At 41.0% G+C, this 65,890-nt stretch overlaps 2 protein-coding genes across 5 annotated transcripts; one reads left to right on the top strand and one right to left on the bottom strand.

Moving 5' to 3' along the window:
- Window positions 1–2,961: 2,961 nt before the first annotated feature.
- On the bottom strand, window positions 2,962–38,546 carry LIN54 (lin-54 DREAM MuvB core complex component). Of its 2 annotated transcripts, none has more exons than XM_081332298.1 (15): window positions 38,351–38,546; window positions 25,610–25,677; window positions 23,886–24,604; window positions 21,468–21,588; window positions 19,201–19,346; window positions 18,106–18,264; window positions 17,476–17,692; window positions 15,703–15,779; window positions 15,351–15,548; window positions 13,498–13,589; window positions 11,436–11,507; window positions 9,967–10,069; window positions 9,586–9,723; window positions 7,740–7,942; window positions 2,962–6,541 (listed from the first exon to the last, which is right to left on the bottom strand). In XM_081332298.1, exons 3-15 carry the CDS (start codon window positions 24,567–24,569, stop codon window positions 6,340–6,342), a joined length of 2,412 nt encoding a protein of 803 aa, XP_081188424.1. In that variant the 5' UTR covers window positions 24,570–24,604; window positions 25,610–25,677; window positions 38,351–38,546; the 3' UTR covers window positions 2,962–6,339. The 2 variants fall into 2 exon arrangements, with proteins under 2 accessions (XP_081188424.1, XP_081188423.1); XM_081332297.1 differs by lacking the exon at window positions 38,351–38,546 and adding an exon at window positions 34,915–35,176.
- A 248-nt stretch (window positions 38,547–38,794) lies between these two features.
- On the top strand, window positions 38,795–58,220 carry COPS4 (COP9 signalosome subunit 4). 3 transcript variants are annotated; one of them, XM_081332262.1, is made up of 11 exons: window positions 38,795–38,980; window positions 44,658–44,737; window positions 45,923–46,074; window positions 47,799–47,902; window positions 49,651–49,804; window positions 50,418–50,568; window positions 52,731–52,901; window positions 54,736–54,851; window positions 55,395–55,442; window positions 55,666–55,750; window positions 57,985–58,220. In XM_081332262.1, the coding sequence occupies exons 1-11, from the start codon at window positions 38,907–38,909 to the stop codon at window positions 58,116–58,118; spliced, it is 1,269 nt and encodes a 422-aa protein (XP_081188388.1). In that variant the 5' UTR covers window positions 38,795–38,906; the 3' UTR covers window positions 58,119–58,220. The 3 variants fall into 3 exon arrangements, with proteins under 3 accessions (XP_081188388.1, XP_081188389.1, XP_081188390.1); XM_081332264.1 differs by lacking the exon at window positions 38,795–38,980 and adding an exon at window positions 39,111–39,210; XM_081332263.1 differs by lacking the exon at window positions 55,395–55,442.
- Window positions 58,221–65,890: the final 7,670 nt, after the last annotated feature.

Consider the following 65,890-nt stretch of genomic DNA (forward strand, 5'->3'; position numbering starts at 1 on the left):
CCAAAAAAGGCCAACAATTACTGTATCCTCTTTCCAAAAATAAAAAATTGCAAGCTGAAACTGCAAGAGTGGGCATCAAATTTCACATCCACCCCCCTTCCTCAGACCAGAATTCTAAGCAGAGGGAAAAAAGTTAAAATGACCAGTCCCCACCCCTCTTCTCTCTCTCTCACTCATAAAGTAACAGGGGGGGGGGGCAGAAAGAGACAGGAGAAAAAAAGTAAAAGAAATCTCACCACAAAAAAATGTTTGCTCATTTACATGCATTTTCCATAAATTCTCTCACACATCCTCCATGAAACTCTTCTCATGCAAACACTTACTATTGCTTTTCCATTTACTTTTTACAACAATAAAATCCGCAATTTACTGTTCCTTTCACAGCCTGGGACGGGGTGGGGGTGTGTGGGGTTTGAGGGCTAACACACAGACACTTACATATAAGCAAATTAACTCATTCACTTCCATTATAACTGCTTGCATAAACAATTTCACATACAAAAATTTCATTTCATACTTTCTCCAGGCAAACCATACATTTTTAAATAAGGCCTTTTTGTTTGGTGTTATCAGAGAGGATTTTGACCCTCTTCCAAGTCTTACACAGAACAACACAGACATATATACACAGATACTATTAAAACAACATTTATTTAGACATATGGCTTGTCCTGCAAGAAGCGAGAAAAATCATGAGGTGATTCCAACCAAACATGGTTTCTCTAGGGCCCTTTAACCATCTCCTATTTTTCTCACCATCCTAAGTCCAAGCGCGCTCCCCCCCCCCTCTCTCTCTCTCTCTCTCTCTCTCTCTCTCTCTCTCTCTCTCTCTATATATATATATATATATATATATATATATATATATATATATATATATATATATATATATATATATATATATATATATATATATATATATAGGCCTCCCCTTTTAATTAAAAGGGGGGGACATTTATGGTTACTTCCGATTTATCCCACCAACTTCAAAAGACAGTGGGGAAAGACTAAAAGGAATATTGAACCTGGGGTCTTTTGCAGGTGTAAAGGGGGAGGGGAAAAGTAGCAGCCTCCTCTCCTCACCTCTGACAAAGGGAACTGAATAGTCCAAAGAGCCAGATTAAAAGAAGAAAAACTTGCTTTCAGTTCTTTGAATTCTCTTTTCTTTAGGTTTACAACAACTACAACAATTGCCCATCTTCTTTGAGAGTTTCCCTGATTATGGTTCCCGGAGGTTCTTGTTTTAACGGCCACTCAAAATTCCCAACACCAGTTCGTTTCCCTTCAGGCTGGCCTTCCCTCTCACAGGAGTTAAGGAAATGCAACCTTTCAGATCTGCACTCACCCTGGACTCACCAGTGTTCCCAGAACACAGTCCAACACACATACAGCCATTATCACAGAAGCCTCCCACAATCACTCTCCTGACCAGCCAGGTACAATTGCGTGTTTCCCTCCTTCAGGGAAAAAGTTTCTTACCTGGGCCAGTGCACTGGGTTACCTGGTCCTAGGCCTCAGTTGTTGACTCTCTTCCTTTTTCCTATTCTTTGATTTTGTAAACCAGAATTGTTAATTTAGTTTGGCTTGGAGCCTGCAATGGGAAGCTGGATCTCAGATAACTCCAGGCAGTTGAAATCAACAGGCGCACCGCCCCTGGACTTTACTGAGAACAGCTCCTTCTAGAGGCGCTCGAGCCCCACGTTGGGCGCCAAGATTGTGAGATTTAAAAACCCAAAATTTGATACTCATAACTCAAAGACAAGTCTGGTTAACAAAAACAAAGATTTACTGAAAAGAAAATTGAAAATAAAAAAAGAAAAGCGTTTGCAAACGTGGCCTCTTAGACCCTTCCCAAATTGGATAGGGTTCAAAGAGCGCCCTGAGCAAGTTTCAAACCAGGCATTTTATACTCTTTCACAATACAGGCCGCTACCCCGAAGAAGCTTAAGTTATTCTTTGAAGTTGTTTCACATACCTAGATCTTTACTTGTAATTTTCACCTTTTGTGAGTCACTTTGCCTGGGCAGGAAACAGATAACCTCACACATTGGTCTTACAATTCATTGGTGTTACATTTTATACAATTTATAAAAGAATAACCTTTATCCTTCAATTCCACAGCCCTTGTGATAAACAGGTGATCTGGTTAGGCTGTACCGTTTCATTCCTTATAAGCAGGATTTGGGGCTGAATATTTATAGACATGAACTACAGGCTTTTAAAAATGTCTTGACTTGTAATATAATAATCTAGACTTTTATAATTAAGTGTGCTTTTACTAACCAGCACTAACCTGCTGAGGTTTTGTTAAGTATCCAACAATTATGGAAAAGGACAGCCAGTAAATGCCTTACTTTCGCAACATTTTAGAGGAGAAGCAATGTTTTAACAGAGGAAACTTAAGAGGACAAAAAAGAGAGAAAGCAAAGTCTACATGTCAACATCAGCATCAATAATGCCATAACAAATTATATAAGGAAACTTTAAAGCAAAAATAAGAAGTTTTAATTTTGAAAAAAGTTTCAGATGACACATTTTAAAAATTAGTGACAAGCGAACTGTCAGGTTTTGGTGGTTACACTAATGAAATCTAGTACAGTGGTACCTTGGTACTTGACTGCTTCAAAACTCGTTGTATTTGGTACTTGACACATTTTGAAGTGAAATTGTCCCGGTACTCGTCTTTGTTTGGTACTCGACACACTGCAAAAGGAATTGGGGGACAGTCGCAGAGGGTGGACAGGAAGTCAGCCATGCTGGGAAGGTCGCTGACATAGGAAAAGGGACAGATTGGAAGTCCTTCCCATAAAACAAAGGGTCACGTAGTAAGTTACAGTTTGTTTGCTACTCATCCTTTTTAGTACTCGCCGTGCTTCCCAGAACAAAGTAAATACAAGTACCAAGGTACCACTTTAATTTCTTCATATTACTGACTTTAGCAAAGAAAAACACCTTTGTCAATTTGTACATAATAGTATAAACATTTTATTTTTTTTCTTTATCTGACATTTTGTTTTTACAATATAGAAAAGTGTATTCTTTTAATAGGTCTAGTAATATAAATTTTATCTATTTTTGGATGTAAACCATAACTAGAAAATTTTCCCAAATACCCTCCCCCATCTCAAAATCTGCTAATAAGGGGATGCAATATAAAAGCATTCTGGCTAAGCAGCTCCTAATTATTATTACAGGGGCTTTGAAAGAAACACTGCAGAATCTCAGCTGACAGAGAGGATCACAATGCAGGCATAATTTGATAAGCTGCTGTCAAGATCTTGATATATTTTACTAACCTGTGAGCACTTTCATGCAAACAACCAAGAAAAACTCAAAGGGGAGAAGATCCAAGCTATGTAGAAGAGACAGCTTGTTTTATGAAACAAAAAACTAGCTTTCTTTGATTGCACCTTCTTCAAATCTTTTACACACAATTCCATTATACATAATCTACAACCAGAATCCAAACTTCACAGGTTTTCTGCACTTATAAATACACATCACAAAAAAGGTGCAAGTTAAAATAAGACACAGAATATGTACAACATAAAACAAATGTAATTCTAGACAAAACAATGCATGTTTGAAAAATAACTTGATCAATTTTTACTTTACCCACTTACACTAGTTTACATTTATACAAATCTTGTTGTATGGACATTTATGAAAGTAGTAAAAAGGCAAGTCTTCATCTACTCAGAAAATTAACAAACTCTCGCTCACCCAAAAATAATTCTATATGTAAAAGAATTATATTGAAATAAAGAGCTTCCCTTTCAGGGTTGTATGTAATTTAAGTAAGTCTGCTATGTACATACATATTGTAATACAATAGAACATGTGTTTGCGTGTGTACATATATCTATACACACCCACAATTCTATGGAGATAACATCCATTTTGAGGAAAAAAAATTGCAGCACTATAATTACAGAGCAGGCTACATTATCTAGCAGGTGCTTGCTAATTCAAACATGGAACTTAGACATTCATAAACTCATTTAACGATTTCTTCACTACAAAACCATGCAGTTGTGTTTTGCATTTTAATAAGTTTTTATTACAAAGGTTCTCTCTCCTAAGCAGTTCCATCCAAATCATGATATTCCACTCTTCTCTCTTTCCCAAGGAAATCTCTTACGTTTTTTGTCCTAAGACTATGCTTCAAAAATACACTTTTAAAATATAAACTAAGCCAATTCAATAACAAAAAGAACGCGCACAGCTTGAAATTGGTTTGAACACTGCTAAAAGAACATCTCGGCTGAATACTTACTGGGACTAATGCTTGTTTATGGCTGAAGAAAAAAAAGATTCACCACCTCACTAATACTTTCTTCTCCTTCTCCAATCGAAATATTTTCATGTACTGCACAAGAAGATATAGCTCTACAAGTTTCCACTGTCTTATCCACTTCAGCCATAGCCCAACAGACTGAAGACACGTGAAAGGTCATGGTGGACATAAGTGAGTACAAAGTTTATCGTTATTGCAGAGTGGCCACTGTTCCTCCTACTGAAGCCTGTAAGTGACAATCACACAGCTGTTGTATTTTTTAAAAAAGACACCTCAGCCTTTAAAAGATGCACTCTCCACACTGCGCCATGCACACTTTAAAACAAAACTCACACAGTAAGTTATGAAGGCAGTAAATGAGCAACGTCTAAGTAATTCGCTGACAATGGATGAAAACTATATTAGGAAACTGTACTGACTTCTTCCCTTTCCATTTAAAAATCTCTTTTCAAAAACAATTTCACCATGTATAATCTGGAATGGAGGCAAAAAGATTTGAGAAACATTAAGAGGCCCAAAAGAATGGCGAAAGTTTGCTTCTACTGGAATCTCACAGAGTATAGTAAGAACATCCACCATTTTACACAACTGAAGATTGCCTCTCATTCTAGCATCTCCAGGTACAATGGGTTTTTGGAATCTTCAGGGATGTGGAATTTTGTGAATTGAATGCCAGATTTTGGGAAGAAACAAATATAGGGAAGGCTAAACTAAGGATCATCTTGTCATCCTTTTAGCATTAAAGAGGAAATATTACCAAGTGTTCCTTAGTTTACAAATATCCCCAGTATTGCTTCTACTAACAAATATGGGTATGATCGTCAATTTACTTCCACATATTCCTGCCATGGGAGTAAAGCTTACACACTACAAATATAAATTAAGGTTAAATTAATTTAAGATTTTTTTTTATTTGTCTACTGAAGTATTTGGAGGAGAAATTGGGAAACTCAACAGTTGACTGGATAACAATAGTTATATTCTAAACAAACAAGAGACAGATTTGTCCTCATTTTGTCGTAGGGCATTTAGCAGAAATGTTAAAAATCTAATTACACTGACGTTTTTCAAATAAAATATCAATCCCCCTGAAAGCTAGACATTAAAATGTCTAATTATTAAAATTTGGAATATATATTTTACAGTGATGTATTTTTAAAAATATACCAAAATAATTAAGATATCAATTAGGACCTTGATTTTTTTTAAATCAATGCTATATATATTTGTAGCTACCACTGCTATGGTGTCAATAGTTTAAGATCAACAGACAAGGCACTGTCACTGAGTTAGATTGTGGTCAACAAGTCAACTTCTAAATTTGCATTTTTTTAGCTGTTTTCCAGCAAATATTTATTTTTAATAATTTCCAGTCAGCATTATCTCATCCACAGGTGTACCACTGCCTTTTTTTTGTAAATATAATCTGTGCTATGATGCTGAATGAATGGGCTGGAAAAATCTATCCAGTGTACCGATATTGTTCTTATAAGAATATCCAGGCGTTTCAATTAGTTTTGCACAAACGTTGCTCCTGATAGACTGACTAGTTCCTTTCTTCTTCTCCTAAATACAAAAGTCAACTGTATCAATTGCAAATAATAATTTAAGGCAGGGGTCTTCAAACTTGGCCACTTTTAAGACTTGTGAACTTCAACTCCCAGAATTCCACATCCAGCCAGCCCTCAAGGGCTGGCTGAGGAATTCTGGGAGTTGAAGTCCACAAGTCTTAAAGTGGCCAAGTTTGAAGACCCCTGACTGAAAGAATTGCTTCTAGAGTACCCTTTTGAGAACAAAGGGAAGGAAACCAACTGTCCCAGGTTGTTTAGAGGTTGGGAATAAAATGCATCTTGTATCTGTGAAGTAAAAGAAAAGTTAAGCTAAAAAAAGGTAAGCGTCATTACAAAGTTCCTACGTTAACACACACACCAATGGAAACGTCACAGCACCAGTTAACAAACGAAGAAGGCTGCTTTGAACCAGAGAAAGTGTCTGTGTGCCTTTTTAGTGTCCCAGTTTCGAGCAAAGCCCATTTTCAAGAATCAGCAGTTCATGGCACAAGGATCACTTTTGGATTTTCCTGCCGAGTTAATGATTCTCATTAGACAACGTCCAAACTCCTCTAGGATCATCCGTTCTGCTACAGCTTTTGATTTTCCTGATTTCTCGGTCTGTTCGGCCTGTGCAAGTAAACAGTCACATGTCGCATCAGCAACCTCCTTCGTTACAAACGTAAAGGGCAACCTGGAAAGAGGGGATGGGGGGGGGGGAGAGAAAAAAGCATGAGCTGTTTCCATGCAATGCACTTGGAACAACCACACTTTTGAGTTCAACTGCTATTCCGAGCTATTCGCAAGCAACAAGAGGAAGGTTTAGGTTCTTAGCAGTGCTAATATATTTGAACTGTATTTCGCTTCCTTTCCTCTTAAGACTTACACATTCAGCCTTCTATAGATTTTAATTAATTAGTCTGACAGCTCTGTCTTTGGGTTTAAAGGTGCTGGACCTTCACACCTACAACAGGGAAAAATCATAAATCAGCACCCATTCATCTATGCCAGGGGTCTTCCAACTTGGCCCTTTTATGACTTGTGGACTTCAACTCCCAGAATTCCTCAGCCAAGCATGCTAGCTGAGGAATTCTGGGAGTTGAAGTCCACAAGTCATAAAAGGGCCACGTTGGAAGAGCCCTGATTTACCACCACAATTGAGCCCAAAAAATACAACGAAAGTATTTGGTGTATCCTGAGGCAATTTGTTTTTGAAGCTAGAAGCTAGTTAGTCAGACTGTGGATCTATTAAACCAGGGGTCTTCCAACTTGGCCCTTTTATGGCTTGTGGACCTCAACTCCCAGAATTCCTCAGCCAGGCACGCTGGCCATCCAGTAATTTGGGCGAATTATGCTTCCGTTGGGGCCATTGAAAATTATTACATTCAATATTACATTCACACTTCGCTGGAGACTCAAGACGACAAAACGTCTAATGCTCTTTGAGTATTACTACTACGTTATTCCCTCCTGTAGTTGTTATAACTGACACTCTTCAGGGAAGCCTACTTCTATCTTCAGATTAATTCTTGATACGGTGTCATTAGTAGAACCACAGTCATGTAGCTAGTTGACATGGCATCTCCAAAGTGGTCTTGTCATCTTACAGAAAGAAGTCTCTACACCAAGGGTCTGGCTGAGGAATGCTGGGAGTTGAAGTCCACAAGTCATAGAAGGGCCAAGTGGGAAGACCCCTGATCTATGCAATGTACCCCACTCTCACCATCAGTCTCAGAAGCAGAAGCAACGAGGGAAAATAAAAGAGCGTAGCAGCTAGCCAAGGGAAGAGAGGAAGAAAGCCTTTAGGAGATGTGGAAGGGCAGCCCTCCTCTCAAAAATCTAATTTGCAGGCGAGAAATGGTGCAAAGCTGACAAACCAGAAATGAACACACCTTCCCCCTCCACTTGTCAGCACTGGAGCCGGCCTGGTTAAAAGATCTGAAATCTGCGAAGACAACTTTGTCTTCGCAGCTGTTTGCTGCTGGACTCGCACTTCAGCGGCATCTGCTAAGTGCATCAGCGTTTTCCGTTCTGGGCTTTCTTCAAAATTCTTGCAGCCAATACATTTGCAAATTGAAGAGCACATGATCTTTGCCTGCAACAGGGAGAAATCAAAAGTCAACCGGATGCACTTTCATGGCGGCTTAGAGAACTGCATGGAATGTACAGAAGAAAAGTGCTGCTAGGTACAAAGTCGGTTACATTCGGAGCCTCCCCTTTCAGTGTAACCTCCGCGAGAAAGTTACTGGCAAATCCATGATAATTCAAGGATCGCCACAATGACCTTTCTTTCATTCCAGCTCTGTACACGGAAATGTTCTCGTGCCGGGGATTGCTTATGCAAGTATAAAGTAGATTTTCTGACCATAGCTCTACATGGCATCTACATCACGTTCTCCCTAACCGAAGACAATTTCTCCATTTAGATATTATTTTAGTCTGCTATTCCTCTTAGTTTTGATGGTTATTATAAAGGTAAAGGTCAAAGTTCCCCCGCACATGCGTGCTAGTCGTTTCCGACTCTAGGGGCCGGTGCTCATCTCCGTTTCAAAGCCGAAGAGCCAGCGTTTGTCCGAGGACGTCTCTGTGGTCATGTGGCCGGCATGACTAGACGCCAAAGGCGCACGGAACGCTGTTACCTTCCCACCGTAGTGGTCCCTATTTTTATACTTGCATTTTTTACGTGCTTTCGAACTGCTAGGTTGGCAGAAGCTGGGACGAGTAACAGGCGCTCACTCTGTTACGCGGCACTGGGGATTTGACCCGCCAAACTGCCGACCATCTGATCAACAAGCTCACCGTCCTAACCCACTGAGCCACCGCGTCCCTATGGTTATTATAAAACACCCTCACCCAAATTAAGGTGAGCGAGGCTATAAATATGCTGTAAGATAAATAATATCTGATTGCCACCTCAAAAATAATACAGATTTTCAATTTCTGTCTCATTTCTGGCAGGGAAACGCATTTACCCTTAAAGAACTTCTGAAACTGTATGATCTTGAAGTAGCAAATCCTCTCAGGATGGCTTGCTTGATTGTTCTTGAACCTTTTTTTATAATTAAAGATGTGGCTAGCATTTTTTTTAAATTTATAGCAAAAGCATTTTGACAAATAGTGTAGAAAGTTAATACTACTAGAGTAATTAAAAAACTTACTAACTTGGTATGGACAGGAGGAAGTAAAATTGAAATAAATCAATTTTATTGTTCCTGAAAAGCCTGCTACTCTGAAATATCACCCCATCCTTCTATAAAAGAATTTTCCATCTATTGCTTGACCAGAATATAGGATCATTTTTAAATGGGGGTACAGTTTTACTTCTCTCAAACAGCTACAATTATGAAGCTTCTTTTGTAGAAATGATACTCATTAAAGCAATTTCACCAAAAAGTTATCAAAATAGAAGCTGGAAAACCCTGAAAACAGTCACCATCAAATACACAGAAAGATTACTAAATAGGGAGAGAATGGTGGAAGGCCTTTATAGAAGTGAGACATTGGGATTGTCTCCATTAAGAAGATCAATCGACATTAGGAATTTTTTCAGAAGAACTGAAGATATTTTTTATTAACTAGGTTTTTGGTGACTGAACACCTACTTAACTCTGAGTATTTAAGAGGTGTAAAATATTAGTATTCCACGTAAATTTTACAACTAAATGGTTAGATTTTTAAAATATTAGATTTCATAAGAGTAAAAACAAAAAAAGCACCACCAAAAAAGCTCCTTTTTACCTCATAGCACTCGCAATAATTTTTGAGGCATCCAGACCTTTTGCAATTACAACCTTTGCTGTGTCGCCTGTCTGACTCGCCTTCCTTTCCCTTCCCTATTTTAGGTTTAAAGGCTTCAGGATTTCTGTCCAGGCAGGCCTAACAAGGTAGTTATAAAGAGAGAACGGAGAGAAGAAAGAGAGAAAACAAAATGTTAAGAGTCCTGTGCAGGAAAAACTGGCAAAAACATCCATCTAATGTAGTAAAGACAACAACTGTGGTTCCCACCCATTATTCAGGAAGGAATCCATGGGTACCATGAACTTGGGAAATGTATTTCCCCAAGATTTCCCTGCTTATGACACAAAATTGTTATATTTTTTTAAAAAAACAAACCCTTACCTTGATTGCTTTTTGCCTATCATTTTCATGGACCAGGTTGTTATAGCAATTTGTACAGTTGCAATTGTTACAGAACTCCCCGTTTGCAAAGCAATCGCAGTATCTGTTAAAAGATTAAAAAAAATCTCTAATGATGATTAACCAATTCAGTGCTGAGTTTCTGACTCCTTCCCATCCTCTTATCCTCTTCTGCATCCAACCACACAGAAGTGTGTTGGGAGAAACTTCTGGACATGGAGGGTGGCAATCTGCTGTACTTTATCCAAACCTATAACCTAACCCAGGGGTAGGCAACCTTGGCTCTTTTATGACTTGTGGACTTCAACTCCCAGAATTCCTGAGCCAGCCCTGCTGAGGGGAAAGGGAGAGGTTTCCAAGCTGAGCCATGCTGGCTCAGGAATTCTGGGAGTTGAAGTCCATGAGTCATAAAAGAGCCAAAGTTGCCTACCCCTGGCCTAGGCCGCTTTATGACTCGTGGACTTCAACTCCCAGAATTCCTGAGCCAGCCATGCTGAGGGGAAAGGGAGGTCTCCAAGCTGAGCCATGCTGGCTCAGAAATTCTGAGAGTTGAAGTCCACAAGTCATAAAAGAGCCAAGGTTGCCTACCCCTGACCTAACCTAAAGATAGATGAGTGTGTGTGCGTGTGCGTGTGCATGTGTGTACACCCTGGTTCCTTTATTCATGAGTGTAAGCATGTTAACCTTGGGCTTAACAGGAACTCTCAACATGTCATGAGTCATAAAAAATTGTCCAGCCCCTTCAAAGGAACAAATAAATTAAAGACCAGAAACAAAGGCTGCCTCTAAAGAAAAGGCTTTTGACATTCACCTTACATGGAGTTGGACTGATCCCCCTCCTGTCCCCTTCCTCCTAATTCAATTGGTTCCAACCTTGCTGGGCTTTTGTAAGGCATTAAAAAGCTGAGTTTTTCACAGGCATTCAGGCTGGAATGTTAGATGTGCCCATTTTGGGAGATGATATAATATTTATCTTATTGTTGTTATAACATTTTGGTAGCTACCCAGTCACTTAGGTGAGTGGTCATCCATAGAAAAATTGATTAAATCTATGCAAAAATAAAGGAAATAAACTAGTATGGACTGCTCCTAAAGGAAAAGGTAGGTTTCCTTCAGGTTAGCAGCCATGAATTCATCCTGGGAATAACCCGTGGATATCAGAAAAAGAAATGTGGCTTGCACCCCTTATTCTGCGAACCAGGTTTACTGTTGGTCTGCCTCTAGGTCTGAATCATTCAGCTACAGTTCAATGCACAGAGACCTATTCTAATCCTGCAAATGGACAGTATCATTTCAGAAGATTTTAGAGAATAATTTTTTTAGTGGAATCTCTGGGGAAAATGTGGCTTTTGTTCTTCCAGCATTTTTTTTCCTAACATACAGCACAGTGGATTTTTAAATCTCCGAAGAGGAGATTTATTATGTGTATTTATTATGTGTATAATACTCACAGCTTAAGACACAGTGATTTTGTACAGTTGCAGGGCTTTCTTGGACGATTTGCAGATTCAGACGAGATTACCCTAGAAAACAAGATTTCAGTATGACTTTTATTTATATTTCTTATTTCTAAATCGCCCATCTGCCTCAAACGGGGCTCTGGAGGGGTGTACAATATAATACAATTGATAAATGAAATCTAGAAAAAAATAACATTAACATTAATTTAGGATTAAAAAAATAAATGACAAAATAATGACAATATGAACTTCTGAAGGATAAAAATCCCAAGAGGGGGATTTAATGATGGTTACTACAGGCAAGGAGGGGGCTCTCATAGGGCTATCCCAATGTTCCCCCCCCCACAAGGCCGCACAAGCAATTTTTGATCCCTTTGCAGAAGACTAAGAGTGTGTGGGCCTTCCTCACATCTGGGGGCAGGACATTCCATAAATTCAGCAAAGGTTCTCTTCCTAGACCAGGGGTAGGCAACCTCGGCTCTTTTATGATGCATGGACTTCAACTCCCAGAATTCCTGAGTCAGCATAGCTGACAGGAATTCTGGGAGTTGAAGTCCATGGGTCATAAAAGAGCCGAGGTTGCCTACCCCTATAGACCCTGCCAGACAAAATTCCTTGACTGACGGGGTCCGTAGCATACCTTCCTTGCCTGAATAAGCGAGACCAGCTGATGTGATGGGGTGAAGCCCCATTTTGTTTTCTAAAGAAGAATATGACATTTCTGATATTTTCCCATTTAAACAACATAACATCCCTTCACAACTTAGCCTACTCAACTCAACTCAACGTGTTCCACAATCAGAGGACAGAAGCGTGACTCAGAGGCATTGAGCAAAGCGCTCCTACAGATCAGCGTTTCAAAAGAACAAGGTTGATACGTTATGAGAAGACAAATTGTTTAAGACACCAAGTGAAGCACAGCCTATCTGCTGTGGCTTTCCCCCTGGGCTCTTTCCAGTAAGGCACAACTTTAGATGAGAATCAGGTGGCAAGTGGCCATTCATTCATTCCAATGAGGAAGAAGCTGTCATTTGACAACAGTGCCTAAATTTCCACACAAATCACTGTTTTTGGATGGTAGTAATAAGTTGGAAGGGACCTTGGAGGTCATCTAGTCCAACCACCTGCTCAGGCAGGAAACCCTATACCATTTCAGGCGAATGGCTGTTCAGTCTCCTCTTAAAACCTTCCAGTGTTGGAGCATTCACCACTTCTGGATGCAAGTGGTTCCACTGATTAATTGTTCTAACTGTCAGGAAATTTCCCTTAGTTCTAGGTTGCTTCTCTCCTTGACTAGTTTCCATCCATTGCTTCTTGTCCTGCCTTCAGGTGCTTTGGAGAATAGCTTGACTCCCTCTTCTTTGGGGCAGCCCCTGAAATATTGGAACACTGCTATCATGTCCCCCCTCGCCCTTCTCTTCATTAAACTAGACAGTTTAAACTTCGTTAAACTCCTCTTTGCAAGTACGCCCACGTTAGCAACAATCCAAAATTCATAGGTGAGCTCTTTTGGAAATCATATGCACATACATACTCTAAAAAGAAACCTATCCAGGTGGCAACTACAAAAACATCCCTTTTTTCTAAGAAACGGAAAGGCAATTCCAGGTAGGCCATCTTCCTCAAATCTGACTTTTGACTCTGCATTACCAGGAAAATATGATGTAAAAATAAGCTAGGTGGATGGACTGGCTCTTCTTTTATTGGATTCTTCTATATAAAGGCTAAGCCTAACAGATGGCTGCAAGGTTATATTCTAATATTTGAAAGATCCTCTCTCTATGTTTATCTCTTTTTAACAGCCTGTTTTCAAATTGTTTTCTGTCTTGAGACTCTGGGATCAAATAACCAAATCAATAACACGACAACCTGATCAGGTAGCCAAGTTATGCAAAACAAAGAAGGAAAAATCTTCAATATCAAGTGTACATAGACAAGATGCTATGATTGCAGCAGCTGTTTTTTTTGAGCAGCTGAACATTAAATACTTTTTCCAAACTCATTTCCTTCCATGTAATATGCATGTTGCGTAATTTATATAAACAATACCCACCCATTGAATGGAAGCCGGGCTTGGGTCTGGATACTTGATGTCCCACTAAGATTAGTACTGCTCGCTATGGAGACACAAGATGGCTGCTGTAGCTTAAAAAACACACACACACAAACAGTTAAGGCATGACATGCTGTTTGTAGATGAGGATTTTCACAAATAGCTGCATTAATCACACCCCTTTCTTTTTCCATTCTTGGAAGTCATAAGATGGTCACTGGTATTTTTAGGCAATAAGGCTTTCTAGAAACTTGGTCTTGGATGATATCTTCCAATCTAGTATACCTACAAGGATAGTCTAATCCAGGGGTCTTCCAACGTGGTCCTTTTATGACTTGTGGACTTCAACTCCCAGAATTCCTCAGCCAGGCGTACCTGGCTGAGGAATTCTGGGAGTTGAAGTCCACAAGTCATAAAAGGGCCACGTTGGAAGGCCCCTGGTCTAATCTCTTGTACTGTAGTTGCAATGTTGATTGTGAATAAAGGCTTAAAGTGAAGAAAGAGATAGGAAAATTTACCACGTCACTTAAAATAACAGCCTGCTTGACTGCACATACATAAAACATGCTACGTTGATTTTCAGTTGGTGCTGTCGAAGCACGCTAGCTTCAGGAGTCAAAACTGCAGAAAACTATCAGGAATCTTCTGCTAAGCATGGTACATCCTGTTCCCACCGCTGTTTTTTTACAATAATGTTATAATTCTCTGCAGTTCCAGTATTTGCTTTGGGCTCTTATTGCCTTTAGTGCAGGGGTCCTCAACCTTGGCAACTTTAAGACTTGTGGACTTCAATTCCCAGAATTCCTCAGCCAGCTTTGCTTTGCTGGCTGAGGAATTCTGGGAGTTGAAGTCCACAAGTCTTGACGTTGCCAAGGTTGAAGACCCCTGCTTTAGTGGATTTCTACAAAACATTTCTTTACAGATTTTCTGAAACTCATTTTATGATAACCCATTTCCCCCCCTCAATACATTTAAGGCTAGATAACGTCAGAATGGATGAGCATCTTAAAAGCAAAATAAAAACTGATCCAGGATTTATTCAGAATGTGTAATACCTGAAAAAAATTAGAGTTGAAGGGAAAAGTGTAACCCAAATCAAGCTTGTGAACCTGATTTTCCCTATTCATATTTTATGCTTCCCATAAATGTATTTTGCTGTCATTAACTCTTTTTTTGCATCTTTTACACAAGCTGGTTACCCTCCAAATTATGGATTTCAACACTCAGAACTCTTAGAAGCTTGGCTGGGGAATTCTGGGTGGTGACATCCACACATGTGAAGAATGCACAGGCTACGGAAGACAATGTTGAAGAACAGCTGTTCTTTCTTGCCTGCAGTTGCCCTTTAAATATTGCCAAGCTGAGTTTCTCTAAATGTGATATTGCAGAAATACATTCTGCTTAGCCACCTAAATTACATTATGTCACACTTCATTTCTTACAGTCTTGTCCCAATTTTTTTTCCCCCCTGGATTTTTAGGGAACAAAGAACATTCCCTCTTCTCGAAGAGCAACTGACAAATTCTAGACTATGTTAAGCAGGTAACTGCTTCATATACTCTGCAATGTTTAATCTCAACTTTCAAAATGAAGAAAACATCTCAGATTATTTCTAAGATTTAACCTTACTAATGAGCTCTTTCTCACAGCATCCCTTAAACCAGCCCTTCTCACCTCAGTAACCTTAAGATGCGTGGGTTTCAATTCCCAGAATTTTCTAGCCAGCATGCTGAAAAGATTTGGAAGATGAGAAACTGCCTCCAGCTACCAAATATACAAATTCTCTAGTCTCTTCTCCAAGGGTATTAGTTATAAACAGTATTTTTTGTAAACTCCTTCCCATAATATCATACCTGTGTGACATACTGAGCTGGGAGAAATGCATATCCCACGTTTCCTGTGCCATGAGCAGGGGCCAGGACAGTGCCAGGGGGAAGATTGGTGAGGTTGGGCTGGATTTGTGGCAGTGGCGTGGCAGGCATAATAAGTCTTTGTTGTGGCTGGCTTGTGGTAACTATCTGTGAAGTTGTGTTCATTGGTTTGGGGGCTACCTGCAAGGAAGGAAATATTCAGGACATCTCTCTTGTATATCGCACTATAATCTTTTGCAACAAATAACTTTATAAGGATAGTCAGAGTTAAATTAACTGAAGGTTTCTGTGAAAAACTAGGAATTCATAGGAAGCTGGGGTACGAGGAACTTACTTGTTTGACTGTCTGTGTTGCTGGAATAATAGGCACAGACATCCGCACAGGGGTTGCATTCACCACCACTGGTTTTGCTGTTCAAAAGAAATTGAATGAGATACAATACGCAACTTTCTAAGACATTAAGAAAAAGTTAGGCAGCTTCCTTAAATATCCAGTCCTCCCTCATTCTCATCTATTAGAACATAAGCTGGTAGGTCTATCTTGAGCTATGTCATGTTCAGCAAGATACGCTAACCAGCAAGTCCTACCCTCCGGCCCATATATAAATAGCTACAGAAAAATGTCATGAATTGAAAAAAAGTTTGTTATTAAAAAACCAGATACAATTTTGTTTAGAAGCTAAATGTCAGGGAAACAAAATAAGAACATGGCCCATACGAGCATTTTGACTGCAGCAACACAATTTCCACAGTAGTGTATATGTTCAGTATATTTGGGTAACTTTAATGTCAAAAATAAGTCAAAGCAACGCAGAGCTGTTTTCAGGGTTGTACATTTTAATTCCAATTTTGTTTCCCAAGAATTGTTACTTATGTTGCTATGATAATATTAGCAGACTTGGTGGACCAAAGGTTGCAAATGGCAATAATAATAATAATAATAATAATAATAATAATAATAATAATAATAATAATAATAATAATAATAATAATAATAATAATAATAATAATAATAATAATAATACAGAACATCCTAGAGGAAGACGTTCAAACACAATAAATGACAGACATGCCCAAGAAAGGGAAAAATTCAGCAAGAAAAGGTGGGAAATTGTGTTGCAGGGGTGTATAACAAACTCCAAACTTGGCAACTTTTTAAGATTTGCGGACTTCAATTCCCATAATTTCCCAGCCAGCGTGGGTGGATGAGATATTCTGGGAGTCCACAAGTCTTAAAGTTGCCAAGGATGGAGACTACTGGTCCACAGGAATGCTTGGAAGCACTCCACATTGCAAGGTTTTTCTTATGAAGCCCGCTAACAATTCACAAGCAGGCTTAAGAGAATTCCAAGGCATACAAAAACATTGAGATTTCAGATACAACTTGAGTAGGGAACCTCCACCCTCAACCCCCCAATTCTAATGAAGGTAAAAATGTGTCCAGTAGCTATGAAGTGGTCAGTGTGATGGGAAGAATGAAAAAAGTGTGTGTGGGGGGGGGGGAGAAGAGAAATGAAGCAAGGAGGAGGGATATCAGTGCCCACTGCAACGTTTTGATGCAAATCCCAGTTGCAAACATATTAACTGAAAATTGATTAATGGTTCAAATTACTGTTTGAAATTAATCCATAGAGCTTTACACCCACGTTGCCAAATGGTCTACCTTTAAAAGAAAATCTTTCAGAACTTTAAATAAAAGTGAACATAAATATCAAATCTTTATTACATGGTTGGTTAATACACTACACAAGCCATGAAAAATAATGCAACAAGCATTATTGTAATTCTGAAACACCTCCCAAGAATTCTGAAGCAAAGCTGATCATGTGAGTAAGACGAGCAAACTATGGTCATAATTAAATCTTAATGAAATGGTATTTCCTTATGGCATTCTCCAACTAAGCAACGATCAATAACAAATAATCATGTTTCAATCCTAAATCTATTAAAAAAATAGAAAACCAATTCCAGCTAAGCTTTCAACTTTCATAAAGCATGTGTTCCAGTTTGCCATACTCATCAAAATTCTTTTGTAGTTTCCTACTTGCATTTTTCTTAAGCACCTTCCAATTATCATAAAATATATTTAAATAAAAAGTCTTCTAACCTTGCTGGAGATTTGCAGTGCTGGTGCTGGGATTCTGATTGGCTGGTTGTGCTGTACTATTGGCAGTTGTGGCAGTTACAAGCCGGACATAATGGAATTTGCTTCCAGGTACCTGAATTTGCTGAACGTTGGGTGCCGTTGCCAAGGGAATTATCGTTTTAAACTGAGAAGTGCCCACTCCCCCAACGGTGAGGGTCTGCACTGCAGATTTCACAGCCTGTTGAAACAATATAATTTATTTTTTAAGATTGCTGGCAAACCAATTCTTCGTTTCTAACGAGAGTCGGCACAATTTCCCTCAGGTGTGAGCCTAACATACAAATAAAACACTGCTACCATACTGTTCATTATTAGGCCAGAAGCTATTTGCGGAGTATAGTATAGTTGCATGATTCTGGGTTGGCTTTAAGCTAGTCAATAGTGCTTTAATGAAAGAAAGAAAGAAAGAAAGAAAGAAAGAAAGAAAGAAAGAAAGAAAGAAAGAAAGAAAGAAAGAAAGAAAGAAAGAAAGAAAGAAAGAAAGAAAGAAAGAAAGAAAGAAAGAAAGTAAGTCATGCCTAAAGCTATGCAATGCTGCAAATCACAATCTGAAGAACAGGCTCTCAGAACCGGACTCAAATTAGTGTGTACCTGAGCAGTTGTATTGTTAGATACAGCTTTTCCCGGGGAAGAAGGCGTTGAATGCTGCACTGTGAGAATCTGCTGTCCCAGGGCTACGTTTAGAGGAACACCAACTGCTTTCTGCGGGGAGCTTGGAGGCTGCGAGGCGACTGACACCACCGTTAGCTGCTGAACAGGATCACACAAGCACAGAGTCCCAACTTCAAAATGTGTTAACGCTGCAAATGCGTTAAGAGGTCAAGACTTTCCACAATACGGATAGGATCTGGAGGCAAAATGAGCAAGGGAGCTCAAAATGCAGTGGGGCTGTTTTACTCTATTTTGGAAAAAAGTAAACCTATAATCAACGGGGGGGGGGGGAGGGAGAGGGGAAGAGAAGAAAGGAGAGAGTGGGAGGGGTCGGGGTAGTGGCAACTGCAAGTCCGTTCAGTCCAGAGTTTGCATTGCTGTATTAATGTACAGGTAAGACCTCAACTTACAACCACAGTTGAGCCCAACATTTCCGATGTTAAGCGAGACAGTTGTTCAGTGAGCTTTGCCCCATTTTACAGTCTTTCTTGCCACAGTTGTTAAGTGAATCACTGCACTTGTTGAGTTTGTAACACAGCTGTTAAGTGAATCTGGCTTCCCCACTGACCTTGCTTGTCAGAAGGTCGCAAAAGGGGACCACAAGATCCTGAGGCACTGCAACCGTCATAAATCTGAGTACGTGGTCAAGCGCCTGAATTTCGATCACGTGACCATGGGGGATGCTGCAACGGTCGTTAAGTGTGGAAAACAGTCACAAGTCACTTTTTACAGTGCTGTTGTAAGTTCGAGTGCTCCCTAAATGAATTATTTTAAGTCAAGGACCACCTGTGTCTATGTTCCTTCACTGACACAAATACTATTTTCTGTCATGTTCAATTTTATTTGGAGGAGCTGTGAATTCCCCTCTAGCACCATATTTCCATGGCGGAACGATGCCAGAGAGCAGATGATTCTAAAATAGCTGAAATCAGTCAGAGCCCTTTAGAAAGTCCATTTCAAAATCAGACTGACTTAAGTTTAAATGGAAAATACCAATTCACTGCAATAATAGAAGCAATTGAAATATAAGCTTACCTTGTTTGGTGATTTCAAAGGAGAGATTGCTATCTTATTTGAGGCCTCCTGTATTGTGGAACTTAAAGTTGTCCCAATAACTCCACTTTCTGATATAGTTACAGTTTTGGGAGGTGTCCCTGGAGCAGTCTGTGTAAGAACTCTACCTGTAGAAAAACAGAGAGTTATAATCTTACTCATTCCTTATCTTTTCAGCTGATAAAGCACAAGATTTTCTGATAAAGGCATTAACCCTTTCCAGGCACTACAGGAATCGGTTTTGAAGGCAGACCACTTAACTTTAAAAATAAACATACAATTTAAATTTAAACTGCTGCAATCATCATTTTGTGGCACTATAAAACCTATTATATACTTCACTGAATTATCTCTCTTTCTTGAATAGCCTACCTACCTACTTTATTTAAACAAAAAACAATACTTTGGCAATCAGAAACAAAATGGTCTTCACCTAAAAAGCTACCAAGCAGACATCCCAAACAGCAGTTAAAAACAAAACACTTTTTCACCTAAATAATCAGCCACATTGTGAAAAAACCCCCAAACCCACTATTCTCTTTTGAACAAGTACAAATTTTATAGTAATGCATCTTAGTATAATCCCAAATGCTGATACAATTCTGATTATGATCTTAAGAATTTGTTAAACATTGTAAAAGACAAATGAGATTTGTATTAATCTGATCAAATGTTGCCCAGTCACCCCAAACAGTGAGAGGGTGGTATACAAATTTAATAAATAAAATATTCAAGTTAAATTTATATCAGAATTTCACTCCCTTTCCTCTGCAGCCCACCTCTCCTATGTACATTTCGTAATTGAATCTGCAAATGTTTGCCCTGTATTTCCTCAATAGTAAGAAAGAGAAACAATTAACCTTGATTGTAAGAGTGAGTGTATGACAAAAGAAAAAAGTAAGTTAATTCCAAACATTGCTGCACTGAAAATTTCCTAAGAAAAGATTGATCTTTTGATCTAATGCAAAAATAAGTATGCTGAAATATGCTGAAATGTGGCAGTAATGCTTCAAATAACATGTGCAGTCAATATACTGATTTCTTAACTGCAAAATAATTCCAGATGGAATGACAGCATAATTCAAAGCCAACCAAGAATGCATCCCTGCACTTTATCACATATTCATAAAACTAGCAAGCTTTCTATATTTAGAACTTGTTAAGATGATTGCCTGGATTCCCACATACAACAGTCCAAGATCTGAACTGTTAAGGATAAGATGCTAAACTTTTATATACTTCCTCCTTGGCTGGAGAACAACCCTTTTTATAGCTGGCACTCAAAGCACCTGTGCTTAGAAAAAAAAAATGTTTCTTTAAATCATAAAAGAAACCAAGACATTACAAGTCTGACTCCCTTTTACACTGAGAAATGCTCTAGGGCAGGGGTAGGCAACCTTGGCTCTTTTAAAACTCGTGGACTTCAACTCCCAGAATTCCTGAGCCACCTATGCTGACTCAGGAATTCTGGGAGTTGAAGTCCACGAGTCATAAAAAAAGCCGAGGTTGCCTACCCCTGCTCTAGGGCATGCCAGCAACTGGTCTGCACAGACAAGCAAAGCCCCATCTGCGAAATGCAGTCACACACAAAATCACGCACCCTCTGGTACAAGGAAAAAAAAACCTCTCTCCAAGGAAACGGTCCCTGGTGCCCAAAAGGTTGGGGACCTCTGCTCTAGAGCAAGGTTTCTCAGCCTTGGGGACTTTAAGATGAGTGGACCTTAACTCATCTTAGCGGCTGGGGAATTCTGGGAGTTGAAGTTCACCTATCTTGAAGTCCCCAAGGCCGAGAAACAGCCTGCTCTGCAGTCTAGAGCAACTTTCCTCAGAGTAACACCATCCAGGTGTTTGGACAACAAATCCCTGAATTCCCAGCCAGCATCCTAATATATTTGAACAGCATTTCGTCTAGTGTAATTTCCCCCCAATCTGGATGCCCTCCAAAGGCAGGGACCAACTCCCAAACTTCCCCCATCAGGTATATTCTGCAGAGTCGAAGTTTAAATATCTGGAAAGAATCTAGGCTGAAGAAAGCCATTCCGGGGCTTTCCATAACCTAATGCTCTCCCAATGCTTGCAGGTAATATTGTTTCGACAAATTTCAAGAAAACGGGAGTGAAAAAAGGACAGAAAATCCACCGTGAAATCAAAATCCATTAAGCGTCACTTTATGCTTCATTTACCTGTAACGCACTGGGTAAATACCACAACATAAAACAAGCCATTAATGAATATATTCAGATATGAACCTGCGATGACTGGTGATACTTGAGTTGTCTGCCCTGTAACTGCTTTGCTATTGATTGGTTTGGTGATGATGAGTTTCGTTATCATTGGGGCTGAAGTTGGTGTCCTGGCTTTCTTAGCAATCTGAAAAACAGTGAGAAATCCAATAACCCATCATTTCTGAAGAAATGAACCCAAACTACTTAGAACAGGGGTGTCAAACTCAATTGCATGGAGGGCCGCATCAGCATTGCGTTGCCCTCAGGGGGCCGGGTGGGTGTGGCCTACTGGGTGGGCATGGCTAGAGTGCGTATGGCCTACTGGGTGGGCGTGGCCAGCTCTACATCGTTTGCATCAAGGGTGCCTATGGGGGCCTGGGCAGGAGTGGGACAGATCTGGGGGTCTCTGGCAGGAGGAGGGTCTCTGGGCCAGGGCCAAGGCAGTGGGGGCTGTTCCCTTCCTGTTTCCAGGATGGCTTTGCAGGCCGCAAACACACTGGGCCTTGTGTTTGACATGTCTGACTTAGAAGCAAGGGAGAACCACCCCTGACCCAACTCCAATGAAACCCTCACCCCAAAAGTAAAACAACAGTTCAATCCTATCACATGAAAGCTACATGGGTAGGACAAGTACAGATAGTCCTTGATTTACAACCACAACTGAGGCTAACATTTCTCTTGTGAAGTGAATTTTGCCCCATTTTATGACCTTCTTGCCACAGTTGTTATGTGAATTGCTGCAGTTGATAAGTTGGTAACACGGTTGTTAAGTGAATCTGGCTTCCCCCCACTGCCTTGGCTTGTGAAGAGACCGCAAAAGGTGGATCACGTGGCCTTAGGACACAGCAATGGTCGTAAGTATGAACCAGTTGCCAAGCGTCTGAATTTTGATCACACGCTCACGGGGATGCCACAAAGGTCGTAAATGTGAAAAATGGTCGTCACTTTTTTCAGTGCCGTTGTAACTTTGAACGGCCAGTAAATGAACTGTTTTAAGTCGAGGACTGCCTGAACATGCAGATGGGGGTGGGTTGGGGTGGATTAGAAGTGTAATAGAGGGATGGGAGGCAAATAAAAAAAATGAGTTAACAGATTCATACACTGGTTTGATTATTATATTTATGTACTTTTATTATGAATAAGAATCTTCCCAAACTGGATTAAAAGCAAAAAAAGCTGACAGTACACACTGGGTGAAGAAATGTGAAAAGGAATGAAAACTGTATGTACAAACACATATGCAAAAATTTAAACCTCAGTTTAGCAGTTATTCATGGGCGTAACTATACGCTCAAGAACTGCAAGTCCTCATGCCTACTATGCCTAAAGAAATATTCCTTTGGTTTGGGCCTGTTATGAAAAAGTTTTTTAAAAAAGGTAATTGTAAATATAGTCTAACCACTTTTTTTTGCTTTTTCATAAGTCAGAACCAAAGAAATATTTTTCAGACATGGACATGAAGGTTTACAGTTCTTGAGTTTATAGTTACCCTCATGAATCACTGCTAAACTGAGGTTTAAAATTTTTGCATACGTTTATATGCTTGCACACCTAATTGCCATTCCTTTCCACATTTTTTTTTCCACAGTGTGTACTTTCATTCTTCAGCGCACCTGAACAAGACCAGTCTTAAGGCTGGTCTACAAACTGCCAACTTCCACTTTTAGTAATCATCCGATTGATCAATTGACTCACTTTAGGGAACTGATCGACACAGTAAGACTCTGAATCGCATGCAAGGTTAAAAACTATGGAAACCAAAATAATAATAAGAGAATAGGACACATCCCAGAGGGAAACATTCAAAGGAACAGGTAAATCCTGAAAGAGGCTCACCACCTCACCAAAATCAAGTCCTGAGGAAAAAGTCAATTTTCTAAAGTTTGATAATCTGGGGGAAGCAATTTCTGATATGTGCTGCTACAAGAGCCTTGGTGGAGCAGTGGGCTAATGCCTCCTTAAGTAACACCAGCTGCCTGCAATTAGTGCAGGTTCGAGTCCCACCAGGCTCAAGGTTGACTCAGCCTTCCATCCTTCCGAGGTAGGTAAAATGAGGACCCAGATTGTTGGGGGCAATAAGCTGACTTTGTAATAATGCCGCTTGGGGTGTGTGTGAAAGCCCTAATAAGCAGGCATATACATAGACTGAAGGCTACTGCTAAGCTTGTAAGCCGCCCTGAGTCTTCAGAGAAGGGCTGGATATAAATGGAATTTTTAAAAAAAAACACCACCTCAATGGACAGTTAGTTTATTGTTTAAAATTTCTCATCATCTCCACTGACTTTTTAACATCCTTGCTCCAAAACGTGCTTGTTGTAGATTTATTGGGATCCTTTTACCTGGCCAGCTGTCCTCCACACCTACTGCTGGCCACCAAAGGGAATTCTCAATTGTACGTCAATTTTATTGCAAAGGGAATAATTGTTAGAAACCTTTCCTTACCTGCACTGCTTTTAGCTGCTGGGTCTGCAGTACGGACGACGGGTTTGTGGTGTTTACCAGCTGGCACCCTGGAGTCAAGGTCGACACACCAATGACGGGTTTCACCTCTGACCTTCCTCCAATTGTGACCACCTTGAATTGCTGTGCTGGAACTTTGGAGTCACTTGCTTGTACTTGTGATGTGGTCTTCTGAGACTGTGACAGCTGGCTGTGGGGTAGCGCTAAGACAATCGGCTGTCCGGGCTTGCCCAGAGTTGTTACTATGAGTTTTTGACCTTCCTGCTTTATGGCCTGTTTACTAATTTTCAAGTCCGTTGCTTTGTTAAGAATGATTTGACTGGCTGACAGAGAGACTGGAGTCTGGGTGCCTAGTTTTTGGAGGCTGCTTTGAAAAGAAGGTTGTGCGGTCACACTGGCATCAGATTTTACGAAGGCAGAATTGCCGGTAACGTGGCTAACACAATTGCTGGGCAATGTGACAGATTCCGTAGTGACTGACGACATACTGCTAGTAGTAGGATCATCAGCAGAGCTTACATTTGCTATTCCCTCCAGTTCTGTTTCCATAGGAATAGGGTCACCCACAATTACAGCTTCAATGCTCTCATCTTCCTCCAATGTTATACCTGTGTCCATGATCTCCTCGGGGAGCAAGCTGTTCACTTCAGCTGACACAACCTCCATTTTGCAGATGTTGATGGTGGGTTCAACAGAAGCCACTGCAGCGACATTTAAAAAAAATGTTCAGTTTTCATGTCCCGCAAAACTATATAACTTGAAACATCAGCTGGGCCATAGCTGCACAGTGTATAACTGTGGAAGTGATATATTAGCAGCTGTGGATAAATACACCACTAGCATTCCCCTCCCCCATTAGCTGTCATTAATCTGTTAGCTAATACGAATATTTACCAATTGTATTGAAAGGGAGATAGCTTAGAAGGCAGGAGCTTGAGCTGCAAATCAGGACATTCCCTGTTCTAATCACATATTAGCCGTAAATATATTGAATAATCAACAAGATCTCTTTCAGCTTCAGCCAATCGGTGTGTGTGTGTGTGTGTGTGTTTGTGTGTTTTCCTCCCTTCCAGCATGATGTTTGTGTTTTAATGCAGAAAAATTCCCATCAGCAAACGCATGACACATATTTGTGAACGAAAGATACTCTGATTTCATGTTACACAGGGAGGGGATGGTTAACCCATTACTCACCAAATATAAACCATAGATAGCCAAATGGCAATTCAATTGTTTTCAAGTAACCTCCTTTGTTAACAACATAAGCTTTCATTATACCAAATCACTGGGCTGGCAGGATTTTTGCTGGAAATGACAGTATGTAGGGACAGATTAGCCCATCCTCCTTCAACAGCAAACTCTTTGAAAGTGACCCCTGTATACAATATGTATAGATTTAGTCAAAATCTTCTAGTGGCACCAATCCTACATGAAGACACTTGGGTTGGGGGAAGAAGGGGACCGTGTGGCTAGCCAAAGAGACACTATAACTTTCTTTCTATAACACGTATTATAGTGGTATTGTTATTCAGCTTTACAGAAGCAAAGTATTATAAAGAATGTTGGGAATTCATATTTAAATTCAGTATTTTGATGAAAAGCAGGGAGGATGCAAAATGCTTGACATGTTGACATATGTCTAGATCGGACATTGGTGCAATGCAGTAGTGACAGTGATTCTGCGAAAGAGAAATAGTTCTAATTACCTGAATTTCTTTTAAATCCACATCAGTGCACCTCCAAAAGCATCATCGTGCAGCACCATCTGCTGAAGCTGCAAAAGACAACAACGTTTGTTACTTTCAAATCCATGCTACGTTGTCAGAATATTTTCCTTCACCTTTTGATATATTTTTTTTGTCAAGGCCAATTCCATATACACCACGTTGATATCCTCTCACAGTGCCTGAAGGCAGAAGGGGCCTGAACAATGGGCTTCAGATGATCCTGGCAAGACTGAGGGGCTTTAGGTTGTAGGGTCTTCTGGATTTGGATCTTTGGTGCTCTCAGTGTGGTTGCATTGCCCTAAGCAAAGTGCAATCTGGGGGGTCCTTCTGGACTCACAACTCCTGCTCAAGAAGCGGGTTCCAGTCATGCCTAGGAGGGTCATTTTAATAATAATAATAATAATAATAATAATAAATAATAATAATAATAATAATAATAATAATAATAATAATAATAATAATAATGATGATGATGATGATGTTGGAAGGGACCTTGGAGGTCATCTAGTCCAACCCCCTGCTCAGGCAGGAAACCCTATACCATTTCAGACAAATGGCTGTCCAGTCTCTTCTTAAAAACCTCCAGAGTTGGAGCATTCACAGCTTCTGGAGGCAGGCTGTTCCACTGGTTAATTGTTCTAACTGTCAGGAAGTTTCTCCTTAGTTCTAGGTTGCTTCTCTCCTTGACTAGTTTCCATCCGTTGCTTCTTGTCCTGCCTTCAGGTGCTTTGGAGAATAGCTTGACTCCCTCTTCTTTGGGGCAGCCCCTAAGATATTGGAACACTATCATGTCACCCCTCACCCTTCTCTTCATTAAACTACACATACCCAATTCCAGCAACCGTTCCCGTTTTGCAGCTTAGTGTTGTCACCTGATGTGCCCATTTCCCAAAGAACTACTGAATTGTGCTCTATGTGGGGCTGCCCTTCAAGTGCATCCAGGAACTTCAGCTGGTGCAAAATGCAGAGAATTGTTTATGGAAATTCTCAATCATCCAGGTCATGGTTGTCCCAAAAGGCAAGTGGACTGTCATATTTTTTTCTTTGAGAACATTTTGCTTCTCACCCACGAAGCTTCTTAAATTTAGAAGACAGAAGCAGTTTCAGTTAGAACTGAAGAAGCTTCTTGGATGAGAAACGAAAGATTTTTCAAAGGAAAAAAGAAGAGGAAAAAAGTCCAGTTGCCTTTTGGAAAAAGCATTTTTGAGACGCTGGCAGTGATGTGTGCGTGCCCTAGGACAGCACACGCTACGCCTCTGATCCATAGCTGAACTGGTTTCCAGTTTGCTTTGGGTCCAATTCAATGTGCTGGTTGGGGAAATCATAAGAAGAGTAGAGTATGTTATGAGTTAATAGAAAGTACTCTGTGTATGTTTTACCACCATTTTGTTGTTTTGTTTCTATCTTTAAAAAATTTAATTTAAATACTTTTAATGGGTTTCTTCTTCTATTATTATATTATATTATTATTATTATTATTAAACCTTTATTCATGAAACATGAAACTCAGTCAACTGGACACTCAAATTGACTGGCACTAATGGTTGACATGGGCTGCTGCCAGCATACTAGGTATCAACCAGGTATCTCCTTAAAATGTAAGATGTACCAAGTAGCGCAGTTTTTTGTAGCTTTGCTGGAGTTATTGCAGGAAGCTGCAATTTCTTGATGTATTTTGCAAAGTTTTTGGACATAGTTCCCGGTGCCCTGATGACAATGGGTATCACTGTTATGCGTTTCATCCATAATCGTGCAGTTTCGATGGCCAGGTCACGGTATTTCATCATCATCATCATTATTATTATTAATATTATTATTACTACCAGAATCCAGATAGTCCTTGATTTACGACCACAACTGAGCCCAAAATTTCTGTTACTAAGCAAGACTGGTGTAAACGAGTTTTGCCCTATTTTACAACCTTTCTTTGCCACAATTGTTAAGTGAATCGTTGCAGTTGTTAAGTTAGTAACGTGGCTGTTAAGTGAACCTGGCTTCCCCATTGACTTTGCTTGTCAGATGGTCATGTGACCCCCGGGACTCTGCAACTGTCATGTGAGTTAGTTGCCAAATGTATGAGTTTTGATTACATGGCCACGGGGATGCTGCAATGGTCGTTAAGAGTGAAAAATGGTCATATCACTTTTTTCATTGCCGTTTTAACGTCGAACTAAATGAACTGTTGTAATTCGAGGATTACTTGTAACTATGTCAGATGGGTGGCTATACAAATGCGATTAAATAATAAAGAAATAATTGTTCTGCAAACCATTATAAAAATCTGGAGTTTTATTAGTTGTGTGATAGTCTTTTACTGAAACACTTTTAAAAAGCAAAGATATCTCCCCCCCCAAAAAAATGCCACTCAGAATTATTGGCAGTTGGGAAGCATACAAGTTCCATGAATTATTAAATTATTATTAAAAGATTGTGTCACTAATACAGTTTTAGATGTGAATCACAGCACTAGTTATTGCCAGAGTATTTCAAATACATTTTTCACTGAGAAATGTATTTCATACACATGGTTAATGAGGTATTGAGGAACAAAGGGAAGAACATAATTTTCCAAATGAAAATTATGATCCTCACTTTGTTCCTCATAATTTTCATTTTCAAATGACAATTATGATCCTGATTTGAGAGCAGTTTAAAGAGCAGTTTATCCAATAATTTATTGCCCACAGTAGTCAATTAGTTTACAATCAACCAGGGCAGGGATGGGAAACTTTTTGACGGCTACACATATGTTTCAGCATCAAGGTATAAAAACAGGAGTACAGAAAATACAAAATGGGTAGGGCATGACTTTTTAAAGTGAAGTTCTTAAAGAGTTTCAGGATTTTCTTTTTAAAAAATTCTTGAATCCTTTTTTATACTGAGCACTTATTATATCAAAATGGAGGAAATCATGCCATTCAGTTCAGCAACTACAGTCAGGATTAGCTCTGAAACTACCACACACAAAAAATAATAATAATCATCTGAGGGAAGGGTTTTAAGGGCTACATGCAGACATACAGATAGTATATTTACATATTAAATAAATTATTGCATAATTTGTTAACCATAGAAGAAAAATGTAGCAGCTTGTTTTGTTTATAATGCCTTGGTTTTCCTAAATTTGAAAGCTGATGTACATTTTTAACTGGATATATCACTCAGAAGCTTACTGTTTTATTTTTTAAAAAAATCTGTAAAAATTAGTCATCTTCTGAAAGACCCTCCTGTTTTTCAAAACCTGACTTCAGAATCTGAGTTGGAAAATGAAGAAAAAATCCTAACAAGAGAAAAGGTCGGCATTTCAATTGTTGGCTATGGTGGGTTCAAATGGATCTTTATTTTTAAAGAGTGCTTATTTTAAGCACTGATTTTTGTAGAGAGTGTATATTATCATGTACTAGAATACCCACTAGGAATTTTTGACTTAGAGCAGGGGTAGGCAACCTCGGCTCTTTTATGACTCATGGACTTCAACTCCCAGAATTCCTGAGCCGGCCAAGCTGGCTCAGGAATTCTGGGAGTTGAAGTCCATGAGTCATAAAAGAGCCGAGGTTGCCTACCCCTGGCTTAGAGGAAACACAACTATCTTGTATAATTGAGACGTGTGGGTATGTCCGTTGTACATATGAAAATAGTCAGTTGTATGTCTACCCAATTTAACATCCATCAACAAGGATGTTATTTTTTTCCCCAACTAGATTTCATCAGAAAAATTATTTTATACAGAAGTCTTTCTGTACAGGCAACAGTACCCTAAATATCAGAGTACATGGATAGTTGCATTTAGTTCCTCAAAGTTAATTGTTAATACCAAAGAGGCTACAACAGACTATTTATATAAAATTCTCATGCATAATTAAAGACCTATCTACAAAGTATTCTCATACATTAATGAAATACTAATAATTTGGTCACTGATTAAAGAGGTTATTTATGGCTCCGTATTATTTTATGACTAATAATTAAAACAGGCTACAGGACTAGAGGTTTAGTCATTCATAAAACAATGTGCTTTAGTTTGGGATTTTTAAAAATGTTTTAACTATGATAAGCTTACCAGGTATTCCATGTTTAATTAATGGTTTACATTTATGGGAATCTTATTTAACTTTGTTATAATAAATATTTGGATTTCAGATTTATAGGCCATGAAATCCAAGATTATAGGCAGGTTTTATTTAAATTTTCATTTGTCATTATTGGATGAGAATTACTTGTAATTAGTAGTACCACTAGACTTATACCAACTGTTCTTAGACAAAATTGGAATTTACTGATAAATCCTTCTTTGGATTAGTCAACAGCCAATATTTTTTTAACATAAACTTGTAGTACTACTGTAAGTAAAGTGACTGAACTTAGATTTTTTTGTAAAAAAAAACCTTAAGTGCAGAAACTGGATTCTCCAATTCTACATCTAATATTTATGGATTTCCTGAACAATTTTTGAAGAAGAAAGAAATAAGTATGTTTTATAGGAAATAGATAGGTATTAGCACAATCAAAGATACCTTTGGATTACTTCCATAGTGTGCACTTACAAGGAAATATAAAAATGCAATCATACTGTCAATAATGCATACTGACCTATTTCAAAAACTACACTTGAAAACATGAAAGAGAATCTGTTAAATCCAACTATTGTGTAGCTATATTACTAAATAACATATGAAAGTTTTATGCCAATTAGCAAAGTATTTGAAGTATATATTATTGTGCTACTAGTCTTCTGTAGATCCCATGTATGAAGACGTGTTGCGTTACATAGAATCATGTCTATATTTACAGTGGTATGATTTCTAATATAAGCCCAAAATAAATCATACTATGCTTAAGTGCTATATGCAAATATTACTTTAGGAAAGGAACAGGAAAGAAAGATACTCCTTAGATTCTACAAACTAGTCTGATAAGATAATAGATCAAACAGACTGAATGCATTACAAAAGGAGAGCTCTAATTTATGGTCTGCTCCCGGAATTAACACTTTCTAGAGATAACCCATGCTAGTTTTTTGTAGTAACAAAATAAAGCCAGTTTTGTGGGATCTAAAAAGACAAATAAGCTGATAATAGCCTCCACAGATTCTATTTTACACTTTTTGAATATTATGATACTGACACAAAACACATGCAGAGATAAGGGTAGAAGAAACAGTAAAGAAAGGTGAAACAGAGGGCAAAAATCCTAATTATCTACAGATAGCAACTATTTACAAAACATCTTTTCACTAGTGAACTAATTAACATATTACATCAAGGAGCTTTAGAACCCTTTGTTTCTGTGCAATCCATGGACAGAACTAAGTCACTGGATGAGCTGTGGCTCACATATTTGGCAATGAAATTGCTCTTTGTCATTTTGGGGGATTTAAGAGTAGATTCTTCAACTCAATGATAGAAAGCCCTAGAAATGTAAAGCATTCATTATTTGTTTAAGGGTGTTGACATTTTTTTTAATTCAGTGTCCATTTGGTATTTAAACCAGGAAGTTAACTCTACATAGACTGCTGACATATCAAGGATTGCTGACATATCAACATATCTGAAGGATCATTCACAGGAAAGATATATTTCAGTTTGGAGGAGATGGATAAATTATATTCAAAACAAATATGGGACCAAAAAGTACCATTTAGCTTATGAGTAGATTTAGTGGGATATTGTTATTGGTACGTTGTTTGTAGTTATGTTAAAAGAGAGTTAAAGCGCATTATGAATTTGGTTAATTGTATATTATGCATAATTTTTATTAAGAATATGATTATTGTAACTATAATCCTGTATTTAGCTCTGGGAAGTGGGGGGGAAGTGGGTGGGTTTGGGGTGGGAGGGATTTGGGGATATATTGTAAAATTTTGTTTTTGTAAAACTCTTTAATAAAAAAAACATACAATCAAACGATAAATTGACGATTTGTGGGCATATAAAATTATGACTTAGATAGTGTTGCTAGTTCAAATATAAATCTGGGTATGCTGCAAAGCTTGGTTCCTGTGTTTGTATCAATGTGGCTTGTTCTACTGTTGCTGATAATTTGTTATAGGCTGGTTGGTTGACTACATACAAGTACATACTACCAGCCACAACTTACAAGAAAGAAATGCCACTATCCAAAATGAGCTCAAGAGAATCAATTACGGTATACATTTAATTAGTTTTACCTATAAACCATAGATAATACCGTTTTCTTCTTTGGTTTACTGTAGAGCATCCCCAGTCACATGACCATGATTCAGAAGCTTGGCAAAGGGCTCGCAATTAAAATGGACACAGTATTCTGCAGTCACATGATTGCCATTTATGAACTTCACTGAAGGCTTCTGACAAGCTGGTAGGAAGCTACAAATAGCAATCACGCGACATTGCACGTAATAACTTGATTCACTTAATGACACCAACCAGAACTGCTGCAACTGCTGTCATAGGTTGGTGCGCTTAGGTGACATCATGCTTTACAATTGCACTGTTTGTGATATTGCTTCTCCCAATCACTACCTGTAAATCTATTCTAACTGTTACAAGTTTTGAGATTTCATGTTCAGGCTTATCCATGTTTATTTATTTTATTATTTTATTACATTTTTATATCACCCATTTCACCTAAGTGAGTCTGGGCAGTTAACAGAATATAGGTGTTGTTTTTTTAAAAAAAATGTAAACGTGATATTTGGATGTATTTCACTTAAGATTAGCCCAATATTACACAAACCGTATCTTACTGTTGTTAAAAAGGACTACTTGGGAATCTAATCTGACTGAGATAGGTTTTGGGATTTTAAGCTTAGCAATGTGTATTACAGGTAAAAAACAGATTGCATAATGTTGGAAGGTCTTCATCATGGTTCATCCAAGCTGGGAATAAACATGGCAATTGCTTTGGGAAGAAGGTTGTAGTTTATTGGAGAGGAGAACCAGACAGGAAGATGTCTGGCAGAAAAAAAAGGACTGAGCACATGTAGGGAGTGGGTTTTTATACCCTCTGGAGCCTTTTATTTGGAGTGATTTCCTGTGTTGTGTATTCTGAGCTGAGTCTGGGTTTGCCCTTCTGGTATTCTGATGGTGATGGGTTACTCCTATTATGTCCAAAGGTCATATCCTCCTTCCCTGGGGCTGGGGTATTTTACGTCTTTGTCTTCTTAATCTCCTAGCTCCCTGGATTTACATCTGCATCTCTATAGAGCTGGTTTCTGCTTGGGGGAGGGAGACCTGGGGCTATTAAGAAAACTAGCCATGCTTTCCTGACTCTTCAAGATCCTTTGAGGAAATATATTTTCCTGCCCTTTTAATATTTCCTTCTCTGGGGGGGGCTGACTTCCCACAATAGTTTCTGAAAGTGTAAAAGTATTTTACTTAAGAATATAACATATATAAAACACAGGCAAGTAGTCTGCAGACCATATTGGTTTCCACTTTACAGCATGCAATATAAAGTTTATATAATTAAACATAAAAAGTTCTCCTATACTTCTGCAAAAGTTCATTTAAAAGCAGAAAAGATACTCCATCAAACACCTGGAATTCAAAACTAAGCACAGTTCTTTTCTACACTGGTTAAATGCCTTATGCCAAGGATCTTCAAACTTGGCAACTTTAAGACTTGTGGACTTCAGCTTCCAGAATTACTCAGCCAGCCCTGAGGAATTGAAGTCCACAAGTCTTAAAGCTGCCAAGTTTGAAGACCCCTGCCTTATGCTGTATATTATGCTTAAATAATTTGCAGTGCCTTATATTTGTTTTATGTATTATTTTAGTATGAGGCCCTTTAAATACAACTGTAGAAGAGAAAATATAAAAGAATCCTTTGTTTACATTATCAGGTATTTTATTTCTAATATATCACTTGAACATACAATCTCTAATTATTTTTGGGTACAAAATCACTCCTATAACATTTAATCACCTTATAAGATCTATAAAATAGAAAGGCTCCAAAGTTCAAAATAGCGGAAGAGCTACAGTCATAGAAAAATGGTTCTACCCCAGAAGTAAGCTAAACAACAACGGTGAGATTAATTTGTTGCAGTTTAGGATTGAGCTGTTAAATAAAAATGTTTTTTTTCCTTCCAGAGGCGGAATAATTATCATTCCTCTCTATAGCATTTTTGCCAGGAACAAGGGGCTGTCCTAAAATCACCCTAAGTACCCACAGCCTCCTATTTAAAAAAGGGGAGAAACTTTTTTCGTTTACTGGCCGCGCTGAGCTTTCTTCACTTTTTCAAGTTAATGAGGTGTTTTTTTAAAAAATAAATAAAAATAAAATAAAAATAAATTTAAAATATGAACAGCCAAATACAGGTTGGAAGCTTTCTTTGCTGTCCCCCAGCCACAGCGAAAGCGCTAATTAAAAGAGACGACTTTGGAACACACCCATGAAGGTGGCAAGAGCAGCTACGAAATCAGTTTTTACCACCTTTGCCTTGTGTCCCACAAGCGCTTTTAAAATACACATATTTTTCACTACCCTGTACAGCAAGCAAGCAAGCAAGCAAGCAAATAAATAATAATAATGAAGAAGAAGAAGGAAGAAGGAGGAGGAGGAGGAGGAGAAGGAGGAGGAGGAGGAGAAGGAGAAGAAGAAGGAAGGAGGAGAAGGAGGAGAAGAAGAAGGAGGAGAAGGAGAAGAAGAAGAAGAAGGAGGAGGAGGAGGAGGAGGAGGAGGAGGAGGAGGAGAAGAAGAAGGAAGAAGGAGGAGGAGGAGGAGGAGGAGAAGGAGGAGGAGGAGGAGGAGGAGGAGGAGGAGAAGAAGAAGGAAGGAGGAGGAGGAGAAGGAGGAGAAGAAGGAAGGAGGAGAAGGAGAAGAAGAAGAAGGAGGAGGAGGAGGAGGAGGAGGAGGAGGAGAAGGAGAAGAAGAAGGAAGGAGGAGGAGGAGAAGGAGAAGGAGGAGGAGAAGGAGAAGGAGGAGGAGGAGGAGAAGAAGGAGAAGGAGGAGGAGGAGAAGAAGGAGGAGGAGAATGCTTCCCGGGTAACCGAGGGATCAGCAAGCCTTAGAGCCCGCATTCCTCCATAAAAAAAGAAAGGGTCCCCGCCATCCCCCCCCCATCCCGGGACTCCTAGCCTTCCAGCTGACCCTGACCGTAACCGCGGCACAGCTGGACAGCTCTCCATCGGCCCCTGGGAAGACCCTTAGGCCCCCGGAGCTCCCAATCCCTCTCCCAGCAGCGAAGCCAGGGCGCTTCGGGGGGGGGAGGGGAAAGAGACGCACGGACACCTGCCGGCGCCAAGCAGGACCCACTCGGGTCGGCCTGGGCGGCCGGAGCTTCGCCAGGCTCTCTCTCTCACCCTGTCCGGGAGGCAGCCGCCAGAGTCCTGCCGGGCGGGCCGGTGTCAGCTCCCGGATGGGCAGGGAGAGGAGGAGGAGGAGGGGGCGCGCGTCCCGCCTGGAGGGTTCTGCCCAGCTGAGGGAGCGGCCGAGGGGCAGCTGGCAGCGGCGGCGGGCAGAGCCTCTTCAGGCGGCTGAGCTCCTGCCTCTGGAATGTCAAGGGCCGGGATAGGATTTCGAAAGATCCGCCATTTTCACTTCGTCATCACCCTCGCAGCCCAGCTCCGCAGCCACCACAGCCGCCTGCCTCCCTCCTCGCCCGGAGCCCGCCCCGCCGAGGGAAAGCCCTCCCACCGGCAGGAAAGGAGGACCGCGGGAGATGGGCCCCTTCCAGCCCCCCCCCCGGCCGCCTCCCCGCCCGGCGGCGACCGGAGCCAGCCCGGCAGCTGAGCCCCGAGAGGAAGGCGCGGCTGCTGGGGGTGGGGTGGGCGAGGCCGGGACCCGCTCTCGAAAGGCCGCCGGGCGGCTCGGCCGCCTCGAGTCCCCGCGGCACCTTAACAGGCTCGTCGCGGTTTGGACAATTGAAAAAGTGGCGGATTTACGAGCAGGAGCTTTCGTCTTGAATTAAGACAGGGCACAGTTCTTGCTTCAAGGTCCAGTTTAAAACGGGACGGAAAGTCATTTAATTAAATTAGAGAGGCGGGGAGCGGGGATCTCAAACAGTTGATATTAACAGAAACTGACCTTTTTAAGATCTTGAAAAGGTAGTGTAGAAAATGCGAGAGCAAAAAATACAGTGCAGGTGTTTTTTTTTTAAACAAAAACAAAAACAACCCCCCCCTGTATTATCTTATCTCAAAAACTATTTACTTGGGTCACCTGCCAAATTCTCAAGAATGAAACCCAAATCAGCAGAGCAAACTAAAGCAAAACCGAAAACAACAAAGTATTACAGAGCTTGAGTGAACTAAGGTGATACATATTTATTTACTCAGAAGGAAAGCTGACAGCTATGAAGTTGCACAAAGAATTTGAGCCTTGGATTTTTTTTTTGACTGACAGGCACTGCTTCTATAAGCAGTTAACATACGTCTTAATAGTCAAATGAAAATGGCACTGTAGTAGGACAAATGTTTTAACCCATGAATCTATTCAAGGTATTCTGTAAACCACATGAGAAAAATTGTAAAGCCGATGCTCTGTCACAGATGAGCACAAGCATAAATACTGGGCCCATACTGTACACTAGCAATAAATCTGTGATTCCCAGTTGTTGCCAAATTACAACAATTCAACATCTGGGCAAATTTTGGTTTCCCTTCTGTGTACTAGACTCTCAGCATAAATAATCTGGCCAAACCATTGGCTGCAACAATCATAACAAACATTTCATGGAAAATTCTGTATATGCTAAGCTTACTGTACATGTTTATCAGTCTTATAAATATAGCAGTTACAATCTGAATACCATCGCCTTCATGCTAAAATAGGATAAAAGCCTGATTCCATTTCCTACATTGGCATTAATTCAGAGGGAACAAAATAGATCCCATCAGAAGAGAATATATGTAGCTCTGGGTTGAACTGTGGAGTTCTTGGTGCTCTCTGACCTTGATTGTTTGCTTGCTAATGTTACTTGCTCACAGTTTAGTTTAGTAATGAAGTCTGCAAGCAAACAACTAAGCTCAGAGAGCATCAAGGACTCAAAAAACAACAACCCCAAACCTCAATCTGTTTAATTTACATTTAAAATAATTATATTATAGAACAGAGGCTCACAATGTATGGCCAATGTTGTATTCACCCCCTGAAAAGTTTGGGTTTAGCCTGCAGAGTCCCCACATTCCACTCCATTGAATAGAAGTCAAATTTTACTTTTACCTTGGTGTCACCTACTTTTTCATGTCTAGTCCCTGGCATGTCAATGAAAGGCCAAGTACAGTCCTTGGACTGAAAAAATTACACAGCCTTATTAAGGGATTAGGTTCTTAATATGCCACTAGTATTTGGCTCTAAGTACTCTGTAGATTTACCTCAACTTCCCAATATCATTTTCACAGTCAACATAGTAATAAAGCAACTTATTAAGACAACATTCATAATGGTTTTCAAATACATTTTACATAGTTTTCCACTCACCCACAATGAGTGGCTTTATATAAACCTATTTGGTCATTGGGTTCTCTTATTGTTTTCTGAGGAATGGATCATCATAAGTTTCAGAAGATACTACTAATTCTATGGAACTGAAATGTACTTGCCAAAAGTAGGAGAAAAAGACACCTATTTATGATAAGAACAAATTGAGATTCCTTTAATAGCAAATAAAACCTCTCTCATTTTCTTTTTACAAAACAGACCCGTTTTCTGAATCCTGATTAGAGATAATAAGACAGCACATGAGTCCTTCGGGAGAAGGGTGGTATACAAATTAAATAAATAAATAAAAATAAATAAATGAGGTCCAGCAAGAATAGTCTGCAAAGCCAGGCAAGTATAGAAAATGGTACTAAAATCTGATGACAGTGCCCCAGATGATTTGCTTAGGTTCCTTTTTCTCATCTAGCAAGTCTTTCTTTTATTTCCTTTTTTCTGCACCTGGAATAAGGTGGCTGACACTCCTCCCCCCCACCCACCTCACAAAGGATACGACAGGGTAGATATCTATGTACGCAAACAAAATTTACTTTAACTTTTTTCCCTTCCTTTCACAGAAAGTAAAAATATAAAAAAAAGCAAAGACTTTTCCGACCAAGTTATCGTTTCCAGCCTAGGGGGTTTATTTTGGAAGCTAAGTAAATATTCTACTGCAGGGGTCTTCAAACTTGGCCCTTTTATGACTTGTGGACTTCAACTCCCAGAATTCCTCAGCCAGCAAAGCTGGCTGAGGAATTCTGGGAGTTGAAGTCCACAAGTCATAAAAGGGCCAAGTTTGAAGACCCCTGTTCTACTGGTTTCTCTTCCCCACCCACCCAGCGCTGAGAATGCCTGCTTGCTTCCCCCAAAGCAACCCCCTACCAGGGTCGACTTACGCTGGCCCAGCCGCGATCCTCTCCAAAGGGCGACACCAAAACCCGCCGCCGCCGCCCCCCCTTCCCCACCGTGAAAGCCAAGGCCGCCCTTTCGCCAACCTGACGCGGAGCTGGAACCGCCTCACGTCCGGACGGCGCCACGCCGAGCTCAGCACCGCGGCGGGGAAACTCTCTCTCCGTCCCCCCCCCCTACACACACACACACTCCGGGCGCCGACTGCGGTTCTCACGGCGCTTCCCAACCCGGGTCTGGCAGTCCCCGCCCCGAGGAGGGAGAGGCGGCCAAGGGCGGCCACAGTCGGGCAGCCTCCCTCCTCGCCAGCTTCACTTTGGCAGGGCGGGCCGGTTCTTGTCAAAGGCGTTCGGCCGCTCCCCCCGTTTTCGCCGTTAGCCGTTCAAGCCCGCCCGACGCCGGCAAACTCACCTGCCGCGGCCTCGCGGGGGGCCGGGAGGGGGGGGGAGGCGCGGCGCTGGCTTCTCCCCCCTTCGCTTCCCCGCCCCCCCCCTCCGTCTGCCCCCGCCGGCGCGTACCTGGCCGGGGCTGGCTGGCTCGCTCGCTCCCGCGCGCGGCCGGCTCCCACGCCACAAGCAGCCCAGCCCGGCGGCAGGTTCCGTGTCACGGTTCAAAATCACGCGCCTCGCGCCATTCCGACGCCGCCGCATCCCATAATAGCCGACCGCGGCGCCCTGACAACCGACGTCGCGCCACCCCCTACGGAGCCTCAGCCCCTGCGCTCCATTCTCCCGCCTTCCCTCCTCAAAGCTGGCCCCGACTTCCGGCCTTCTTCCCGCCCACCTGTCGCTAGCCGCTTCCGGCAGTGGGAGAGAGAGAGAGAGAGAGAGAGAGAGAGAGAGAGAGAGAGAAGGCGCAGCGCCCAGCCGCTCTAGGCGGGTCCGCTCTGTGGTTGCTCAGCGGCTTCGGAGCCCGTGCCGCCTTCCCAGCCGGGAGGGACGGGCGAGCCTGGCGAAGGAGGAGCAAGATGGCGGCTTCCGTCAGACAGGAGCTGACCCAGCTCATGAGCTCCAGCGGCTCCCACAAGGACCTGGCGGGGAAGTGAGTGAAGCGGCCCCCAACGGCCGGTTTTTGTTCTTGTTTTTTTCTTCCCCTCCTGGTGGCTGGTAGCGGATCGGGAACGGGTGGGAATAGATAAAAGAAGCCGGAGCGAGTCTCCATTCGGAGGTTCTGGAAAGGCCGGAGTGTGGTTATTAACCGAGGGAAGCCACGGATGGGCCTACCGGAGCGGGGGACTAGTTTGGGGTTCGGAGCTGGAGCCCCAGGTTCAGGTCAGTTACTCTTTCTCAGCCTCTTTTCGGATTATTGATACAGGGTAACATACACCCAGCATAATATAATCAATAAAAAAAGAATGGTAGCGAGTCGTTGCAGATGTATTTTATTTTTTATGTATTTATGATTGAATTTATGAAACTCAAGGTGGTGTACATAATGCTCCCGTAACAACAACCCTGTGAGGTAGGCTAGGCTGAGAAAAGTCATCGAGCCAGTTTTCCATACTTAAGGGAGGACTGAAACCCACGTTTCTAGCTCAGCACCAACTTTTATTATATGCTTATAGCTTAGTGCAGTATAAACACAGAGTAAAGCAATTGCTAAGCAGATTGGTTTGTGCTTTAGATTGTAAGCCGCCCTGAGTCTTTGGAGAAGGGCGGGATATATATATATATATATATATATATATATATATATATATATATATATATATATATATATATATATTATTAATGGGACTTACCGTATATGTCGCCCTATCTCCCGAAGGACTCAGGGCGGCTAACAAAAATAACATACAATAAATACAGAAGTTAAGATAAAAAATTAAAATTAAAGGCCTCTGTACAATAAATTAAAATTAAAATAAATTAAAAATTAGAGTTAAAAAATTAAAAACATAATTAAAATCCCTGTCAGTCCAGGTCAGCCAGGTAGAAAAGGAGTGTTTTGAGGCCGTGGCGAAAGGACTGGAGATCCGGGGCCATCCGAAGCTCATGGGGGAGCTGGTTCCACAGGGCTGGCGCTCCCACAGAGAAGGCTCTTCCCCTGGGGGTCGCCAGCCGACGTTGTCTAGCCGACGGTACCCTGAGGAGGCCTTCTCTGTGTGAGCGTACTGGGCGATGGGAATTCGTTCCCGGCAGCAGATGGTCCTGCAAGTATCCCGGGCCTAAGCCATGTAGGGCTTTAAAGGTAAGTACCAGCACCTTAAATCTCACCTGGAGGGCAACCGGTAACCAATGCAGCTCACGCAGGAGGGGTGTAATATGGGAGTATCGGGGTGCTCCCATCACTACCCGTGCAGCCGCACTCTGCACCAGCTGAAGCCTCCGGGTGGTCTTTAAGGGCAGACCCATGTAGAGAGCATTGCAGTAATCTATACGGGAGGTAACGAGTGCATGGGTGACTGTGCGTAGGGCATCTCGGTCCAGAAAGGGGCGCAACTGGTGTACCAGGCGAATCTGGGCAAATGCCCCCCTAGCCACAACTCCAATATGATCTTCAAAACTGAGTCGTGAATCCAGGAGGACGCCTAGATTGCGTGCTCTATCAACGGGAGGTAACATCTCTCCTCCTATAACCAAAGATGGAACCTCTTGGACTACACGAGATGCCGGTACGTAAAGCCACTCAGTCTTGGCCGGGTTGAGCCAGAGCCTGTTCTTTCCCATCCAAATCTGTACCACTTCCAGGCAACGGGACATCACATCGAGGGCATCACTGGGTTTGTTCGGGGTGGAGATGAAAAGCTGGGTATCATCAGCATATTGATGATACCTCACCCCGAAGCCACGGATGATCTCTCCCAGCGGCTTCATATAGATGTTGAACAGGAGGGGTGAGAGTAACGACCCCTGAGGCACCCCACAACTAAGGGGCCTAGGGGTTGACCTCTGCCCCCCTGCCAACACCATCTGCGAACGGCCGGAGAGGTAGGAGGAGAACCACCGCAGAACGGTGCCTCCCACTCCCAACTCCTCAAGTCGACGCAGCAAGATACCGTGGTAGATGGTATCAAAAGTCACTGAGAGATCTAATAGGACCAGGATAGAGGAATAACCCCTATCTCGGGCCTGCCAGAGATCATTCACCAGTGCGACCAATGCCATCTCCGTGCTATACCCGGGCCTGAAACCTGATTGGTATGGATCCAGATACTCAGTTTCCTCCAGAACCAAAGGGAGCTGCCGTGCCACCACGCTCTCAACGACCTTCACAAGAAAGCGAAGGTTGGAGACAGGGATATAAATGGGATTTTTAAAAAAAGCAGTAATACGCTACAATCAACTACTAGAGCATAAATATAAAACAGCTAATTAACAAAGATCCAGGACTTGTGATATTAGATTTTTGAGAGCGTTGATTCAAGACTGTAAACATACCTAATGCTGCTGCCTTCTATTTTCCTTTCCTGTGAGGTGGGTAAGGCTGAGTGATTGATCCATAGCTCGAGCTGGCTTTCATACCTAAGACAGGCCTACAATTCACAAGCTTCTGATTTTTACGCCTGCACATTGACTACACCAAGCTGGCTCTCTCTTAATTTCTGTACATTCAAAGTAAACAGGTGAAAATCTGCTTTAAAGTGATTACATAGGCGCTTTTTAAAACAAAGTATGTTCATCTGGGACGCGGTGGCTCAGTGGGTTAGGACGCTGAGCTTGTCGATCAGGTCGGCAGTTTGACGGGTCGAATTCTGAGTGCCGCGTAACAGAGTGAGCGCCTGTTACTCGTCCCAGCTTCTGCCAACCTAGCAGTTCGAAAGCACATAAAAATGCAAGTAGAAAAATAGGGACCACTACGGTGGGAAAGTAACAGCGTTCCGTGCACCTTTGGCGTCTAGTCATGCCAGCCACATGACCACGGAGACGTCCTCGGACAAGCGCTGGCTCTTCGGCTTTGAAACGGAGATGAGCACCGGCCCCTAGAGTTGGAAACGACTAGCACGCATGTGCGGGGGAACCTTTACCTTTACCTTATGTTCATCTGACAATTGGTCAGGCTGTAGTTCAAGAACACAGTGGGAGATCTGAGTCAAAGGTGTATTCTAGTTAATCCCCAAAAGCTAAACAGATAGGATAGAAGTTGTTGTTGTTGTTGTTAGTTGCGAAGGCATGTCCGACCCATCGCGACCCTATGGACAACGTTCCTCCAGGCCTTCCTGTCCTCTACCATCTTCTGGAGTGCATTTAAGCTCACGCCTACTGCTTCAGTGACTCCATCCAGCCACCTCATTCTCTGGCCTCCCCTTCTTCTATTGCCCTCAATCTTTCCCAGCATTAGGCTCTTCTCCAGTGAGTCCTTCCTTCTCATTAGGTGGCCAAAGTATTTGAGTTTTAGCTTCAGGATCTGGCCTTCTAAAGAGCAGTCAGGGTTGATCTCCTCTAGGACTGACCGGTTTGATCGCCTTGCAGTCCAAGGGACTTGCAGGAGTCTTCTCCAGCACCACAGTTCAAAGGCCTCAATTCTTTGGCTCTCAGCCTTTTTTATGGTCCAACTTTCACTGCCATACATTGCAACTGGGAAGACCATAGCCTTGACTATACGCACTTTTGTTGACTAGGATAGAAGACTGCCATAAAATAGCCAATGTGTAAGCTAGACTGGAAAATGTTTTTTTTTTAAAAAAAATCCTGGAATACAGCAATGGCAATTATTTCATTATTGTGGCCAAGAAAACACCATGGACATTAAGTTACCAGAGTTGAGTTTGGCTCAGATAAGACTTGACTTTATTTGAAAATGGGATTCCATACTGGCAGGTACCGTTGACTGCCACTGCAGTCAACTCCATATGTAGACAGCAGAATATTTGCCAACAGTCAGAATATTTCATCCAAGGGCTGTCAGAATTGAGATTAACAATATTGTATGTACCTCAGTATCTTGAAGGGAGGGTCAAAAAAGGAAAGAGGTACTCATGATTATTCCACTGAAGTTCTCCTCCTTTGCACCAACATATATACAAAAGCACCAGGTTTCAAAGTACAGTACTGTGTCTGCTGTTTGACTCAGTTTTCCTAATCCTCTATCCCCAAATCCACTGGAGAAGTTAAATGCTAAAGACTACTTTGCTAAAGAAGAAAATGTTCACAAGACAGGTGATTTCTAAGAAAATGGGAAAGAGATAACATGAACTTGACTGAACTGGCGTAGGTTCTAGGAATTGACTGCCTATTGCTGCAATAGTTGAAGACTTCCCCCTTCCCCCCATTACAGAAGGAAAAGTACATGAAGTATTTAGATGTTTACGTTTCTCTTTGGACTGAAAATATCTGTAGAATGGAAAACTGCTCTCAATAAATTTTTTTCCTGTAATCTCCAGTGCGTGTCACAAGAATTTTCAGAAACTTTCAGAAGAAATTAAAGCATGTCTAAGAAGTTATGTAGGGGTAGGAATCAATTCAGTCTCTCTCACACACTGCTGACTTAGCATTTATTCCACTTTAGTTCCACTTTATGTCTCTATACAATGACTATACTATGACCTATTTCTGTTCTAACTTAATACACATATTAATAGCTACTTATAAGCTTAACCTAACTAAAATATTCTATATCTTGGTGGTCATCTGGTCCAACCCCCTGCTCAGGCAGGAAATCTATACCATTTCAGACAAATGGCTGTCTGAATACTACTAGCAGAGCTAACCAAAATGATACAAAAATTGTTCCATATTCTCAGTTCTCCACAACTCCTCTTAACAGACAGTGCAAACATGTAAAAGAATTTGAAAACTGGCAAACCAAATCAAGGCAGTTCTTTAGGGCTAATGAGGTCTGGCAGAACCTATCTGACCTCTTGAACACCTCAGCTCATCATCTAAGGACGATTGGATCTGGCTAATACTGGCATGTATAGTCAAAGCTATGGCTTTTCTCAGTAGTAATGTACAGCTGTGGGAGTTTGCTCATAAGGAAGGCTGAGCGCCAAAGAATGGATGCTTTCGAATTTGTGGTGCCAGAGAAACTCCTTCAGAGTCCCTTGGACAGCAAGGAAAACAGATCAGTCGATCCTACAGGAAATCAACTCTGACTGTCCTTTAGAAAGACAGATACTGAAGTTGAAGCTCAAATACTTTGGCCACCAAGTGAGAAGAGAGGACTCATTGGAGAAGACCTGATGTTGGGAAAGATGGAAGGCAAAAGGAGAAGGGGACGGCAGAGGATGTGATGGTTAGATAGCGTTATCGATTCAATGAATTTGGCAAACTAGGAGACAGTGGAGGCCTGGTGTGCTGCGATCCATGGGGTTACAAAGAGTCATACACAGCCTAGTGACTAAGCAACAAGACTGGCATGAAATCCCATTGGTGAATTCTAATGTAGGAAGACAGCAGTAGGAAATCATTTCTATATTTCAGCTAAAAAAAGACATGAATGTGTTAGCAGTTGAGGGCATCTGTACTTGGGTGGAAGTTGCAGAAGTATGGCAAGTTTAAGGTTATATCCAACAGCCTTCCTCAAAAACCAAAAATGTTAGCCTCTACTCTGAAAACAAAACGGTCATCCAAATTTTAGATCTGCTGCCATCATAAACAACCTGCCAGGAAATAAGGAACCAAAGTAAAGGAGAATAGGATAACTTTTATAGGTTAAGAAAAAGCATTCAAGCTTATTTATATACCTAGTATTATCTAAAAAATGGAAGAAATGAAATAGAAAGTTCCTATTTAGGATGTAGAGTTAACTGCCATTTATTTTTACAACTTTCTGGCAGGTATCGACAGATACTGGAGAAAGCCATTCAGCTGTCAGGCGTGGAACAACTGGAAGCTTTAAAAGCTTTTGTAGAAGCAAGTGAGTTTATTAAACTGCAGTTGGTGTTGCATGACAATGTTGTACATACTGAACTGCAATCGAAAAGCATATTGAGTAGTATCACAGTTATATATTTAACCAGATGTTTATAGAGTTTTGCTTTATTAATTAATTGAATTATGCACACTGGGGCATTTTGATAAAATTGAAGCGATTTATTTCTTGACTTGCATCTTTTTATCATCCTATTTGTTTGCATAGCCTTTGGAATATTACAAAAACAGACATAATAGAAGAACTGACCATTTAATGGGAACAGTTTTACTGTACACAAAGTGGAGAGCTGAACTAAAATCTCTGGCTTTATATATTTATAACTAAATTTTGGAGATTTCATAGTTCTTAATAAACCCTGACGTTCTTTGTTGAATATTTGTAGTAAAGCCCCCTAGGAATTATTCCTGTTGAGAATGCTTGGGATCACAACCTGTGATGAGTGAAAAAGTGATTTTCTGAGTTGCTCTGGCACCTTTTTCTTGGTTTATAAAGAGTCAAATTTTAATAATCTGAATTCTTCACAAGTAATTTCACTTTCTTGTTCCTGTGCATGTAATACTTTCCGGCGGCTAAAAAAAAAGATATCTTAATTGTTTTTTTATGGTAAGAGTTTCTATGTAATTGGGCCATATTTTGTAACTATGAAAAGTAGTTATTTTTGTGGACACGAGATTGGAAGTTCTTGTTCAAGGAAAGTACTTAGGAGCGGACTGTTAAAAAATAAATTTTAAGAAAGCAAGGGAGGTTAGAAATACTGTAGGAAACACTGTAATGAAATTTCTGGATATTTCTCATAGTCCAAGGGAATCACTGTGCAAAATAGCTTTGCTAGCATAAATATTTGAACACCTGAATCTGAATCGCTTGTGTTGTGGTCGCAGATTGAGCAAGTTCTTATCTGCCTGCTTCTGGATTATGTAATTTGACATTGTGGTAGCATATTAGCAAAGCCAGACTATGGAATAGGAACTCTGGTGTGTGCTGGTGCGGAAATTTTATGTCCCGTACAATCATTAGATGGTTCAGAGGCTGGAAACTTTGCCCTGGAAACTGTCGGCTGATTTAATTATTCAGTGCTTACTAAGAAAATGAGTGACGAACAGAGAGTACTGTTTAAAATGAAAACACAAAAATGAAATTCTTTCTCTTGTGTGTCTTTTGTATCAGTGGTAAACGAAAATGTCAGTTTAGTAATTTCACGCCAGTTGCTGACCGATTTTTGCACGCATCTTCCAAATCTTCCTGATAGTACAGCCAAAGAAATCTACCACTTCACATTGGAAAAGATCCAACCTCGTGTAATTTCATTTGAGGAGCAGGTAAGACAAGACGTCAGGGACAACACCCCCACCCCACCCCCAGATCCATACTTACTGACAATCTTCCAACAGGAGGGAGCAGTTTGTAACTTATGGCACAGCCTTAAAATGTGCTTTAGATTATTGTTAAATCATCAACAGATTTTTGAAGCAGTTGTCACAAGGAGGGATGTACTATGTGCAGAGAGAACTGTAGCTGAAGAGGAATTAAAAGTCCCTTTCCCCCCTCCCCCCCAGTAGCATTTGGGTTTCTGTTACATTCAACTATTATTCAGCATATATCTGCATTGGAAGCATTTCACTAGTGGCCAGGGGTAGGCAACCTTGGCTCTTTTATGACTCGTGGACTTCAACTCCCAGAATTCCAGAGCCAGCCATGCTGAGGGGAAAGGAAGAGGTTTCCAAGCTGAGCCATGCTGGCTCAGGAATTCTGGGAGTTGAAGTCCACGAGTCATAAAAGAGCCAAAGTTGCCTACCCCTGCACTAGTCACTTGATTAACCACTTGTTTGTTTCAGCTTTGAAACTAGACTATAACCAGAGAAACATGGCTATGTACCTCAACATGCTTTTGCTGCTAGCTAGGCATGTTTGTATTACAATTTTTTTTTCTTTTAAATTGTTCACACTTTGGTTTGATGCAAGAAGAAACCTTTAAAAATGTTTTTAAAAGAATTGAGGGAAGAAAATACGTATTGAATTACTTGCTTCCCACGTAATGACAAAATGTATGTTGTTTTCTTTCTGTCATTATGCTTGTTATTTGGTTCTTTGATGGCAATAAATTTTCATTCATTCACTCATTCATTCATTAAAAAAAAAAGAACCGTAGCAAAACTCTCTTGGGATTCACCTTGTTGATGAATTTCATTTTGTAGATCAGTGACAAATCACTCCTGTGTAAATAAGAGTTGTCATTTATCTGATTACCTAGGTCAGGGGTAGGCAACCTTGGCCTTTTATGACTCGCGGACTTCAACTCCCAGCATGGCTGGCTCAGGAATTCTGGGAGTGTATTTATTTATTTATTTATTTTATTATATTTATATACCGCCCTTTCCCGAAGGACTCAGGGCGGTTTACAGGTTGATTAAAACGAAAAATACAAAAGTTGAAAACAATTAAAAAAAATTATATCAATCCCTGAACAAATAAAAACCCCAGTTAAAATTAAAATTAAAATTCTCAGCCTGGACCAGAGAGCTCGAAGAGCCAGGTCTTCAGGTCCTGGCGGAATGAACGGAGGTCGGGGGCAGTCCTAAGCTCCACTGGCAGCTGGTTCCAAAGGGCAGGCGCACCCACTGAGAAGGCCCTCCCCTGGGTATTGTCCGCCGGCAATCTTTTACCGGCGGCACCCTGAGGAGACCCTCCCTGTGGGAGCGCACTGGACGAAGGGAGCTTGATGCCGGCAGTTGAAGTCCACGAGTCATAAAAGGGCCAAGGTTGCCTAACCCCCTGACCTAGATATTGTTACCAAGGCCATCCATCCTGAAATACATTGAATTCTAGTTAACAGGTTCATTTTCAGAGATTGGGAGAAAATGCCTGTTCTGCAAATATTTCCTCCATACATTTGTTTTGTCAACGAGGATCCTATCAAAGTCTGTTGGTTGGGGAAAAATAGAAACAGAAGCACAGAGGCCACTGGAAAATGACCATCTTTCAGATAAGATAAGTGGGTTATAGTTTATTCTGTGCCTTCACTCTCCCTCCCTTCTCCATGCAGGTTGCTTCTATAAGACAACATCTGGCATCCATTTATGAGAAAGAAGAGGATTGGCGGAATGCAGCACAAGTGCTGGTGGGAATACCTCTTGAAACAGGACAAAAGTAAATAGAACAGTTATCCCTTTTTCTTTAACACAGAAATTGGTATGTTCTTTGCCCTTTTTTCAGTCTAAGGTGTTTGTGTAGTTATTGCTCTCTCTCACACACATAATATAGCATAGAACAGGGGTAGGCAACCTTGGCTCTTTTATGACTTGTGGACTTCAACTCCCAGAATTTCTGAGCCAACATGGCTCAGCTTGGAAACCTCTCCCTTTCCCCTCAGCATGGCTGGCTCAGGAATTCTGGGAGTTGAAGTCCACGAGTCATAAAAGAGCCAAGGTTGTCTACCCCTGGTATAGAAACCTAATCATTTTCAATAATTTATGTTTGAAGCAGAAACATATAACTCACTTAAAAGTCTTCTAAAAGTCTTATCCTTGTTGGGATCCTTTGTGTTCTCGTCAAATTTTTATGTTAAAATGCTTATCTCAGAAAGTGGCAGCACATGACTGATCTTTGGAAGCTGAAGTAAGTTTGGTCTAATTATTGCGGTACTTATCTGGAAGGTCATCTAGTGGATACTTACCCAGTAAAATGGATCAAGACCTCGAAAATATCCCCCCAAAAGGCAAACTGCATGTGTATGCCTCCCTGAAAAAGCTAGCCAGGAGCTAACTTGAGGATATTTTTAGTTTAGGTAATACTTCAGACTGAGCCATTTAGCGATAGGATAGGGTTGCATTCCTGATTATAAAAGGATGCAGTGTTGTGCCAGCTGCATTTTAATAGCCTGCTTCCTTAAGCTACTCTAATTGAAGCTATGGGTCTGTCTCTTGAAACTTGTAGCCTGCATCTTGCTTCTTGTTAGAAACAACATTCTGAAGGCTTTGTGCTTTGCTTTATTGTTGTAGTTGGTACACTTGATTTTTGTTTAAGCTTTGTGGCCATTTAGTTGGTTGAATGTGATTTAGATCCAGCCAATAAACGCTCAGCTCCAACTAGTCACCCTAACTCTACCCTGAATTAAGGGATTACAGGGTCTTGAAAAGGGAGTTAATGAGATTTAGATAGGCTGGATGGAAAATAATTTGAATATCATTTTTTATTTTATTTTATTTTATTTTAATCCCATTTATATCCCGCCCTTCTCCGAAGACTCAGGGCGGCTTACAATCTAAGCACAAATCAAATGTGCTTAGCAATAGCCTTCATTCTATGTATATGCCTGCTTATTAGGGCTTTCACCCCCCACCCCCCCAAGTGGCATTTTTACAAAGTCAGCTTATTGCCCCCAACAATCTGGGTCCTCATTTTACCTACCTCGGAAGGATGGAAGGCTGAGTCAACCTTGAGCCTGGTGGGATGCAAACCTGCAATAATTGCAGGCAGCTGGTGTTACTTAAGGAGGCATTAGCCCACTGCTCCACCAAGGCTCACATTTCCTTTACAAAGTTGTCATTAGCATATTAAATCCAGTCTTTTTTTTTTAATTGAATAGATATTTCTCAGATGGTGGGGGGGAAAAAAGCACGGACTTTGAACGGCTCTGACTAGGCATATTGCATTGATCTGGAAGAACAGCTTTTTTACCCCTCGCTATTCATTCTTCTCTGAAAAGTTCCCGCTATTGAGTGATGATAGAATGTGAAATTGCCGTCTATTGTTGAACACAACCATCTCCAATTTTTTTATTCGTACAGTTCTGGCTTTATTGCGAAATCTTGCAGACTGTTCAAGTGTGCTTGCAAAAATGTGTGATACTGTTCAAATATGGGACTGAAACTGCGTCTTCTCCCTCACTATTCAAGGCAGTACAATGTGGATTATAAATTGGAAACGTATCTGAAAATTGCCCGACTTTATCTGGAAGATGATGATCCTGTTCAGGCCGAGGCTTATATAAACAGAGCATCTCTTCTTCAGAATGAATCAACCAATGAGCAGTTACAAATTCATTATAAGGTAAATATTTACAATAGGTTTTGTTTTGTAGCTAACGTAATGCTAGATTGTAACACAACTAATTAATCTTTTAAGGCCCCTTGCATGCTTAGTTATGACTTATTCTTGTGTAATACGCCCTCAGGGTGGTCTGTTGTATTAAGCAAAATACTTTTTAACTGGTAGATATAAAAGCATGTGCTGTATCAATAGGATATTGACAAATATCCTCTAGGTTTAAAATTGTCCAGTGATCCATGTTCCTTCACTCAGCAGCAGTAATAATAATATAATAACAATAATAATAATTGGTGATAGAGCTGATATGCAGAGACAAAGGTTTCACAAAATGCCCTGCTGACAGATATTATTTCCACAGTCTTTTTTTTTTTAATGCTTCTCTGAACTGATGACGTACAACGGTAGCTGCGGCCTCCTCAGAGAGACATATTTCGTAATATCCAAACCGAACAGAACAAATGAAGTCCAAGCAATCATAGCTGTTTGATTTAATTTTTGTTTTGAAAATAGCACCAGTGGATTTGACTGCCATGTGAGACGCTGTTCCGCAACATTAGAAAGACTGTTTTGGCAGCAAAAACGATCTCTCGTTACACATTGTTCCTTGTTCCAGGTATGCTATGCTCGTGTTCTTGACTACAGAAGGAAATTCATTGAAGCCGCCCAAAGATACAACGAGCTTTCTTATAAAAGCATAGTCCACGAAAGTGAACGGCTCGAAGCCCTGAAGCACGCCTTGCATTGCACTATCTTAGCCTCAGCAGGTAAAACAATAGGTGAAGATTTAACTCTGTTTTATGCCGATCTTTGGAATGTATAGGTAGTCCTCAACTTACTGCCAAAGCTGAGCCCAAAATTTCTGTTGTTAAGTGACACAGTTGTTAAGTGAGTTTTGCTCCAGCTCACGGCCTTTCTTGCCTCAGTTGTTAAGTGAGTCGCTGCAGTTGATAAGTTAGTAACCCTGTTGTTTAAGTGGATCTCGTCGTGTCCCCCCCCCCCTGACTTTGCTGGTCAGAAGGTCGCAAAAGGTGATCACGTGACCTTGGGACACAGCAACCGGTCGTAAACATGAACCAGTTGCCAAGCATCTGAATTTTGATCACATGATCGTGGGGATGGTGCAAAGGTCGTAACTGTGAAAAATGGTCGTAACTCACTTTTCTCCATGTCATTGTAGCTGAACAGTCACTAAATGTACTGTTGCAAGTTAAGGACTACCTGTCATTATATTACATCACATTAACATAACAGGATATAATGGTACTTTGAGGGGATTTGCATGTAAAAACCCGCTTTCCTAACACTAGGGCACAAATGAGTCTTGAAATTTAAAGTACAACTTATTGATTTCTGTAGGTTTCCGTTACGGGGGTTTAATTTGTGACTCATGGATGCATTTGTTTAAACAAAATATTTCTAAAAGCTTGTTATGAATGTCCCAAGTTGTGTTCAGATGCCATAGTCTTTCCTGAAACCAGAAACTGCCCTCTTGAAACTAAAGCCTGCTGTTTGCAATGAAATTATTTAAAATCTGTATTTTTAAAGGAGCAAATAAGTTACTACTTCAACTCTCAAATTACAGTTTTAGCAGTTGCTTAATTATATTACTAATCCAGAAAATACAGCATAGGTCTATTGCTAGTCTGTTTCAAAGGATGTATTATATTTTACTTTTCACTAAACGAGAGTATGGGATAATTCTCTACCGAAGTTAATAGCTAAAGCTAAATTAGTTTGTTCATTATTCACTGGGTATGTTCAATGTAATTACACCATACAGAAGGCTTCCCATAAGTCTGTAATAAAAGCAATTTATTTATAGCAAACACCAGGTTGCTTTTACCAAGACCAAATTAAATGTTTCCCCCTCACACTCGCTGAATGGAAGATTCGAGGATCCTTCTATAAAAAATTTCCATTGCTGTGACAAAGAAGCAAAATTGGTGTAGCATATTCTAATTTATCATTTCTATATTGTGGTTTTCTGGGACTTGGCCTGACCCATATAAAAAAACTACCACGCTGATCTTATTTGGAATGTGTTAAAAGTATGTTGCCGGACAGAAATTCCACAGTGACTCTTGAATGAATGAACCTTTATTATCAAAGTACAACATGTATACAGTGGGATTGGCTGAGCCTCCCTTCATGCCCCCCCCCACAACTCACAATGACAACAAACCCACCTTTACACCATGTGAGCTAATTGCACAACACACCGGCCTTGCAAGTCAATCATACATAGAGTTATTTCCCGTTCAGGAGCTTGACAACCCATGGATAGAAGCTGTTCTTCAGCCTGTTGCTACAGCCAACTTCTTTTGGTGGCGACTGTTAGATTAGGGACACAAGTTGTGGATTAATTAGGAAAGTATAAAATATTGGTCTGCTAGTAAATCACTGCTGGATGTTTTTATGACTGTTTTACTTAGTGTAATTGGACTTGTAATATTTGTATTTTGTTTTTTATTTGGGTCTTGACTGTAATAAATCGATTGAAGCAGCAAAACCATGATTAATAGCACATATTTCCACTATGTTGTCTTCACAAGTTATTTATAAAAATAATAAAGGGGGGGGGATAAAAATAAAAAAGTGATTGCAATGGGGAATACATGAATGACAGACACTGCGAAGGTGGTAAAGGAAGGCATCGGTCGCGAAGTTTTTCAACACTTTTGTAGCTGTGAGCAGCTACTGTCTTGAGTCGGTCACTAAACAAGGACTACCCGTAATTGTGCCCAGCTAATCAACAGAAGTCAACCTCGACCCGATGGGATCTTTTCTTAACCACGAGATCAAGTTGGACAAACAGGTTGAAATTCAGCATCGGCAAACAAATCAAGTGGTGAAAAAAAATCTGTTGCAGATTTTTACATGCTGTATCTGGGCTGGAGTAGTTTACTGTATTCTTGCTGTGTTTCAGGACAGCAGCGCTCCCGAATGTTAGCCACCCTCTTCAAGGACGAAAGATGCCAGCAGCTTGCAGCCTACGGGATATTGGAGAAAATGTACCTTGACCGGATTATAAGGGGAAACCAGTTGCAAGAGTTTGCTGCCATGCTCATGCCTCATCAGAAAGCAACAACAGCTGATGGTACTTTTATCTTTGCCTAGTGTGGTGCATCGTATCTGAAATATTGAATAGGATGCACACAAAACATTTTTCTTTTCGTTTCTTCACTTTCAAAAAGGAAGATAATTGCTCACTGAGTACTTGGGCAATGCTATATATACATTGATGTATTGGGGACACGCGTTAGATTCAGATGAATCCCCAACTGGTTTTCCGACACAAACCGGGATTCGGTCCTATATCACAAAGGCCACCAAACTGCAGGATGTGTATCTGGAGAGGAAAAAAATCTGTATTTTTGTTCTCCTGCTTTGTTGTTGTTAGTTGCAAAGTTGTGTCTGACCTATCGCAACCCCATGGGCAACGTTCCTCCAGGCCTTCCTGTCCTCTACCATCTTCTGGAGTCCATTTAAGCTCACGCCTACTGCTTCAGTGACTCCATCCAGCCACCTCATTCTCTGTCGTCCCCTTCTTCTATTGCCCTCAATCTTTCCCAGTATTAGACTCTTCTCCAGTGATTCCTTCCTTCTCATTAGGTGGCCAAAGGATTTGAGTTTCAGCTTCAGGATCTGGCCTTCTAAAGAGCAGTCAGGGTTGATCTCCTCTAGGACTGACCGGTTTGATCGCCTTGCAGTCCAAGGGACTCGCAGGAGTCTTCTCCAGCACCAGAGTTCAAAGGCCTCAATTCTTTGGCGCTCAGCCTTTCTTATGGTCCAACTTTCACAGCCATACATTGCAACTGGGAAGACCTGCTTACTTATATGAAAAATGGGATAGACGGGGCAAAGGATGGAACTATGTGACTGACTGGTCTGTCAGGTAGAATAGAAAGTTCTAGGGACAGGAATGATTGGTTGGCATGCTTTGGAAGGATTACGGAGTCTTCTGTAATGCTGGCTCAGAATGTTCCGTGCTTTTCACTGGATTTATTTCTCTTGAATGCTAGAGCTGTAGTTGAAATAGGTCCAAGAGGAACTGTTTGTGGCTGATTTCTGACTCTGGTTTCAATTCATCCTCCTAACCAGTTCTTAGCCTGCTTTCCCCAATTCTTCCTAAAATCCTTTCTCGCCATGGTTGCTAAGTGAATTTGTCAGTCATTAAGTTAGTAACGTTGTTAAGTGAATCTGGCTTCCCAATTGACTTTGCTTGTCAGAAGGTCGCAAAAGGTGATCACATGATCCCAGAACACTGCAACCCTCATAAAGATGAGTCAGTTGCCAACCGTCGGAATTTTGATCCCATGACCATGAGGATCCTGCATTGGTCCTAAGTGTGAAAAGCGGTCATAAGTCACTTTTTAGTGCCTTTGTAACTTCAAATGGTCACTAAACGAACTGCTGTAAGTCGAGGACTAGCTGTAGCAGAGGATTTCAGCTCAGCTGTCTAGCATAAATAATGTCCATTGTTTGTAATCATAATGGCTTGTTCATTACCTTAGAGCAGGGGTCTTCACATTTGGCCCTTTTATGACTTGTGCACTTCAACTCCCAGAATTCCTCAGCCAGGCACGCTGGCTGAGGAAATCTGGGAGTTGAAGTCCACAAGTCATAAAAGGGCCAAATGTGAAGACCCCTGCCTTAGAGTTTCATTGCAAATGATGCCGTTTATGCCAATGACATAAATTGTTGCAGATTCTCTATATTCAGATTTAACAGACGTTTGGATTTAATGGAACCCCCTCTTCCAAATGAACTGTTAATTGAAAATTTCATTGTACTAATATATACATGTTTCTTTCTATTTCTTTTATGGATCATCATTAACACATACTTACACATATATAATGCCATATGTATTATGCATTGTGTTTATCCGTTTTGTAGCCAAACATATAGTGATATATTTTTCTCCTTAGGTTCTAGTATTTTGGACAGAGCTGTCATTGAACATAATTTGTTATCTGCAAGCAAACTATATAACAATATTACCTTTGAAGAACTCGGAGCTTTATTAGAAATACCTGCAGCCAAGGTCTACATATTTTAGTCATTCATTCATTCTTTTGCTAAACTGTAAATTGTAATGCCGAATCTTTGAGAGTCGAATGATGGAAATAGCATTATTGTTGAGTTTATATAAGAAATTGCAAAGATCAGGACACTGAATTGAACTGATTTTAAGAACTGTCCAAACTGAGGGAGAACTGATCTTTGGACATACTGCAAGAGATGCAAAGACAAAAAAAGATTCATGATGTCGTATTCTTGTTGCTATATTACTATAATTTGGGATGATGCATGAGATGGTTTTTTCCCCCCCATATATTCCATGCCTATTTCGGAAAAGGTATTTCAATCTAGTTTGTTGAGTTCCCATTTTTAATGTTAGAATTTAACAATCCTATTCATTGGCTCTGTTACTTGTCAGCAAATGCTTGCGTAATTCTTCTAACCTGTAAACTGCATTGTAATGTAAGACTCACACAGACCCACTCAGAAGTCCTGAGATTAATCTCGGGACGTGCTTGGGATTGTTTGCTGATTTCTTCGGGTCTTTATTCCACCTTTCATTCAGGAGCTCAAGGTGGTGAAGACCAGCATTCAGAACCTCAGCAGCTTAAAGGTACTGGCTAGGGAATTCTGGGAATTGAAGTCCTCAGATCTTAAAGTTGCTGAGGTTGAGAAACAGAGCTGTCTCCTGCCACTTCCCCTTCCCCACAGTGCCAATCCTTTGGAAGGATGAAAAAGTAAATTGGATGCCTTCATATATGTGTCCTGAAAACCATGTCAGGACTGCCTTGTTTTGGTCAAGTGAAACTGATAGGCCACTTGGTTTTGTTTTTCAGGCAGAAAAGATAGCCTCCCAGATGATAACCGAGGGACGTATGAATGGCTTTATCGATCAAATAGATGGAATAGTTCACTTTGAAAGTAAGTTTTGCTACAGGTGACTGTTTAGTGCCGGGGTCTTCAAACGTGGCCCTCTTACGACTTGTGGACTTCTACTCCCAGAATTCCTCAGCCAGTGTGCCTGGCTGAGGAATTCTGGGAGTTGAAGTCCACAAGTCGTAAGAGGGCCACGTTTGAAGACCCCTGGTTTAGTGCAACCAGCTAAGTTTCCTCCAGCTGAATAAACGAGCCACCGGACAGGATTGGCTAACCATTTCTGCTCCATCAGCCTGTGTGCTTAGAAGCTTTTCTGCTTTCAGTGGAGTAAGTGGCCAAAATGGGAAGCGCATGATTCAGTGCATTTCCGTGTTGTTTGTGGAGGAACAGCGGGGACATAACAGTCTCTGTGCCAGACCAAACAAAAGGAGGCAATATTGTTTACCAGCTTGCTAAACTTTTGTGATTAAGATACAGGTAGTCCTCAACATATGACTAACTGAACCCAGAATTGCAGTGGTTATTTTCTGACCTTTTGTTTGCAGCAGTTGTTAAGCAAATTCCTCGATGGTTAGGCAGGCCTACTATTTGCAACGGGACTTTTTTTTGGTTGAAAACCGAAAGTAAATGCCTGTTTCCAGCAAAAGAAGTCATAAATTGCATTCACATGACCATGGGATACTGCAAACGGAGTGTAAATGTGGACCAAGTGTGAAAATGTAGTCAGAAGACCGCAGGAATTTGGGGGGGCGAAGGGGGCCACTGTCAGAACTTGGAATCTGGGTCATAAGTACCTTTTGGGGATCCATCATAACTCCAAACAGTCTCTAAGCAACCAGTTATTAAGTGAGGACTATGTCATTAAGCATCTATACATCATTTTATGTAAGGCTATAACTTGGAGCAGAGATGAACAACTTGTCCGGTGAAAGTTCTTTTGGAAATAAAGCTTGAAAAAGCCTGTTTCCTAAATAATTGCCTTAATACAGATCTTTTCTTGACCAACCCTCTGCCATGTGCTGGGACACCCAAGGCAGAGTGTTTTGTTGATTACAGTATGTCATGCCATAAGTAGGAATGTATGGCAAAAGGTGTTTTTCAGATACTGTGGTCACAATCCTATTCACCTAGCTAACATCTGCTGAACTGTGCTCTATGTTCCCATAGTTATTGCTTAGTGACAAGAAACATTAACTCTTTGCTGAATCCTAGTGCCATTGTCTCTGGCAGAGAAAAGGGACCACTAATTTAAAGCCACAATGTAGAAAATAAGTTTCCTGTGCTATAGGGCAGGGGTCCCCAACCCCCAGTCCGTGGACTGGCACTGGGCCACAGCATGCCAGCAACTGGTCCGCACAAACAAGCAAAGCCCCATCCATGGGATGCAGGCAGCACACAAAACCAGGCCCCCTCCCGTCCGCGGAAAAACCTCTCTCCACGGAACCGGTCCCTGGTGCCCAAAAGGTTGGGGGAACCTCTGCTGTAGAGACTTCTTTTGTAATACTATTCAAATGACAGACCACTTTGGAGATGCCATGTCAACTAGCTACATGATTGTGGTTCTACTAATGACACCGTATCAAGAATTAATCTGAAGATAGAAGTAGGCTTCCCTGAAGAGTGTCAGTTATAACAACTTCAGGAGGGAATAACGTAGTAGGAATACTCAAAGAGCATTAGACGTTTTGTCTTCTTGAGTCTCCAGCGAAGTGTGAATGTAATAATTTTCAGTGGCCCCCACGGAAGCATAATTCACCCAAATTACTGGATGGTTATTCAGGATACGATGAAAGAATCTTACGTAAATGATTATTTTAAAACACCGCTTTTTATGACTAGTCCATACCACAGCCCTTGTTGCGATAAACAGCTGATCTGGTTAGGCTGTGCTGTTTCATCCCTTAGAACAGACATGTCAAACCTGCGACGTCGCGCAACGTATTGGAACTTTCCCCCCATTGCTGGCAGTGGGGTGGTTGCGGTTTCCTCGTGACACGTCTGGCTTGCGGGCCGGCAGTTTGACACCCCTGCCTTAGAAGCAGGACTTGCGGCTGAATATTTATATTGGGGGCCTCTGTGCTATAGCACCCGTCGGTGATTCTTCCTTTAACCTTCAGATGGCAGTCTGTATACACTGGAAGTGCCGTCGATTTCATGTTCCAAAAGATCCAGAAGGTTTGCTAATGCTCGTCATGTGTAATAAACTACATTTTATCAGAACAAAAGCTAGCCAAAACGAAAATTTCTGATTTTATGTTGTTTGTTTCCTTGTTTTTTAGCTCGTGAAGCCTTACCCACATGGGACAAACAGATCCAATCGCTTTGCTTCCAGGTTAACAACCTTTTGGAGAAGATCAGTCAGACGGCTCCAGAATGGACAGCACAGGCAATGGAAGCTCAAATGGCTCAATAGACTTTCATCACACACACCTCCCCCACTCTTTGGATGGTTCTTTGTTTCTGGTTTTTTGTTTTTGTTTTTTCTAAAAATGTGAAATAAACCTAGGAAATTGAACTTCTGGCTTTGGGTTCTGCTTGTTGCTGTTAAGAGCCTTGATAGTGGCACAGACTGAACGTTCTTTTAAGCTGTCATTTAAAAAGAGGAAGATGTTTTAAGTTTTATATTAAAATTTTGGTTGCCGTGTAACTTTGAGAATGTTTGTGTGTTGTGAAAATTGAAATTCCATTCTCTTTAGATAACATTCGCTCCAATAAAGATGGGATGGAAATTGAGCCATTACTCGGTATCTGGGTACTTCATTTGCCGCATTTAGATTGGTCTTTACCAAAATTAAATTACTGGTCAAAAACTGTTAAGCATTAAAATGTAAGTCTTGGCATTTATCTAACAGATGCCTATTATCCAAGTAGGCTGAACTATTACATAGGTAGTGCCAAAGGGGCTTTTTCAAAGGGCAACTGGACTTTGTTTTTCCTTGAAGACATTTCGCTTCTCATCCAAGAAACTTCTTCAGTTCTGACTGAATGGTGGAGGATGGAGGGATTTATATTCCTTGCAGTCATCTGGTTGTTAGCACTCTCTCTGAGAGTCACTGAGGCAAATTGGAGGTTTGTTTGTGCCCTCGGGGTCACCTGAATAGCGCAAATGGGTGTGGAACCAGTGGTTCAGAATATGGACTTTGAGAATGTGGACAGAGTGGGCCATTGATTTGAAAGAGGGTAAAAGAGGCCATCTACATTAAGATTGAACAGCCCTCAACAAAGGGGGAGGGATGTGACATCACCTACCTCCTGTTTACACCACAGTCCTTTCTGCAGTTCCAAGAAGGCTCCACACCAATTTGCACTATTCAGGTGACCCTGAGGGTACAGCTAAAACTCCAAGTGGCCTCAATGACTCAGAGAGACTGCTAACAACCACAGCACTACAAGAAATAGAAATCCTTCCATCCACCACCATTCAGTCAAAACTGAAGAAGCTTCTTGGATGAGCAGTGAAACATTTTTTTGAGGAAAAAGTTCAATTGCCTTTTGAAAAAACCACGACGTGGATGACTGACAATCTCCATAGGCTTATTATTTAGACAGTGCTCAGTTTACGGCCTGGATTAAACAGCCATCGCACCCCCACCCTCCTGCGGTCATGTGATTTCATTTTGGGCACTCGGCAACAACCAGTTTGCATTTGTGGCTGTTTGCAGCATCCTGTGGTTATATGATGGATTAACAATGTGTTTTTCAGATAACTCGCATTTATTTCCTTTCTCAATGTAAGTTGAGGGGCTTCCTGAATTTAGAGCAGTGATGAAATATTGGCAAAGGAACTGGCTTGTGACTCTAGCCCAGGGCTCCTCAAACTTGGCCACTTTAAGACTTGAGGACTTCAACACCACAAGTTGGTGTAAATTTAATAAACTCAGTTGTTTATCAACTTACTTTTTTCTTCCTTCTAAAGTTGGCTGCTGAAATGAAAATACAGGTCAGAGAACTAGAAACTTGGGTTGTTGGGGTTTTTTGGCAAAAACATTGTTCCCTAAATCTAAACCCGTAGCGACAACACCTGTAATTTCTAGTCTGCAGCTGGTTTGACTTTGTCAAAGAAAATCAGACAAGTATGAAGCATGCAGAAACCTAAGACTAGGTAACTCCGCTTATCCGGTAGTCCTTGACCAGATGGCCATAATACAGCCTGCCTGCTACGAATCGTATGTCGTAATACGATCTCTGCACCAAGTGGAAGATCAAACAGATTCCTGTCAAACCTAGCAGACAACTTTCTCTCCCAAAAAGTAGAGAAGGGAACTAGGGGATTAGCCATATTGGATTTAATTCTCACAAATAGAGATGAAATGATAGAAGGTGTCGAAGCCACAGGAACCTTGGGGGGAAGTGATCATGCAATATTGGAATTCAACATTCTGGAGGCACAAGCAATAGAACACAGCCAAACTAGAGTCTTGGACTTTAAAAGAGCTAATTTCAATAAACTTAGAGAGACCATGGGAAGAATTCCATGGATGAGAATCCTAAAGGGGAAAACAACTCAAGAAGCTTGGGAAATTTTGAAAAGTGAGATAATAAAGGCCCAGTCTAGTACAATACCAACAAAGAAGAAAAATAACAGCTCTCAAAAGAAACCAGCATGGCTGCATAAAGAACTCTCTGATAAATTGAAAGATAAAAAGGACAAGTAGAAGAATTGGAAAGAGGGGCACATAACTAAGTCAGAATATCAGCAAATAGCCCGTGCCTGCAAAGATGAAGTGAGGAAAGCTAAGGCTCAAAATGAACTAAGGCTTGCGACCAAAGTCAAAAATAACAAGAAATGCTTCTTTCAACATATAAAAAACAAGAAAAAAGTTAAGGAAATGATTGGTCCATTAGTGGGTGAAAGTGGCAAGAAGGTGACAAGCAATAGGGAGAAAGCAGAACTAGTTAATTCGTTTTTTGCATCTGTCTTTACACAAAGGGAAAAAACAGTGCAACATACCAAAACCAGTGCCATAAAAAACAGAATAGAAACGCAAGTTAAGATAGGGAAGAAAATGGTAAGTGAGCAGCTGTCCAGCCTAGACGAGTTCAAATCACCAGGACCAGATGGATTACACCCCAAGGTTCTCAAGGAACTGGCAGACATGATCTCAGAACCACTGAACTATATTTTTCAAAGATCCTGGAGCACTGGGGAACTACCAGAGGACTGGAAGAGAGCTGATGTAGTTCCCATCTTCAAAAAAGGGGAAAAAAATAGATCCAGGAAACTACAGACCTATCAGCCTGACCTCAATACCTGGGAAGATTCTGGAAAAGATAATCAAACAACAAATCACCCAACACCTTGATGCAAACAAAGTCATCACTAAAAGTCAACATGGGTTTGTCAAAAACAGATCATGCCAGACAAATCTTATTACATTCTTTGACCAAGTGACAAAACTAGTGGACCAGAGGAATGCTGTAGATATAATTTACTTGGACTTCAGTAAGGCATTTGATAAAGTAGATCACAACCTACTACTTGATAAGATAGAAAAATGTGGGTTAGATAGCATTACCACCAGATGGATTCGTAGCTGGCTGACAGGCCGTACTCAGCGTGTGGTCCTCAATGGAACCGCATCTACATGGAAGGAAGTGTGTAGTGGGGTGCCCCAGGGCTCTGTTCTGGGCCCAGTGCTCTTCAATATCTTCATTAATGATTTGGATGAGGGGATAGATGGGGAACTCATCAAATTTGCAGACGACACCAAGCTGCCAGGAATAGCCAATACTCCAGAAGATAGGCTTAAGATACAGAAGGATCTGGACAGACTCGAACACTGGGCACTATCTAACAAAATGAAATTCAATGGTGAAAAAAGTAAGGTTCTACATTTAGGCAGGAAAAATCAAATGCATAGGTATAGTATAGGTGGTACCTTGCTCAATAGTAGTAACTGTGAGAGGGATCTCGGAGTCTTAGTAGACAATCACTTCAATATGAGCCAGCAGTGTGCTGCAGCTGCCAAAAAAGCCAACACAGTGCTAGGCTGCATTAACAGAGGGATAGAATCAAGATCAAGTGAAGTACTAATACCACTTTACAATGCTTTGGTAAGGCCACACCTGGAATACTGCATCCAGTTTTGGTCACCACGATGTAAAAAAGATGTCGAGACTCTAGAAAGGGTACAGAGAAGAGCAACAAAGATGATTAGGGGGCTGGAGGCTAAAACATATAGGGAACGGTTGCTGAAATTGGGTATGTGTAGTTTAATGAAGAGAAGAATGAGGGGTGACATGATAGCAGTGTTCCAATATCTCAGGGGCTACCACAAAGAAGAGGGAGTCAAGCTATTCTCCAAAGCACCTGAAAGCAGGACAAGAAGCAACGGATGGAAACTAGTCAAGGAGAGAAGCAACCTAGAACTAAGGAGAAACTTCCTGACAGTTAGAACAATTAACCAGTGGAACAACCTGCCTCCAGAGGTGGTGAATGCTCCAATACTGGAGGTTTTTAAGAAGAGATTGGACAGCCATTTGCCTGAAATGGTATAAGGTTTCCTGCATGAGCAGGGGGTTGGACTAGATGACCTCCAAGGTCCCTTCCAACTTTATTATTATTATTATTATTTTTATTATTATTATTATTATTATTATTATTATTATTATTATTATTATTATTATTATTATTATTATTATTATTATTATTATTATTATTATTATTATTATTATTATTATTATTATTATTATTATTATTATTATTATTATTATTATTATTTATAAAATGGGTTGGTCGCATGACCCACCTTAATCGTATCACCTTTTTTGTGGCTGTTATTAAATGAATGCAGCAGTCATAAAACAAATGGATGCTTTGCTATAGGTGCAGCTTTGCTGTAAAGAACTAAATGCAACCATTTTGCTGACTGAAGAGGTGACATGGTCATTGGAACTTCTAATTTGGGTTGAAGTGCCCTTTTTCGGGACAGTCATAGCTTTAAAGCAGGGGTCTTCAAACTTGGCCCTTTTATGACTTGTGGACTTCAACTCCCAGAATTCCTCAGCCAGGCACGCTTTTTTTTAAAAATCCCATTTATATCCCACCCTTCTCCGAAGACTCAGGGCGGCTTACAATCTAAAGCACAAATCAATGTGCTTAGCAATAGCCTTCACTCTATGTATATGCCTGCTTATTAGGGCTTTTGGGCCCCCCCAAGCAGCATTATTACAAAGTCAGCTTAATTGCCCCCAACAATCTGGGTCCTCATTTTACCTACCTCGGAAGAATGGAAGGCTGCGTCAACCTTGAGCCTGGTGGGATGCGAACCTGCACTAATTGCAGGCAGCTGGTGTTACTTAAGGAGGCATTCGCCCACTGCTCCACCAAGGCTCTTTTAAAGCATTGCTAATCAATCAGTCATAAGTTGAGGACTGCCTATACTGAGATCTCCATATTCTGTCTGGGACAAGGATCACATTGCCATAGAGGAGCCACGACAGAAGCATCCTTTCATATTTACAGCCATAGGAAATCCTAAACAATAAAGCAAAATATTCGAAACGAACTTTAGTATTTTGAAGCCATGGTGTTTGTTGAGACTTGCAGGTTAATTTAATCAACACCACCCCCACCCCCCGCGCGCTGCTTTTTTAACAAACCTTAACAAAAAGCATAGATCAGGGGTCTTCAAACTTGGCCCTTTTATGACTTGTGAACTTCAACTCCCAGAATTCCTCAGCCAGCGTACCTGGCTGAGGAATTCTGGGAGTTGAAGTCCACAAGTCATAAAAAGGACCAAGTTTGAAGACGCCTGGCATAAATCCTACTAACAAGCCTTGATAAGCAGCATAGATCCCAAATTCTAATCTTTGCTTTTCGGAAGCAAGGTTATCTCCCTTTCTCATGAAAATCAACTTTCACTTCCTTTTATGTAATGTCAAACTCATGCAAATTTGTTTTCTAGAATTAGCTTCTCAGGATGCACATGTTCTTTAAGCTCTTTTTAAAACTACATTTGAGTTTGCATCAATCTGCATTGTTAGCAAGATCTCAAAAAGAACCACAAGAAGACAGAAGAAGAGAATAATTTTCCAGGAGCTTTTCTCACAACCTCATGTCTCTGCTGATGTTTTAGCCCAAAGTTATACCCTTGAGTGACGGTGCAAATCTGAAGCTGCCTGTGATGCTCCCAAATTTTGAGCACACCCTCTGGAGATTTGCAGAAGTTACTGTCTAACTGTAATTTTCAGTTTACAGAAGGGGAAAGAATAACCCAAGGGCAAAGGCTAAATGTTTAACTTGATCTGATTATAGGAAAGCACCAAATGACTTGTAGGAAGTCCTTGAATTACAACCACTCATTCAATGACAGTTCAAAGTTACAATGGTGCTTAAAAAAGTGGCTTATGACCTATCCTCGTAGTTATGACTATTGCTGCCTCCCCACAATCGTGCAGTCGTGATTTGGGCGCTTGGCAATCAACTAACATTTGTGACGGTTACACTATTCTGTGGTCACATGATCACAATTTGCGATCTTTCTAGCCAGCTTCCGACAAAGTCAATAGGCCAGTTTTGCTTAATACCCACATAACTCACTTATGTGGTGCTGGAGAAGACTCCTGTGAGTCTCTTGGACTGCAAGGCGATCAAACCGGTCAGTCCTAGAGGAGATCAACCCTGACTGCTCTTTAGAAGGCCAGATCCTGAAGTTGAAACTCAAATACTTTGGCCACCTGATGAGACGGAAGGACTCACTGGAGAAGAGCCTAATGCTGGGAAAGGTTGAGGGCAAGAGAAGAAGGGGACGACAGAGAATGAGGTGGCTGGATGGAGTCACTGAAGCAGTAGGCGTGAGCTTAAATGGACTCCAGAAGATGGTAGAGGACAGGAAGGCCTGGAGGAATGTTGTCCATAGGATCGCGATGGGTCGGACACGACTTCGCAGCTAACAACAACAACTCATTTAACAACCATGGGAAAAAATGGTAGTAAAATTGGGTCTGGGATTACTCCTTTAATGACCACATTGCTTAGCGACCAAGATTTCAGTCCCAGTTGTGGTTGTAAGATGACAACCCATACCTCTTTTCTTTTTTCTGACTGAATCTTCTTTTTCTGGAGAGTAGCTTCAGACAAAGTATTCAAGGGCCGTAGTCACTGAAGCAGTAGGCGTGAGCTTAAATGGACTCCAGAAGATGGTAGAGGACAGGAAGGCCTGGAGGAATGTTGTCCATAGGATCGCGATGGGTCGGACACGACTTCGCAGCTAACAACAACAACTCATTTAACAACCATGGGAAAAAATGGTAGTAAAATTGGGTCTGGGATTACTCCTTTAATGACCACATTGCTTAGCGACCAAGATTTCAGTCCCAGTTGTGGTTGTAAGATGACAACCCATACCTCTTTTCTTTTTTCTGACTGAATCTTCTTTTTCTGGAGAGTAGCTTCAGACAAAGTATTCAAGGGCCAAGAGAGAAAAAAAATGCACACATCATGTTTTGGGAATCAGGCTGTTTTGTGCCACTCATGTTGTGACACTTCAGTTCAGAAGTGTGAGTTCTGGTTTCTTTGACCTAATTTTTGCTTCTTGTCTAACAGGTAGGCTGGCAAGGCAGGTATCCTGCAGACATTCATTTTCCAGGTAAAAGTTAAGATAAAAGAGTGAATCTTTAGTGAAACAAAAGAAATTACAGGTCATCCTCGACTTACAACAGTTCATTTAGTGACCATTCAAAGTTACCCTAAAAAAAGGGACATGACTTTTTCACACGACCGTTGCAGCATCCCCAGGGTCATGTGATCAATATTTAGCTGCTTGGCAACTGACTCCTGTCATGGTGGCAGTGTCCCGTGGTTTGCGGCTTTCTGACAAGCAAAGCCAATGGGGAAGCCACATTCACTTAACAGCTGTGTTACTAACTTAACACCTGCAGGGACTCACTTCACAACTGTGGCAAGAAAGGTCATAAAATGGGGCAAAACTCACTTAACAAATGTTTTGCTTATCAACATAAATTTGGGGCTCAGTTGTGGTTGTAAGTTGAGGACTACATGTTTGTTTACTTTCCTGACATTTTTAAACAAGCTTTCCACAACCTTGTGCTCTTTGGATGCATTAGAAATGCAACTTGCACCTGCTACACAGGCAGTCCTCGAATGAACCCAAAATTTCCATTGCTAAGCAAGATAGCTGTTAGGTGAGTTTTGTGCCATTTTACAACCTTTCTTGCCACAGT

The sequence above is a fragment of the Vipera berus genome, assembly GCF_964194415.1.
Source record: "Vipera berus genome assembly, chromosome: 7".
NCBI classification, from domain to species: Eukaryota; Metazoa; Chordata; class Lepidosauria; order Squamata; family Viperidae; genus Vipera; species Vipera berus.

Coding starts and splice junctions, on each gene's coding strand:
- LIN54 (XM_081332298.1), bottom strand. CDS start 24,569: ATGGAGGTTGTGTCAGCTGAAGTGAACAGCTTGCTCCCCGAGGAGATC. Junction 19,347..21,467: donor AGTATCACCAGTCATCGCAG/GTTCATATCTGA, acceptor GTTTTTCTACAG/GTAGAGTTCTTACACAGACT. Junction 17,693..18,105: donor CTAACAATACAACTGCTCAG/GTACACACTAAT, acceptor TTGTTTCAACAG/GCTGTGAAATCTGCAGTGCA.
- COPS4 (XM_081332262.1), top strand. CDS start 38,907: ATGGCGGCTTCCGTCAGACAGGAGCTGACCCAGCTCATGAGCTCCAGC. Junction 38,981..44,657: donor CACAAGGACCTGGCGGGGAA/GTGAGTGAAGCG, acceptor ACTTTCTGGCAG/GTATCGACAGATACTGGAGA. Junction 55,443..55,665: donor AGAACCTCAGCAGCTTAAAG/GTACTGGCTAGG, acceptor TTTGTTTTTCAG/GCAGAAAAGATAGCCTCCCA.